The 71,944-nt window shown below is 46.7% G+C and overlaps 2 protein-coding genes across 2 annotated transcripts; both read right to left on the reverse strand.

Annotated features, from left to right (window-relative positions):
• Positions 1-34,674: 34,674 nt before the first annotated feature.
• Positions 34,675-35,610, reverse strand: LOC146758245 (olfactory receptor 14J1-like). The gene has a single exon (XM_085517286.1). The coding sequence runs from the start codon at positions 35,608-35,610 to the stop codon at positions 34,675-34,677; it is 936 nt and encodes a 311-aa protein (XP_085373412.1).
• Positions 35,611-59,274: 23,664 nt separating this feature from the next.
• On the reverse strand, positions 59,275-60,240 carry LOC146758246 (olfactory receptor 14C36-like). The gene has a single exon (XM_085517261.1). The coding sequence runs from the start codon at positions 60,238-60,240 to the stop codon at positions 59,275-59,277; it is 966 nt and encodes a 321-aa protein (XP_085373387.1).
• Between the last annotated feature and the right edge of the window lie 11,704 nt (positions 60,241-71,944).

Raw genomic sequence — 71,944 nt, forward strand, 5'->3', positions numbered from 1 at the left:
TTATCAGATTCAATTCTTTCTGGGGTGCCATGTCGCCACAGGACTTGTTTCTCAAGACCTAATATGGTGTTTCGAGCAGTAGCATGGGGTACTGCGTATGTTTCAAGCCACCCAGTGGTTGCCTCTACCATGGTGAGTACATAACACTTATCACTGCGAGATCGTGGCAAGGTGATATAATCAACCTGCCACGCCTCCCCATATTTATACTTTTGCCACCGCCCTTCCTCCCAGAGAGGTTTCATCCTTTTGGCTTGTTTAATTATGGCACATGTTTCACAATCATGAATAATCTGCGCAATAGCGTCCATGGTTAAGTCCACCCCTCGGTCTCTGGCCCACTTATATGTCGCGTCTCTTCCTTGATGACCTGAGGTCTCATGAGCCCATCGAGCTAGAAATAATTCACCCTTATTCTGCCAGTCCAAGTCAATTTGAGCCACCTCAATTTTGGCAGCTTTATCTACCTGATGGTTGTTTTGTTGTTCTTCAGTAGCCCGACTTTTGGGCACATGTGCATCCACATGACGCACCTTTACAACCATATTCTTTGTTCGGGCAGCAATGTCCTTCCATAATTCAGCGGCCCAAACAGATTTACCCTTCCGTTGCCAGTTGTTTTGTTCCCACCTCTGTAACCACCCCCATAAGGCATTTGCCACCATCCATGAGTCAGTATAAAGATACAGCATTGGCCACCTCTCCCGTTCAGCAACATCTAAGGCCAGCTGGACAGCTTTTACCTCTGCAAACTGACTTGATTCTCCCTTACCTTCGGTGGCCTCTGCAACCTGTCGTGTGGGGCTCCACACAGCAGCTTTCCATTTGCGATGCTTCCCTACAATGCGACATGATCCGTCTGTGAATAGGGCATATTTCTTTTCATTTTCTGGTAATTCGTTGTATGGTGGGGCCTCTTTAGCACGTGATACCTCTTCTGCTGGTGATGTTCCAAACCTTTTATCTTCAGGCCAGTCCATGATTACCTCTAGGATTCCTGGACGATTGAGGTTTCCCATTCGCGCTCGCTGTGTAATCAGCGTAATCCACTTGCTCCAGGTGACGTCGGTAGCATGATGAGTGGAGGGAACCTGTCCTTTGAACATCCAGTTCAGCACTGGCAGTCGAGGTGCCAAAAGGAGCTGTGTTTCAGTCCCGACTACTTCAGAAGCAGCCCGAACCCCCTCATACGCGGCTAAGATCTCCTTCTCAGTTGGAGTGTAGCACTCTTCAGACCCCTTATATGATCGACTCCAGAATCCCAGGGGTCGGCCTCGGGTCTCTCCTGAGGCTCTTTGCCACAAACTCCAAGTGGGGCCTTTCTCTCCAGCAGCAGTATAGAGGATGTTCTTTACATCCTGTCCAGTCCGTACTGGCCCCAGAGCTACAGCTCGGGCTATCTCTTGTTTAATCTGTTCGAAAGCCTGCTGCTGCTCAGGGCCCCATGCAAAATCGTTCTTCTTCCGCGTCACCTGATAAAGGGGGCTTACAATGAGGGTGTAGTTTGGAATGTGCATCCTCCAAAAGCCTACTGCACCCAGGAAAGATTGTGTCTCTTTCTTGCTAGTTGGTGGAGACATGGCAGTGATTTTGTCGATCACATCTGTTGGGATGTGACGACGTCCATCCTGCCACTTTATACCTAAGAACTGAATTTCCTGGGCAGGTCCTTTTACTTTGCTTCGCTTAATAGCAAAGCCGGCTTGTAGAAGAATTTGGATGATCTGCTCTCCTTTTGTGAAAACCTCTTCTGCTGTATCACCCCACACAACAATGTCATCAATGTACTGCAGGTGTTCAGGAGCACCACCTTGTTCCAGTACAGTTTGGACCAACCCATGACAAATGGTTGGGCTGTGTTTCCACCCCTGGGGCAAACGGTTCCAAGTATACTGAATGCCCCTCCAGGTGAAGGCAAACTGTGGCTTACATTCTGCAGCCAAAGGAATAGAGAAGAAGGCATTGGCAATGTCAATGGTGGCATACCATTTGGCTGCTTTTGACTCCAGCTCGTACTGGAGTTCCAACATGTCCGGCACAGCAGCGCTCAATGGGGGTGTGACCTCATTCAGGCCACGGTAGTCTACTGTCAGCCTCCATTCTCCACTGGCTTTACGCACTGGCCATATGGGACTGTTAAAAGGTGAGTGAGTTTTACTGATCACTCCCTGATTCTCCAACTGGCGAATCAAATCATGAATGGGGAGCAAGGAATCCCTGTTGGTGCGATACTGCCGTCTGTGCACTGTCTTTGTAGCAATCGGTACCTGCTGCTCTTTCACTCGTAGCAGCCCCACAACAGACGGGTCCTCTGACAGGCCAGGCAAAACAGACAGCTGCTTAATGTTGTCCATATCTACAGCAGCTATCCCAAAGGCCCATCGATACCCCTTAGGATCCTTGAAATGCCCCCTTCTGAGGTAATCAATACCCAGTATACATGGAGCCCCTGGGCCAGTCACAATAGGATGTTTTTGCCAGTCTTTGCCAGTGAGGCTTATTTCAGCCTCCAGCACAGTCAATTCTTGAGAGCCCCCAGTCACTCCAGAAATATGGATTGATTCTGTCCCTTCATGACTGGAGGGCATTAGGGTGCACTGTGCACCGGTATCCACCAGCGCCTTATATTCCTGTGGTTCTGATGTGCCAGGCCATCGAATCCACACAGTCCAATAAACTCTATTATCCCTTTCCCTCCCCTGACTGAGGGCAGGGCCCCTCTATTGGTTACCTGTGATGACTGGAGCAACTCCACTGGTGGTTGGTATGTCTAGTAGTTCTTTCACCCGTGCTCGTAGCGCAGACGTGGGCTGATCATGCCACTTCCTCATGTCTTCTCCACGGTCACGTAGGTAGCGCCACATGGAAACACGCGGTGCAATCGTACTGTTGTTCTTTGCTCGAGCTGGGAAGCGTGTGCGTTTAACAGCTGAGACTTTTGATGATGCAGGTGAGGAGTAGGACTGGAATACTTTGATCAGATCCTTCATTAGACCTGGTGGCCCGTACGAGGATTGACCTTCATCAGTTGTTTCTGATACTATTACGGGATCATCATTACGATTAGTTGATGGAAACAATTTCTTGCACATTTCATCTACTCGGTTTTCTAGCCGCGAGATGGCAGAAACTGCGGAATGCAGTTGAGGGAGCTGCTGATCGGTGGTTTGAAGCATTATAATCAGCTCAACAACTCGGGGCCATCTGTCCACGAACCCTTTAGAACCTGTTACCAATGACTGTGCCATTCTCTCTGGTGCTGTACTTGTGATTTTCTGCCACATGTCAGGATCGGCCCTCACTCTCTCAGGGTCAAGTTCGCTTGGATCAGGGCTGTACAACATTTTCGCCATGGCCAATTCCCTCAGGCGCTGAATACCTTTTTGGACGGTATTCCAACTATCAAATTTAGGCTTCAAAGCATCCTTATAGGGGTACCTTTCTCTCACGGCTTCTAACAGCCGCAACCAGAGAGTGGCAGCTCCATCCGAACATCTGCTAATCCCTCTGTCGATACCTGCATCTTGGGCAATGCTTCCTAGTTGGCGAGCTTCATTACCATCTAGAGACAAGCTGTTGGCCCCGTTGTCCCAGCAGCGAAGCAACCAAGCAAGGATACCTTCATCTTGACGCCGTGTGAACTCCTTTCTTGAGCCTTGGATTTCAGTCAGCTTCAGAGGTCGACAATAGGTGATTTCCTCCTCATCATCAGTCTCTTCTTCATGCCTCTTGGTTTTTGCCTTTGCTTTTTTCGGTACTGCTCCATGCCCAGCACCTGGGTCTTCTGCAGCCCCCCCCGCTGCTTCTCCTTCTTTTCGTTCTAGACGCGTGGACACCCGTTTCCATTTCTTGCCTTCCACAGGGGCAACTGATATTGCTACTGATGCCTCCTGTGACTGATCAGAATTAACTTGGGCTTGAATCTCAGATCGGAAACTCTCTCTCTCCAGAATAGTATGATACAAAGCACGGTATGCATAAGCCAAACCCCACATAAGGTTTACCTCCTTAGATCTCTGACCCAAATACTCACTTAATTTCTTAGGGTCCCTTAGGTGTTCAAGAGTGAAATCCCATGACACTGCGGGTCCCCATGCTTCTAAGACTTTTCCTAAACCTTTCCATATTCCCTGCCAGTCATCATTCTCTGGTTCTGGAGGAGACTTCCGCATAGAACGAATGCATAGGAACATATATGCATTCATTAATAGTGATAACATGGATGCAAGTATCAACCCTATCTCAGTTATTGAAAGGCGTGTGGAAATCTGAGAGTACAACCTAAATAAAAAGGGTTTTTTTAGCCTGTACAATGAATTAAACATGGTGGTGTTTGTAAAATTGCCTGTTCCATCTGGGATGCAAGTACTTGTAAGATTCGCAATTCCATCTGGGATGCAAGTGTTTGTAAGATTCACAATTCCATCTGGGATGTAGGTGCCAAAATTCTGACCATACCACATCTCATAAAAGTACCAGGCAGGTGTCTCCATCAGTATCCACCTTATTAGGCTATATACCTGCACAATTCCACAACACCAAATTATGGTGTTAATAGTTGACCAATACTTTAAGAAGATCATAATTGCTTTCAATCCCTTAAACAGAGCAACTGGGATGAAGAGTGGATTCATAGCTGGCAGGCTCTGTAAAAGTCAGAGCTAGCTAGCTTTGCTCTAAGGGAGAAAGAAATCCCTTTGTTTTCTACACAAAAGTTAGATAGCAGTGCTGAGAATGTACAGCAGCCCTTAATGTTGACAATTTGTCTGGTATTTCAAGGTCACGTTCTCAGTGAGCAGCTACGAAAAGATAACACTCCCCTAACGAAGCTCTTTAAGAGTAAAGAGAGAGTTGTTCTAAAAGCTAAAAAGCTCTATGCCCGCATTCTCCACCAAAAATCTGTCACGGGTTACTTAGATTTACCTATGCCAGTGACAGGGGAAGCCACCCCGTGGGCCCCCTCCCGGGGCCCGGAAAGGAGGGGGAAAAAGGGAGTGGGATAAAACAGCGACAATCTAAGGAGGAAAAACTTATTTTACTAAATACGATACCGAAATACAAGATAACACAATATAATATAATTGAGGCTAACAAATTGAACGAAACAGAGAGAGAGAGTCCCCGAAAACCGAGAGGCCTACTGTGAACTCTAGGCGACACGGCTGGAACGCTTCCCACTCTCCGAGCAGTTCGAGAGAAGAAGGAGGGCACTCCAGCCTGGGAACGAGATTATACAGCGTCCTGGTCCTGTGACTTATCATTAACCCTGTTGTTCTCTGGGATATGTAGTCTTCTTCTGTGGACTGCACATTCAATAGAAGTATCCATACTTTACATGATGTTATGATGTGGAATACTGATACTGATAGCAAAATTACAAAACCATGACACTGTGTAAGTAGTTTTTCCACCAAGAAAGTTGCTGAACAGAGTTAAGTTCAGACTGGGGGCATTCTGACATGGGGAGAAATGAGACAAGCACAAGATAAATACACAGGGTGGGTAGAGCCCAGCACAGCACAGAATGAATGTACTGACTTTTGGAAACGTCGCCCTTCTCTCTCCACAGAAAAGTACAAGGCATACCTAAAAACAAGAGGTTGGTAATTGACCTTATATGGAAATGAATCCTAGCAACAGTCTCGAGGAGTCTGTGAGCCTGAGATGCTCAACCAATGAGAGCCACGAGAGCATCACCTGCATCGGGTTTAGGGCATAGAGCAGAATTGATTTCACTGACTGGTGTGCAGTTTCTCCCTTGCCAATAGGGGATGTGCGCGCAGTATTGCAGTAATGAATAAGCACTGCTGCTATCGCTGCCATCTTTGCCTAACTAGAAATCTTTGACTTTGAGAGTTTCTCACACAAGGGGAGAGGGTAAGAAAGTAAAGAGGCACAGAAAACTAAGGAAAACTGCTCTTCATATCTATAAAAATTGATACAATTGATGCTGTCGTGCATTTATTTATTTATTTTCAATTTTTTGCTAATGTCAGTTAGATTGTTTTAAAATATCCACACACCAAAATCTGACTACCAAGCAAATTTAATGAAAATGAAATGAAGGTGAGTTAGCGGGAAGCACAAGGCCATATTATATTAGGCTCTAGCAAATTTACAGGCAGTCACTGCACGAAGAGGTAGATCTGAGTTGCACATTATATGATTTCCACAAAGATTAAGGAAATCTGAAGCTTTCAATATATTTTTTTTATTCTTTTTTCATTTCATTTTTTAAACACCTGACCCAGACCCCAACCCTCACAGGAGCTGTAGAGATAACATCATTCACCCGCAATGTAACTCTAATCCTAACCCTTACCCTGATTCTAAAATTGTCTCTAACTCCAAATGTAACAACAAAAATGATGCTAGAAGTTTGTAGCAAAAGGAACCTAAACCCTGATCATAATCCAAAAAACAATCATTAAGGTAACAATAATCTTTACCTTAAAAGTAATATTAATCAGAGCCCAGATGATGCCTGCATCCAATCAGAAGCATGCTTTGTATTATTTAAGAGTTGTATTTTTTCCAATGAACTCTCTCTATTATCACGTTTATAAAGTAACAGAGTCTGTTCTTTTTCTCCTGACACTGTGCCTTACTCCTGACGTCCCCTGGAAATGACCCAGATAGGGCACCATCAAAGTAATGCTAATAGTAATGTGAATCCTAAGGGTATCTCTAGCCTCAGTGTTAATGGGACGCTAACAACAGTCCCAACAGCCTTAAACATTCTGGTGGTGTGAAAGAGGTGCTGCCTTGCACATGCTGGGCAGTCCCATTGCCTGTTAAATGCAGGCGGCAGCGTAGAAACATGATGCCCGTGGTCAGAATGCCCTGTGGCAGATCCTGGCACCGGAGAACTGACCGGAGAACCATGAGAGAACTGACAACAAATCACTCGACATCAGAACCGACCCAGTGGTTATTTACAAGCCTTGGGTGACCCAGACAGGATCTCAGAGTGGTGAATGTAGGTACAGAAGTTGTTACTACTCTGTTTTCTTCTAAAAGCTGCTCAGCTGCTTTGCATTTCAGACCATCCCTGGCTTCACTGTGTGCATCTGTCCAATTGATACCAGGTGTTTTTTCATCTCGGAAGTTGAAGGGGGGCGGGGGGGAGGGGAAATGGACATCAATTCAATTACTCATTTATTTATTGACAGACATTCACGTTTGCTACGTTTGGAGAAGATTTATTTGTTTGCTGTGGTTTGATTTTTTCTTTTTTTCTTTTATTTTTTTTCCCCCTTCCCTCCTCTTCCATCTTTGTGTTCTTCCCCTATAATCAAAAGAGAACGGATCCCCAGGGTCTGTCCCGCAGACGTTCTTTCCGTGGTCTCTGCTGCCACCTGCTGGCCAATACACGGAACTTCCACTGTTGGGCGTTTGGTGCTGCAGGAAGCACAACGCAGATCTGAGTTCTGACCGGTCTACGCAGCAAATCCGCCAATCTTTATTGTGATAAGCCCTCCACATGGCATTGCGCATGCACTCGAAACACGCAACAGGCATAGATTTCTCCTAACTCCTTGAGGAGCAGGCAAGCAGAACTACTGAGCGCACCACTGCTTGTGATTGGGCCACCCCCATCATAGAGATGTGTGTTAGATCTTTTACCCACCCCTGGACTGGCCTTGTTGTTTAACGATAACCTCTGAAATCTGAGTTACTGATTCTACCACCTGTAGTGTAGAATAGGTAGCCAATAAATGCTTTTCAACTGTGATGTATCTTTATTCTGCTCCATGCCAAACCTGTGACCAAAACCTCATAGGGGTTCACAAAGAACTCTGGCTCTGCCAGAGCCCCCATCCAGACCCTTCTTGAGTTACATTCACATCTAGTTTGGCTGAAAAGGTTGGACTATAAATACTCAGTGCTTGGGCCCGTTTAACAGATATTTTTTCCTGATTATGCTGTCCGTTGATCTTTTTAAACTGAACTCCTGCTCTAATCTGGTCTTTAAACATTTGTTGTCTCAAGACCCTAATGGGTCCAGACTGGATTACCTTAGGGGCTGGACGCCTAAGTCATGGCAGCAGATGGTTCTCTGACCTTTCCACCACCATTCAGAGCCTGCATCTGGCCATAGGCACTCTTGTCTCCCCATCAATTGGGCAGCCTGTTGTATTACAGCATCTGAGGGCCACTGGGGGGGTTCAGTATGGATAACATGGACCCATCCTGATGTAAAGGTGATGGCTGTAGGATGAGATCCCTCATTCCTGATGAAAAATTTATTGACTGGGCTCTCAAAATCATCTTCATAGATTGCCTCTTTCATGCCTAATTCTCTAATATAATTTTGTTAGTCCTCCATAGAGGACCACAGGCTGATATTTAACGGTATGTCATTCTTATTTGGCCATGTTATATGACACACAGCCATAAATCATTCTCTGATCAAATGGCTATCCTCATTATGTTGGACTGAGCATACAGTCTTTGCCTGAGGGCAGGGTGAGTAGTAATGGATGTCAGTTTTGAAATTTCCAGTCCATTCACCACAGCGCTTTCTGCCTCCATGTCCCATAACCAGAGCAGCTATGCTGGCATGCTCTCTTGGTTTCTGTCTAAACCACTGTACTATATCCATCAGTTCAGCTGCTGTATTATGGGCAGCAGGGTTTGGGGGGTTGGACACTGGTCAGGGCACTCCCACCAGCCTATCCTGCATTTATTTATTATTTTTTTCATTTTTGGGTTACAATCAGTCAGATCTCAAATAGATGTAGTCCAAATGGAACCTCAAAATCTGACCTTTTAGTGCCTTCATTTACAGAGTCCATTTTATACAGATTCCCTTGTACAGGGTCCCCATGGTCTTCCAGAGAGATGCTCCTGATCTTCCATTGGAGAATGATTGAATTAGGTTTTTTCCCCATCAAAACTGCCACCTGTCTTTCCAGTTTTTCAACACTGTCATTCAATAGCTGATTTGCATCAGCCTGAGCCTCTTCAGTTCTGTTCAGACAGTTCAAGGCCATCAGCAGTGGCCATGCCACCATGGATGCAGCTAACTGTCATTCTCAAGTTGTAAGTATGTCTTTGCTAAGACCATGGAAATACTCAGTCAGGTGGGCCAGGGACTCATGGACCCTCCCTCCGTCCCACACAGGGCCCCATTTTTCAGTGACAGAAGCAGTGCTGCATTTTGAGGATCCTAGGAATCTCAGGACATGCCCTGACAAAAGGTCATTCAAAGGGGTAGTCTTTCCCCATCCAAACCACCCCATGATATTCACAGAATCACAGAATTGTAGGGAATGGAAGGGACCTCCAGAGACCATTGAGTCCAGTCCCCCTGCCAAAGCAGGTTCCCTACACCACGTTGCACAGCTCGGCATCCAGGCAGGTCTTGAATATCTCCAGAGAAGGAGATTCCACAACCACCCTGGGCAGCCTGTTCCAGTGCTCTGTCACTCTCACCGTAAAGAAGTTATTGCACACATTAGTGCAGAACTACCTATGGTCCAGTTTCTGTCTGTTTCCCCTTGTCCCTCCTCCACACACTGCTGAAAAGAGTCTGGCCTCACCACTTTGCCCCTCACACCTCAAATATTTATAGACCTGGATCAGGTCCCCTCTCTGCCTTCTTTTCTCAAGGCTAAACAGACCCAGTTCCCTAAGTCTCTCCTCATAGGGGAGATGCTCCAGGCCCTTCACCATCTTTGTGGTCCTCCACTGGACTCTTTCTAAGAGATCCCTGTCTTTTTTGTACTGGGGAGCCCAGAACTGGACACAATATTCCAGATGAGGCCTCACCAGGGCAGAGTAGAGGGGGAGGATCACCTCCTTCGGCCTGCTGGACACGCTCTTTTTAATGCACCCCAGTATGCCATTGGCTTTTTTGGCTACAAGGGCACACTGCTGGCTCATGGCCAATGTGTCATCCACCAGGACACCCAGGTCCCTCTCAGCAGAGCTCCTCTCCAGCAGCTCATCCCCCAGCCTGTACCGGTGCATGCAATTATTTCTCCCTAGGTGCAAGACTCTACACTTGCTTTTGTTAAACCTCATCCGGTTTCTTACTGCCCAGCTCTCCAGCCTGTCCAGGTCTCGCTGAATGGCAGCACAGCCTTCAGGTGTGTCAGCCAATCCTCCCAACTTCGTGTCTTCAGCAAACTTGCTGAGGGTGGTCACTATCCCCTCATCAAGGTCATTGATGAAGATGTTGAACAAGACCGGACCCAGCACAGACCCCTGGGGGACGCCGCTAGTTACAGCCCTGCAGCCAGACACTGCACCGCCAACGACAACCCTCTGCACTCTGCCAGCCAGCCAATTCTCGACCCACTTCACTGTCCACTCACCTATCCCATACTTCCTCAGCTTTGTTATAAGTATGTCATGGGAGACTGCATCAGTTATAGAGGTTATAGAGTTCAATTCCTGTAGTCAATTTGGCGGCCCAGGTGGGACCAGCTCTGTTCGCTGCAGGACCAGCTGAGAGGGAGACACTTTTGGCGCACCCTGAGATTTCTCTGAAGGACTCCCTTCCTCACCTGATCACTGCAGGGACAGACAAGGACCACCCATAGGTGGACCAGGTATGTGTATGGTAAGTGGAGCCCATATGTCTTGAGGAGACATCCTACACAGTTTACAGCCATACGTGCTGCTCCCAGGGAGGTGAGCTCATGGCTTTGGTTGCCAGCTGGGGTAGGAAGACTCCTTGGGTGAGTTCCTATGAAAGGGAACTGTATGTCATATGAATGGAAACAAGAACAAATACTCTCTCCCAGGTGGTTGGCAATAGGAGGGACCTAGGTTGGTCTCTCCTACGGGTATGGGATATAGTGGATAGCCTGTCAAATGGTAGCTAATGGAGTATGAGCGTTATTAAGATTCCAGCTAGAAAACGTTGTCAGCATTGTGTAGTATGAATAAACCATGGTTTTTGATCTAAATGTCAGAGTGAGTGTGGTGTGAGTGAGACACAGAACAGCTGCAGGGTGAGTGCCGAGTCCCGACTCGTGTTTCCTTCCTCCTGTGAGGGAAATGGCCAGACACGGACAAAGTGAAAGACTGTGTTGTCTGTCCACTCATATGCAGTTTCTGCTTGTATGTAAGAAAATGGAAGTTTGTACTCTGTAGATTAGTAAGATTGTCCTGAGGAGAGGTGTACATTCCACCCGACCAATGAGTGTCAACCCATTTATGTAATACTATGTACTGCTTGCGAGGAAGTGTTTGAGGGAGGTGGTTCAATCAGTGCTGGTTCTGTGGCACAGTGTTTATAACTGAAGAATACAGACTGTATTAAGGGAGTTTATGTGAACTGAAGAACTGTACTGTTTGACAAACTGTTTTGATGGTATAAGAAAGTGTAATTGTTAATGATATATGGAAGTGTACTTGAGGGAATGTGGAAGTGTATCTGAGCATAGAAATAGAGGGAGCATTTACGGAGGAAAAAGGGTTAAAGCGAGTTTACCTGCACTGACATGAGAGCAACACCCTGCACCGCTGCCCTGTGAGCTGAGCAGAGAATAGTGGAGACACAGTCTCCGTGTATCAGGTAGTGTTATTCTGCTTACCAAATGAATGAGTTCACTACAGAAGAGGCAAATCTTCCCCTCTGCTCCATTTGTGGCATACTCTGGAGTTCAAGACATTGCAAAGCTATGGCACATCTGCTTTCTTTCAATGATGACACCTTAGTATGCTCTGGACTCTCATTTCAATTGCATCTAAAGAAGTCTAGGGTCATGCCAGCTGACAGCAAGCTGGCAAACGTTGTCTCCTTGTAAGGAAGAGCAAGAAAGATGACATGGGCAATTATGGACCTGTCAGTCCAGAGCCTGGTAAAATTATGGAGAAAATGATGGTGGGAGTTATGGAAAAACAGCTGAAGGACAATTCTGTCATTTGTTGCAGCCAACACAAGTTTGTGAGGCGAAGGTCCTATTTAATTTAAGCTCATTCTGTGACAGTTATCCGTTTAGTTGACCAAGGGAAGCCAGTTGATGTAATCCTCGAGGATTTCAGTGGAGATTTTGACACTGTTTCTCACAACAACCTTCTGGACAGAATGTTCTGCATATGGCTAGAGAGTAACACAATGTGGTGGGTGAGCAGTTGGCCAGTAGGTCAGTCCCAAAGGATTATAGTCAGTGGGTTCCATCAGGCTGGTAGATGGTCACTGTCGGGGTCCCCAGGGTTCCATTTTGGGGCCACTTTCCTTTCATGTTTATGCAGATGACTTGCATGCAGGACTAGAAGATGTTCTGAGCAAGTTTGCTGATAAGACCAGATGAGGAGGTGCTGTTGCCTCCACTGAGGGTGGAGAGGACTTGCAGAGAGATGTGGACAAGTCAGAGAAGTGGGTACCAGTTGGTTCTAAGCACCAAGTGCATAAAGTATAACAAGAACAAGTGCCTGATTGTGCACCTGGGTAGGGGCAATGCTGGACATACACACTGACTGGATATGGGACACTGGAGAGGAGTCTGACTGGAAAGGGTTGGGGTGCTGGTCAGCATCACACTGAATGTGAGTCAGCAGTGTGCCAAGGCAGCCAGGAAAGCCAACAGTCCCCTGGAGTGCATGAAGCAACTTATTGCCAGCTGGGTGAGGGAAAGGATCATCCCTCTCTGCTCTGCATTGCTACTGCCTCACTAGCAGCACTAGGTGCACTTCTGGGCACTGCAGAACATAAAGGACATCAAACTCTGGGAGAATGTGCAAAGGAGGGCACTGGAACTGAGAGATGTGAAGTTCAGAGTTTCACAGGGATTGACTGCTTGTTCAGACTGGGCCCTTCTCACATCCCACATCCTGCAATGAAACATAGGTCTCATATGGGACATGAACCTCACAGCGTCCTTGCACCACATGTAGAGCCTGGGATCTTCTGTCCCCACGTCTTTCATTTAACATCATACACACTTCCAACTCACTGCCCCAGGAAGGATCCTTAGTCAGCATGAGGTCCTCCCTGCCAAGGGTCTGGGGATCAGGGCTTGTCCTGTTTGCTTCATAAAACAAAGGAGAGGTTTCTTAGCATCAGAGCCACCATGCCAGTGCCTCTTCCTGCCTGTAGTCTTGGCTTCCAATTATCTGCTCTAACAAGTCCCTTGGGAAGCTTACTTGATAATGGTCCTCAGTGGGCCCATTAATGCTCCAAGAAACTTCACTGTTACTTCTGACTTTGTCTTGTTGAGCACTCTGTGCAAACTTCTCTCTGCACTGGAGGTTGATCGACTCAGCATCAAATGTGCCCTGTGGCCCATTATAACCTAAAGAATCTCCTGTGCCTTATGCCATCTTGTTATCTTCTTCAGGTTATCAGAACTTGTTCAGCAAAAAGGAGGGATATCTGGAGAGAGCTTAAAGAGAAAGAATCCATTATAAATTTATTGTCTCTTTATTTATAGCTGGGTTTAAAGAAGACATTAAAGCAGCACTGTGCAACACTCCCGTAACGAAGCTCTTTAAGAGCAAAGAGAGAGTTGTTCTAAAAGCTAAAAAGCTCTATGCCCGCATTCTCCACCAAAAAATCTGTCACGGGTTACTTAGATTTACCTATGCCCGTGACAGGGGAAGCCACCCCACGCCCCCCCCCCCGGGGCCTGGAAAGGAGGGGGAAAAGAGGAGTGGGATAAAACAGCGACAATCTAAGGAGGAAAAACTTATTTTACTAAATATGATATCGAAATACAAGATAACACAATATAATATAATTAAGGCTAACAAAATCGAACGAAACAGAGAGAGAGAGAGAGTCTCCGAAAACCGAGAGGCCTACTGTGAACTCTAGGCGACACGGCTGGAACGCTTCCCACTCTCCGAGAAGTTGGAGAGAAGAAGGAGGGCACTCCAGCCTGGGAACGAGATTATATAGAGTCCTGGTCCCGTGACTTATTGTTACTCCTGTTGTTCTCTGGGATATGTAGTCTTCTTCTGTGGACTGCACATTCAACAGAAGTATCCATACTTGACATGATGTTATGATGTGGAATACTGATAGCAAAATTACAAAATTACAAAACCATGACAGAGATACAGGACCTCTCTACCACTGGTCTTGCAATCAGGGCTTGACCTGTCTGCTTCGTAAGGCAAAGGAGAGGTTTCGTAGCATGCCAGTGCCTTTGCCTGCCTGTAGTCATGGCTTTCAGTTATCTTTCTAACAAGTCCCTTGGGAAGCTTGCTTGTTAATTTTCCTCAGTGGGCCCATTAATACTCCAAGAAACTTCACTGTTACTTCTGACTTTGTCTTGTTGAGCACTTTGTGCAAACTTCTCTCTGCACTGGAGGCTGATGAACTCAGCATCAAATGCACCCTGGGACCATTATAACCTAAAGAATCTCCTGTGTTTTATGCCATCTTGTTGTCTTCTTCAGGTTATCAGAACTTGTTCAGCAAAAAGGAGGGATATCTGGAGAGAGCTTAAAGAGAAAGAATCCATTATAAATTTATTGTCTCTTTATTTATAGCTGGGTTTAAAGCAGCACTGTGCAACTGATACCAATCCAGGATGTCCCAATGAGTTCTGTACTGTTACTGTGTTGACAAAGGTCCTTCTCAACCTCCCTACCCAATTTCTGCTCACAATGGACCTATGGGACTTGCATCACTTTTCTTCACATCACTCTTCTCCTCTGCATTCATCCGCTCAGTGTTAAAACTGCTTTGCACCAACTCCCACTGGCTTTCCTCAGAGAACCAGCTGCACGAGGAAAAGGAAAGATTTTTCTTTTTTATCTGGCCAGCAAATGGAAAGAAAGGTGATACAATTGAATGAACAGTAAAACACAGTGATCAACGGCATGCCATGTTCAAGCTGCATCTATTGAAGTTTGTCTTTTATATGGAATATTTTTAAAAGAAATGATTTATACTGAGGTAGGATAGGATAGATTGAATCACAGTGAAGGAGTTGACAACAGAGTCCATCAGACTCTGGGAGATGGAGCAAATTCCAGTAATCTCCCTGGGATAGATAAGCCAGGTAGTTGAGAGGTATCAACTTAAAACTGAACAGGACTTGTGAGTATTTCACACATTGAGAATGCTTAACACATTCTCATTGATTTCTATCTTTGTCTTCAAACTCTTTTTTTTCACTTTTACTGACATTAATGAACATCTTTTAGACATTGTGCTTTAAAAAAGAAAGAAAAAGAAAAAGAAAAAGAAAAAGAAAAAGAAAAAGAAAAAGAAAAAGAAAAAGAAAAAGAAAAAGAAAAAGAAAAAGAAAAAGAAAAAGAAAAAGAAAAAGAAAAAGAAAAAGAAAAAGAAAAAGAAAAAGAAAAAGAAAAAGAAAAAGAAAAAGAAAAAAAAGAGAAAAAGAAAGAGAAAAAGAAAAGGTAGGAAGGGATAGATAGAATTATGGTGAAGGATTTGACAACGCAGTCAATCAGACTTTGGAGAGATGGAGCAAATTCAAGTAATCTCCTTGAAAGTCAGAAATCAGACAGATAATTGGGAGGTATCTGACTGAACAAAGATGGGGAAATATGGCAGGCAGTGGGAGGCGTGTGTCCAAATGGTCTGCTGAAAACATGCCCTTAACCACGGCCATTTAATTAGGACAGCTGGAGACATCTAAAAAATGAGAGACATCAAATAGGCAGCAGGGAAGAGCAGCGGCAGACACCAGGCTTTAGTCGCAGGGCAACGGCAATGGCACCACTGTCTGTGTCTCTGTACCTGAAGGCATTTAAATGGAACAAGACTCATGAGAATTTCTCATGATGAGAAGGGTTAACACATTTTCACTGATTTCTATCTTTGTCTTCAATTCTTTGTTTCAGTTTTATTGACATATATGTTCTTCTTTTAAGCTTATATCCTCAAAACAAACAAACAAACAAACAAATAAATAAAATTAGATCCATTTGTCTTTTGTACGTGGCCTGATGCCCCTCTCACCTTCATAATTCCCACCAGACCTTCATTGATGGAGAGTATGAGATCCAGCAGAGCACCTCTCCTCTTTGGCTCCTCCATGGCTTGGTCAAGAAGCTGCCATCTGTGCTCTCCATGGATCTGCTGGATGCCACATGCCCTGCTGTGCTGTCCCTGCCGCAGATAATGGAGTGACAAAGGCTCCAAAAGGGGACAATGGCCAGACAACATGAGACTCCCATCTGTCTGCAGAGGGCACCTTCCACTTGCTCTCCATGATCAAGAAACCAGGAACAGACACTGATGGTCTCCTCTGTTTGCCATTTCCATTAGCTCTGACCTGGCTACTCTTCTATCCCCAGGCAGAGCTCAGTGCACTCTCACAGAGGGCAGTCGCCCTTCCTTGTCCCCTTGCCCATCCATCCTAAAGACTCAGTATCCCCGTTACGCTACAATGAAGTTGTGGAAGCCATTCAACTGTGCCACTGTGGTCCAAACAGGAGCTCAGGCATGTAACTCTACAAAGATTTCTATCTCCTCAAGTCTTCTTGTTCTCATTAGTGCAAAAATATAGAAGTAAACATCCTCATTGGAAAGCATCACTGGACAGAGCCTGACTGGATAGCTCATCTATGGTATTACTGTGAAGAAGGTGGCACACAGACATTAGATCCATTGTGGGTCTTGGAGTTGACACAGCAGCACAGACACACCATGGGCATGGCTTTCCTGAAGGCCCTATGCTGCATTTGCAGCTGCATGTGAGTGTGCAGGAGAGCCCAGAGACACTAGGCTGCTTCTGAAGCCATTCACTTGAGAAACCAAGTCTGTTGAAGAATAAAGACGTATGTTATCTTTGTATTGCCTTGAGCTCCAGAATATGCCACAGATAAAGAACAGAGAAAGATCTGGCTCTTCTTTTGTGAGCTCATCCATTTAGTCAGCTGTGTAACTCTGCATTCTCAGTGGAGGTGGAGACAAAGGCACCATGAAGTTCTATAAACGCTTGGGTCTGTTGTCATTTAGGATGGTCGATATTACCTCTGTTCCCTCTCTGCCCCGCAGCTGATGTTCAGGAAGGAGCTGTCTATCTCAGGGATTTCCCACACAGTTTATCAGCACTGGAACACATCCAGGAGCAGCCCAGGTACCTTGGGCATCACCCAGTGTCTGTGTGTGAGCAACTGCCTCCCTGCTGAAGGACCAAGGACTCAGAGCAGGAGCTCACATGCAGGCAACTCCTTGTGCACTTCTGAGCTGAACCAGAGGAATCCCAATGATACTGTGTGTCCATGGGGAGTTGAATCCCACTTCAGCCCCAGGGTTTCCCATTAGGGATGAGACTCCTGCACTGCCTCAGTTAAATCACTGCCTTGCACAGGGGAAGTCCACCTCTCTCTGTCCTTGCCTGGTTGCCCATTTTGTTTCATCACAGGATCTCAGGTATCAGGTCTGGAATCAGTCACTGACCACAGTACATTTGGAGATTAATTCATCAGATTTCAATGTACAATCATGATGTGGCTGTTTTCCTGGACCTGATGGCAAAGAGGACACAGGGACATCTCAGGGGAGACGAGTGGGAAGGATAAAGTATGACATCCTCTGCTGCTGAGCTGGGCCGGGCTCCTGGGACACAGGGAGCTCATACAAGTGGGCAGTGCTGCAGACAGACAGTTGTGCCCAGGAGCAGCTCTGGTGCACAGCACAGCCTGCAGCTGACAGAAGGAGAGGAGAGAAAGGGGAGAGAGCTTACAGGATGTGTACGGTGTGAGCAGGCTGTGGGCACACAGCAGGAACATTGCTCACAGACCATGAAAAGGTAAGTCTCACTGCTGACCATGCAGCTGCTTTTCATAGAGGGTTAACCAAACCAGGGACAGCCCGTAGAAGATCTTGCTGCAGGCACTGCATGTTTCTTTACTGTGGAAAAAGCCTTCTGCTCCACCCGAGGGCTTCCATACTGCAGTGTCAGAGCACAGCCCTGAGTGTCTGCACTCAGCCTGCCTGCAGAGCTGCCCAGGGCACTGAGGGGAGTTGTGTGGGGGGAAGGAGCCCCCCGGCAGGGCTTGTGCTGCCACAGCTGCTGCCTGGGGCAGGGGATCACAGCTCCACTGCACAACTGAATGTTTGTGAAGGCCCTTTGCAAGAGGAGAGCCAAAGAAGGGATTTTCCATATCTTGATCTGAGCTAAGGCAGAAAGGACTGGAGGTGGAAATCTTATAGAGGTTGTAAAATTTAAAACACAGCTATGTTACTCCCAAATATTTCTTTAATCAATTGCTTGTTTTGTGAACAGCCACACAGGTTGTGCTTTCAGCCTCTCGTTTCTAAAAGGAAAGAATCAGTTCATGTTTTTCTTGTTTTCTGCAGACTTGAATAGTGCACTTATCCTGCAAACAGGCATATTTGACTAAAACATATTGAAGTGCAAAGAGGCTGGGGTTGGGGGCAATAAGAACAGTTGGAGTGAAGATATGAGACATGTAAAGAGTTACCAAGAGGAAAATATTCAGGAGTCTGGGATATGATTATGAAATGAGAAAAAGTAAGAGCTCCTTAATCTTCTATTTCTTCAGGGATGGTGAAGCTCATGAATATAAATTCAAGTTATGGAGTTAAATGAAAATTACCCAAAGGTAAATGAAAACATTTCACAGTACAGCAGGAGGAGTGTGTCTGAGAATGGTATGGACTTGTCATTATCTTCTGCACTCTGAGCAGGACTCCAAGCCCAACAACAGCAGATGCCCAACAGCAGCTCCATCAGCGAGTTCCTCCTGCTGCCGTTGGCAGACACGCGGCAGCTGCAGCTCCTGCACTTCTGGCTCTTCCTGGGCATCTACCTGGCTGCCCTCCTGGGCAACGGCCTCATCAGCACAGCCGTAGCCTGCGACTGCCGCCTGCACACCCCCATGTACTTCTTCCTCCTCAACCTGGCCCTCCTCGACCTGGGCTGCATCTCCACCACTCTCCCCAAAGCCATGGCCAACATGCTCTGGGACACCAGGGCCATCTCCTACACAGGATGTGCTGCACAGCTATTTTTCTTCTCCTTCTTCCTCTCAGCAGAGTATTCCCTTCTCACCGTCATGTCCTATGACCGCTACGTTGCCATCTGCAAGCCCCTGCACTTTGGGACCTTGATGGACAGCAGAGCTTGTGCCACCATGGCAGCAGCTGCCTGGGGCACTGGGGTTCTCAATTCCCTGCTGCACACTGCCAGTACGTTTTCACTGCCTCTCTGCCAAGGGAATTTTGTCAACCAATTTTTCTGTGAAATCCCCCAGATCCTCAAGCTCTTCTGCTCAGAATCAAATCTCAGGGAAGTTGTGTTCCTCAATTTTAGTATCGGTTTAATTTTGGGTGCTTTGTTTTCATATTTGTGTCCTATGTGCAAATCTTCATGGCCGTGCTGCGGATGCCCTCTGAGCAGGGACGGCACAAAGCCTTCTCCACGTGCCTCCCTCACCTGGCTGTGGTCTCCCTACTTACCATCACTGGGTTTTATGCCTACCTGAAGCCACCCTCTGTCTCCTCTCCATCCATGGACCTGATGGTGGCAGTTCTGTACTCAGCTGTGCCACCAGCAGTAAACCCCCTCATCTACAGCATGAGGAACAGGGAGGTCAAGGATGCTGTGAGGAAAGTGATTACCAGATGTTTTTCAAATGCAGTGAATTGCCTGTCTTTTGGAATTTATGACTTGTAATGCAGCTTTTTACAGAATCGCTCTCTCTCTCATTGTTTGTTTGTTTCATGCCACTTAGTATGTGTAATTTATTCTGCTTATTATTATGTTTTTAAATACTGTAATGTTTTTCACTAAAACTTCATTATTAAAACCAATTCTTATTTAGCGTTTACCTTTGTATTGTAGCCCAGATACACTGTGCATAATGAACCAGGCTCTCTGTGAACCTTAAAAGAATAAAGGACGTGCAGTTACTCTGTCTGTCCTCCTTCTTGTGAGACATTTCTGGAGCTGTTGGGGTCGGATGTTCTCAGAAGCCCACAATCCAGCAGGAAGCGCACAGCTGTTCATCAAATTGTGTGGTGACTTCAGCCTGCAACAGTTTCCAGCTGGTCCCTTGCCCAGTGTTCCCCATAACGCTGACAATGGAGTTTCAAAATATTCTTTTCTTATCTGATCTGACATCCTGCTTACCCAAGCCCCTCTGCAATAGTTGAGCCTTAGATTGTCCCCTTGTTCAAACTCTATCCCCCTTTTCTTAGACTTTGCAAATACTTTTGCTAGATTGCTACATTCCGGGAAAGGGAAGATTTCAAATAACTTCCGCTCTCCACTTTCTGTCTTAGCTTGTGCTTTTTCTATTCTTCACAGCTATTCCCACTGGTTTTACACTGCCGTAATGCACACCTCATTTCAACGTACATTAAAACAAGCAAGATGACTGCAGTAATACAAAGCAACAAAGAGCTGCTTCAGCCATGCAAACTGTGGTAGCCAAGCAGTAAGTTTTTCACACAATTTGGTAAATCCAAATAAAGTATCATCTATCGATACTTGATGAAGTAGTTTAGTATGTTCCCATATTGCCTGGAGACCAGATTCTCTCTTTTGTTGTTTTAAGAGATGTAGTTAATGCAGTCCACATTGTTGTTAATTGTCACCCACCAGAACAGTGATTCAAACCCTGCAGCAATTGGATTTCTTGCCTTAAATTTATCACAGAAACCTCTGAGCATTCCCATCAAATCTATATCTATATACAGCATTATCAAATGAGAACCCTAAGCTCCTTTTGTTCCTTCTGGGGGTGTGTGACATCCCCTTCGTGAATGCCAGGGTGAATGGTAGAGCTCGTTGAGCAAGCACACAGGTACCTCCCCAGTAAGATGGGAGAGTGGACTGTAAGATCTTCCCATAGGCCGCAACAGCACCAGAGATCTGCTCTACAGATTCCCAATCTCAAATAGTTTCCTGCTGAATCTTCCATGACATTCAAGGTCTCACTGCATAGGGAGAAATTCCCTGTATGCCTGGTAGCTCTTACACCCTGTCTTGAGAGGCAGACTGTATGGTTACCCGAGGCCATGGGAATGCAGGAGGGGTTTTGGCATCCACCTCAGGCATTGGAGAGAGCAGTAAAGATAGCGATTTACAGGCTCTGTTTCCCTAAGTGGCTTTCTCCTGATACAGGAGACAAATGGTGGCAGATGAGCAGAAGGTGGATTGCCAAATGGTTTAAGACCCCATCACTTGTGCATGGAACCCACTCTATATTGTACTGGTCAGGACAACAGGGGGAGATGTCTGGGGGAGATGAGCTGTGCAAAAGGAGGTGAGCTTGAACATAGAGCTGAATCTCCCATGGGAATGGTTCCATGGCAGGCTGGGAGCAGGGTGCGGTGGGCGGCACATTGCTGAGTGGCTGCTGACAGAGTACTGCACTGAGATGGGGGCACCTGATGTCTCCTTTCTTGTCAGGAAGAACTAAAAACTCATTGGGGAATGCATTCTGTCCATCTGGCGTAATAGGAAAGTGCAGCATTGTCACATCCACAGGCAGCAGGACACCAGCATCCACAGTTTCTTTCTGACTGACAGCTGAGAATTTGACAGCCTCTACGACCTCATCACCCACCACCGGGAGACGCTGCTGTCATACAACAAACTTGAGATGAGGCTGACAGAGCCGGTGCCTCAGTCCAACCCTTGCAGCAACACAGTCTGGGTGCCATGGGATGGCACAAGAGGGACCATGCCAATTCCCCTGATGATTTTGTAAGCGGTGTATAGGGATATGCTACCAATGGATATAAATCCTCCACAATTCTGTTGATAACCCTTGAATCTTGTAGTATCTGGTAGTTCCTATACATTTTTCTAATCATGAGGATGGGTGAGTTGTATTTTTGACTCGCTCCACCAACATCCAGAGTTCCTGAAAATGATCAATTATTGGCTGGATTTCTTTCCTGTCTTTGAATATGAGGAAGAACTGTTTAATCCAAACTGGCTGAGCTCCCTGCTTTATTCTGAATGCCATTGGTGCTGCAGCCTTAGCCCTTCCTTGAGTTTGCACAACACCCCAGGGTGAACATGATCACTTACTTCATCTGAAATCCCAGTCCCTGCAGGGGTAGTGATCAGTGCAAAACTAAGCAGTTCTATTAACTGTTCTTCTTTTACTTCAGACTCCAGTTTTCCTTTAGACTTTATTTCAACTTCCATTTTTTCTAGTAATTCTTGCCCTAGAAAAGGCTTTGGTGAATGTGGCATCTACAAACCTTTGTGTATTCCTACCTGTTTACCTAGAATAAATTGTAAAGTCTTAAGAAAGCAAGACTTTTCACTTTGGGGCAATAGTTTCTGCTGCTGTTAAAAAGCCATTTATACATAGTAAGAAGCACCCATATCCACCAGGAAATAAACCACCTTATCCTGCTTCCCTAGCTACAATTTCACCAGTGAATCTGCTAGGGTAAACTTTGAAATCAGAGAAGGTTCCCTCTCACTTAGCTTGGTAGGATTTCTCCACCAGTGTCCCACTGCAGTTTGCACACTGCTTTCGTTCCAGTTGGGCAGAGAAATCTTGGGGTGAGCCGAAAGTGTTCCCCCTCTCAGCTGGTCCAGCAGCCGAACAGAGCAGGTCCCATCTGGGTCACCAAACTGACTTGTGGAATCAAACTCTGAAACCCAGAGTTAGGTTATAAAGCAGGGATGTGTTTATTCAGAGCAGGGTACAAAGGGGAATCACTCCTCCTGTCTTGCACACAAGCATGCAGAATCATTACATATTTCAAAACCAAGCTCATACATATTCAACAAATCTACAGGAACTCATCTACATATTCATAGGCAGTAGATGCATGTTTTTGCTACATGTTCTGCAGTTGCTCCATGCTCTGGACAGATCCCACTGTCACTCCACCCCTCATAATGAGCTCTGCAGTCACTCCTGCTACAGGTCCTGTAGCTGTTCCAGGTATTGTGATAAGGAAATGAAACAAATTCCTCCAAAGGGAGGTGAACTGTGCCAGGAGGTTCAGCCCTGTGGTCACTCCAACCCCTCCAAAGAGCCCAATGGCTGCTCCAATTCAGTCACAGGTCCTGTGGTGATTGCAGCTTTGGCAATGAGCTCTGCACTTGTTCCAGTTCCTGCAATACCCCGACAGCCGCTTCAGCTCCTACAGTGAACCCTGTGGCTGTTAAAACCCCTGCAACAAGTCCTGGACTTGCAAACAGCTTTGCATACGTATTATTATCTGTGCATATATGTTTGCTAATTCATATGTTGTATATATGAGAAAATATTCTAAATATATTATGTATATATAAATACATTTGTCATAATTATTATCATTTTCTTTTTCTCTTTATCTCAACCCATAAACTTTAAACCACAGCACTGCCCTGAGTCCCTTACAGATCTCCTTGGGACTCTTCAATCTGACCTAGTCACGCAGTAAAGAGCACCAAAACATCTCGAAGCATTCTCAGGGAGCAGCTCCTGAAATATATTCCTTACACCAGCATTGGAAGAGGCCTCCAGTTCTCTGGTCCTTCTCTGAAGGGGCCCTGTTGTTATGGCAGTACCAGGAAGGAGACCAGCTCTGACACAGCCGTTCGTATTGCTGGCTACTGACTGCTGTGCCGGAGTGCTGCTGTACAGACAACTGGACTGTTTTGAGATACATAGGACCTTCAGGCCTGCACAAATGAGAGGACTTCAGAGCATTGTGGTAGTGTAAATAGAGCAGGATTTAAAAGAGCACTATGTTCTGCTGTCTGCGGCTGTACCTCCCTAAGACCCAAACAAGGTAGCAAGAGAGAAGGGCTAAGGAATAGTCAATTTTGAAAGCTTTTTAGGTATCTTTTAACCTGTTCAGGAGATCTGTTTACATGAGCTCTTGGAGTGAGAAAAAAGAAAGTGGGTAGGAAAGAAGTGAAATAATTTGCAAATTTTTTTTCCTACAGATTGCTGTACCATTCACAATCAAACAATGATGTATCAATAAAACATAAAGAACCATCACTGGGAACTATGTGAGGAAGATGTGCACATTATTGAAGCTGGAATAGTGCATATTGCAACAACTTCCAGAGAGCCTGCTTGATCTCTCTGTTCCTCATGCTGTAGATAATAGGGTTCAGTGCTGAAGGCACTACTGAGTACAAAAGTGCCACCACCAGGTCCATGGATGGGGAGGAGATGGAGGGGGGCTTCAGGTAGGAAAAAATGCCACTGCTGACAAATAAGGAGACCACAGCCAGGTGAGGGAGGCACGTGGAGAAGGCTTTGTGCCGTCCCTTCAGAGGGCATCCTCAGCACAGTAATGAAGATCTGCACATAGGACACCACTATGAAAACAAAGCATCCAAAGACTAAACTGGCACTAAAAATGAGAAACACAACTTCCCTGAGATTTGATTCTGAGCAGGAGAGCTTGAGGATCTGGGGGATTTCACAGAAAAACTGATCCACAACATTGCCTTGGCAGAGAGGCAGTGAAAACGTACTGGCAGTGTGCAGCAGGGAATAGAGAACCCCAGTGCCCCAGGCAGCTGCTGCCATGGTGGCACAAGCTCTGCTGTCCATCAAGGTCCCGTAGTGCAGGGGCTTGCAGATGGCAACGTAGCGGTCATAGGACATGATGGTGAGAAGGGAATACTCTGCTGAGATGAAGAAGACAAAGAAAAAGAGCTGTGCAGCACATCCTGTATAGGAGATGGCCCTGGTGTCCCAGAGGACATTGGCCATGGCTTTGGGGAGAGTGGTGGAGATGCAGCCCAGGTCGAGGAGGGCCAGGTTGAGGAGGAAGAAGTACATGGGGGTGTGCAGGCGGCGGTCGCAGGCTACGGCTGTGCTGATGAGGCCGTTGCCCAGGAGGGCAGCCAGGTAGATGCCCAGGAAGAGCCAGAAGTGCAGGAGCTGCAGCTGCCGCGTGTCTGCCAACGGCAGCAGGAGGAACTCGCTGATGGAGCTGCTGTTGGGCATCTGCTTTTGTTCCTTGCCTCAGAGACCTGTTCAGAGTGCAGAAGATAATGACAAGTCCAGATGATTCTCAAAGACATTCCTCCTACTATACTATGAAATGTTTTCATTCTCCTATGACAATATTCATTTAGCAACTCTAATTGAATTTAACTTCATTAAGTTCACCATTCTATAAGCAGAAAAAGCACATGGAGCTTTAACCTTCCTTTCATCTTCTAATCTTATCCCATTTCCCTGGACTTTTTCATCTGTTTCGTGTCTCATATCTTTACCCTCACTGCTGTTAAAATCCTCAGTCCCAACCTTTGTGCCCTTCACTTTCTGTTCTGGAAACATGCCTATTTGCAATATAGGTGCATTATTCTTGTCAACAAAATTGATAATTTCAACTAGTTCCACCCTTGGAAAGGTTCATTTTTCTTGAAAGGAGAGGCTGAAAACACTTCACGTGTGACAGTTCACATAACAAGCAATTGACTGAAGAAGAATTGGGAGTCTCAGAGCTGTGTTTATGTTTGACAGACTCTTAGACTTCTGCTTCGAATCCTTCCCCCTTCTGTCCAAACAAGAAATAGAAAATTGCTACCTTGGCTCTCCTCTTGCAAAGTACCCACAGAAACTTTCAGCTGTGCAGTGGAGATCCCCCTGCCCCAGGCAGCGGCTGTGGCAGCACAAGCCCTGCTGGGGGGCTCCTTCCCCCCACACGTCTCCCCGCAGCACCCTGGGCTGCTCCCTGGGCAGGCTGAGTGCTGAGCCTGACAGGCGGCAGAGTCCCATACCCGGCACACAGCCCCTGGGGCACAGCAGGGACCCTGCTCTGCAGGACAGCCCTGGGCACCCGCCTGCAGCCCCGGCTGCACAGCCTGCAGCCGTGCTGGGACACGCAGCCCTCAGGGCTGTGCTTTCATACTGCAGTATGGAAGCCCTCAGGTGGAGCAGAAGGCTTTTTCCACTGTAAAGAAACATTCATTGCCTGAAGCTAGATCTGCTTCGGGATGTTCCAGATTAAGTTAACCCTCTATGAATAGCAGCTGCATTACCTACTGCAAGGGACTTACTGTGTCATGGTCTGTGAGCAATGTTCCTGAAGTGAGCTCACAGCCCGCTCACACCGCATACATCCTGTAAGCTCTCTCCTATTTTTCTTGTCTCTGTCTTTCACCTGCCAGCTGTGTGTGCACAAGAGCTGCTCCTGGGCACAGCTGTCTCTCTACAGCTCTGTCCACTTTTATGAGCTCCCTGTGTCCCAGGAGCGCGGCCAAGCTCAGCAGCAGAGGATGTCAGTTTTATCCTTCCCGCTCATTTCCCCTGTGTTGTCCCTGGGTCCTCGTGGCCATCAGCTCCTGAAAGACAACAGTATCATAACGGTTCTTTGAAATCTGCTGAGTTATCCACCAGTCATTTCCTGACATCTGGTGAGTCCTGCTTGAGAATGTTTGATGAAACAAAAAGGGCAACCAGACAAGGACAAGGAGGGTTGAGACAACTTCCCTGTGCAGGGCTGTGATCCAGCCGACGCAGTGCAGGCGCCTCATCCCTAGATGGAAACCCTGGGGCAGAAATGGGATTCAGCTCCCCATAGACCCTTGGGAGCTGGGATTCCTCTATTTCAGCTCAGATGTGCACAAGGAGTTGCACAGTGCTGTTTTAATACCTTCTTTAAACAGAACTATAAACAAATAAACAGTAAATGTTTGCTGGATTCTTCCTATTTAAACTCTCTCCAGGTATCTCTCCATTTTGCTGAACAAGTTCTGATAACCTGAAATAGATAACAGGAAGGCACAAGGCACAAGATGCTCTTTAGGTTAGAATGGGTCCCAGGGCTCATTTGCTGCTGAGTCCATCAACCACCAGTGCAGAGAGAAGTTTGCACAAACTGCTCAAGAAGACAAAGTCAGAAGCAACAGTGAAGTTTCTTGGAGTACTAATGGGCCCACTGAGGGCCATTACCAAGTAAGCTTCCCAAGGCACTAGTTAGAGAAGATAATTGGAAGCCATGACAACAGGCAGGGAAAGGCACTGGCATGCTAAGAAACCTCTCCTTTGCCTTACAAAGCAGACAGGTCAAGCCCTGATTGCAAAACCAGAAGTAGGGAGATCCTGTCTCTCATGTTGGCTCAGGGCACTTCCTGGGGCAGTGAGTTGGAAGTCTATATGATGTTAAGTGAAAGACATGGGAATGGAAGATCCCAGGCTCTGCATGTGGTGCAAGGATGCTGTTAAGTTCATATCCCACATGTGCCCTGTGTCTCATCGCAGGATGTGGGGCTGTAGCAATGCAGAGCAAAGAGGGACAAACCTTTCCTCACCCAGCTGGCAATAAATTGCTTGATGTGCTCCGGGGTACCTTTGGCCTTCCTGGCTGCCTGGGCACACTGCTAACTCACTTCCAATTTTATGTTGAGCAGGACCCCCAATCCTTTTCAGTCAGACCTCTCTCATGTGTCCCATATCCAGTCAGTGTGTATGTCCAGTGTTGCCCATACCCAGGTGCACAATCAGGCACTTGCTCTTGATATGCATTATGCACTTGGTGCTTAGTACCAACTGGTACCCACTTCTCTGACTTGTCCACATCTTTCTGCAAGTCCTCTCCAACCTCAGTGGAGGCAACAGCACCTCCTCATCTGGTCTCATCAGCAAACTTGCTCAGAACATCTTCTAGTCCTGCATGCAAGTCATCTGCATAAACATGAAAGGAAACTGGCCCTAAAATGGAACCCTGGGGAACTCTGACAGTGACCATCTACCAGCCCAATGGAACCCACTGACTATGATTCTTTGAGACAGAACTGCTGGCCAACTGCTCACCCACCACTGCTGGTGAACCTGAAAGGCAAAATGTCAGCGTGCTGGGACAAACAGACAAACACCAATATGGTTACGTATAGCTGCATCAATTTATTGCTCGAAAAGCCATGTTTTTATAGGAGACAGACAAGGGCGTCCAAAAATCACACACGCTAATTGGAGGAAAGCTACTGCAATAACAACCCTATAACCCCCCTTCAAAGCCACGAGCCATTCATTCTTTTCCTAGAGATGTCCTTGGTTCTCATGCTGTTTATCCTGCTCCGCAGCTGCTGCTCTATGAGCTCCTTATCTCAATCCATGGCTGCTGCTCTGTAAAATTCTTCTTGTATTACAACACACCACGTTCTGTTTCTGTCTAGCTGTATGCAGAAATTTCTGTCCAGAAGGGTGCTGGAGAAATAGTATCAAAAGCTCTACTGAAATCCTCAAGGATTGCATCAACTGCCTTCCCTTGTTCAGCACAATGGATAAAGGTGTCATAAAAAGACTTGAAATTAAATAGGACCATCCCCTCGGGATACTGTGTTGTCTATGACCAATCACAGAATTGGATGAAGGGAAGGCGACCGATGTCATTTACCTGGACCTGAGCAAGGCCTTTGACATGGTCCCCCATCACATCCTCATCTCCAAATTGGAGGGAGGTGGATTTGATGGGTGGACAACTAGATGGATAAGCAATTGGTTGAAAGGCCGCAGACAGAGGGTGGTGGTCAATGGCTCTATGTCCAGGTGGAGGCCGGTAACGAGCGGCGTCCCTCAAGGGTCTGTCTTGGGTCTGGTGCTCTTTAGCATCTTTATTAATTACATCGATGAGGGAATGGAGTGCACCCTCAGCAAGTTTGCTGATGACACCAAGCTGAGTGGTGCAGTCGATACGGTGGAGGGAACGGATGCCATTCAGAGGGACCTTGACAGGCTGGAAAGCTGGGCTCGGGTGAACCTAATGAGGTTCAACACGGCAAGGTGCAAGGTTTTGCACTTGGGCCGGAAGAACCCCAGGCACCTGTACAGGCTGGGAGGAGTTGTCCTTGAGAGCAGCTCGGCTGAAAAAGACCTAGGGGTCCTGATAGATGAGAAACTTAACATGAGCCAGCAGTGCGCTCTGGCAGCCCGGAAAGCAAATGGGATCCTGGGCTCCATCAGGAGAGGGGTGGTCAGCAGGGATAGGGAGGTGATCGTCCCTCTCTACTCTGCTCTTGTGAGGCCCCATCTGGAGTACTGTGTCCAGGTGTGGAGCCCTCAGTACAAAAAAGATATGGAGATTTTGGAAAGGGTCCAGAGGAGGGCCACAAAGATGATCAGGGGGCTGGAGCACCTCCCCTATGAGGACAGGCTGAGGGAGTTGGGTTTGTTCAGCCTGGAGAAGAGAAGGTTGCGGGGTGACCTCATTGCAGCCTTTCAGTACCTGAAGTGAACTTACTCCCAGGAGGGGAGTAAACTCTTCGAAAGGGCTGATAATAGCAGGACTAGGGGAAATGGTTTTAAGTTGAAGGAGGGAAGATTTAGGTTGGATGTTAGGGGAAAATTCTTTACTAGAAGGGTGGTTAGGTACTGGAACAGGCTGCCCAGTGAGGTTGTGGATGCCCCGTCCTTGGAGGTGCTCAAGACCAGGTTGGACGGGGCCCTGGGCAACCTGATCTAGTAAATGTGTATGTTTGGTGGCCCTGCTAGGCAGGGGGGTTGGAACTACATGATCCTTGAGGTCCCTTCCAACCCGGGTAATTCTGTGATTCTGTGATTCTGTGAATAGAGGGTCCCATTTGCAGACTGGACCCGAGTTGTCAGGAAGTCTGCTGCCTTCTTGGTTTCAGGTCAGGGGCATAACGAGGAAACTCCCCATGCTGGTTAGGTCCACTGATTATTTTCCACTACTCATAGTTTAGGTGGGCAGTAATGAAATTTCTTAGATAAGACTACAAACTATGAAAAGAGATTTCAGGACTTTAGGCCATTTAGTTCACAGAGTGGGATATCAAGTGATTTTTTGTTCTATACCTTCAGTGGCAGTGAGGGACACGGAGCAGGCTTGGAAAGCAAAGCAATGAACAGTTGTCTCAGAGACTGGTATTGAGGCAGAAACTTTGGTTTCTTTGATCACAGGGCAGTTTACTTGGCCCATGGTCTGTTATCCATGAATGGAAGTCAACTGTCTCAAAGGGGAAAATGAATCCTAGCACAGAAAGTAGTGGGGCTTATCGAAAGAGCTTTAAACTAGCTACGATGGGGGAGGGGACAAAACAAGGCTCACCAGAGATGAGCCTAGGGGAACGCTTCTTGAGCTGGGAGAGAGGCAGATGCCTCAGCTGAAGTGTCTACACCAACACACGCAGCTTGGTCAACAAGCAGGAGGAGCTGGAAGCAACTGTGCATCTGACAAACCATGACCTAGTTGCTATTACCGACCCATTGTGGGACCACTGCCATGACTGGAGTGCTGTGATGGATGGTTACAAGCTCTTCAGAAGGTATAGATGAGGAAGGAAGGGTGGTGGTGTGGCCCTTTATATTGAAGAGAGTTTTGATGTTGAAAAGCTTAGGCTTCAGAACAATCAAGATGCGTGCATGTTTGTAAGGATCAGGGGAAAGGCCTGCAGGTGTGACATCTTGTTAATGGTCTCTTATAGACCACCTAATCAAGATGAATTGATGGGTGAGGCATCCTATGAGCAGCTTACTGAAGTCGCACGATCGCCAGCACTCATTCTCTTGGGAGACTTCAACCTCCCTGATATATGCTGGGAATATAATAAAGAGCAGAGGAATCAGTCCAAGAGGTTTCTAGATTGTATGGAAGACAGCTTCCTTACGCAGCTGGTATGAAGGCCCACCAGATGTGGTTCCTTGCTAGACCAGCTCTTCACTAACAGTGAAGGACTGGTTGGAGTTTAGAAGGTTGGGGACTGTCTTGGGCAGAGTGGCCATGAAATGGTAGAATTCTCTATTCTTGGAGATGTCAGAAGGGTGACTAGCAAAACTACTATCCTGAACTTCTAGAGGGCGGACTTTGACCTGTTCAGGACAATTGTAGCACGGGTCCCTTGGGAGTCGCTCCTTATGGGTAAAGGAGTCCAGGAAGCCTGGACACTCCTCAAGATGGAAATCTTAAAGGCACAAGATCAGGCTGTCCCTGAATGCCATCAGGTGAGCGATAGGGGAAGAAGACCAGTGCAGTTGAACTGGGAAAAACTGTTGAGACTCAGGAAGAAAAAGAGAATCTCCGTCGTTGAGAAGAAAGGACAGGATACTTGGGGAGATTACAAGGAAGTTGCTAAGCTATGAAGGGAGGTATTTAAGAAGCTACCTTACTTCCTTGTCCATTAGTCCATGCCCAGAGCTTCTCAGCCATGTCCCTGTCAACTGTAAGCTCCATGCAGAGGTCAAGTGGGACACATAGGGCACAGCCTTCTGCTGGGTGGATACAAGTGTTGGTTGAACTGGACAGGACAAGCCCTCCCACCATGCCCTCCTGGGAAAATGGCCACCCCAAGAATGGCAGCCTGCCTCCTCCATGATCCCATCTGAAATGCTCCTGCACTGATTGATTAAAGGGCTTTAAACCAGGTCCAAAGGGCGAAGGGAGGGGAACTGGATCTGACAGAGAAGGGCTGAGGGATGATGTTGCTGTTGGAGATTGCAGGGAAAGCCTCTGAGTTGTTCCATAGGACTGTGGGAGGATTCCTCAGAGAAGGTCTTACTGCCAATACCCCATCCTAAATCTTACTGTGTACCCTCTGGGGGTAACCCCAACCTGCTGCTGCCCAAAATTGCCTGTAGACCAGTGCGGGTAGCATGAGAAATAAACGGGACAACTCAAGAGAAAACCACTGAGCACTTCCTTTCATGCAGGGTGCTGCTTCTGAGCAAGGCCCTGAACACCAGTACCACAGTGTAGATGCAAGGCCCAGCCAGGCTAAATCAAAACATGCTTCTGGAAGGGGATGCTTTCTGAAGAGTCTTTACGCTAATGAGAGGACTACAAACATTCACTCAGTGAACTCCAAATCTCTGTGCCTTTGCAGGCCTAGGGTCTTGTTTGTCTCACAGAGACATGGTGGAATGGTTCTCACCTCTGAACTGTAGCAGAGCAGATACCAATTCTTTATGACGGATGGCCAAGGACAATTAGGAAAGGCTGCTGCCATCTGTGAGAGTGCACTGAGCTCTGCCAGGAGCCAGTGAGGAGCCAGCTGAGAACTGATAGAAAAGGCTCAGAGAGGAGAGCAGCGGATTCTGTTCCTTGCTTCCTGATCAGGAAGGACAAGAGGAAGAGGGGAACAAGCAGGTATCTGAGTTACAGCTGGGATGGAATTGTTTTCTTCAGGCTGCCTACTATGGTGCAGTTTTTTGTTTCTATGAGAAGAACAACGGTTTTTTGTTTCTATGAGAAGAACACTCTGATGTTTACAGCTGCTGCTAAGCAGCATTGTACAGAGCCAAGGCCATGCTCAGTGGAGGGCTCAAGGAGCTGGGAGGGAACAGACTATGCACAGCTGACTGGAAGTGGTCAAAGGGACATTTTGTAGCACCTGACAGCAAGCAGAAATTGTATTGAAAGGGGTGGGAGTTCATCTCACTCTCTTCTCTTCCCAGTGCCCAACTGAGCATCAGTCTGGTGATGCTGAGCAAGCGCTTGTGCATCAGTTGTTACTACTGCATATAAATGGTTATATAGTGATAACTATTACACCTCTGCTTTTATCTCTTTTTTTAAATTGCTTTGTTACAACCCACAAGTTGTACTTTTTTTCCCCAATTCTCTTCCCCATCCCACTGGGAATGGGACAGTGCACAAAGCACTGTGTGCTGCTGAGCCACATGCAGGATTCAACAACCACCATCATTTTGTTGCCCGATGTGAGACTCCAACAATTGAGATAACAGCACATCTGTCCAGAGCGAGATAACACAGGGCTTTGTGGGAGCTGGAGAACTGCAGGCCATAATGCTGATAGTTTCCCTATTTGTGGAGACTGATGAGTCTTCTCATGAAGCTGCATTGCACAGCTCCTTGCTTGCTGCTTGTTTTCCCTGCTGCATCATTTGTCAACTCGGGATGCTGGATTAGGGTATTTATTTTGGTATGCTGTTTGACTCTGGTTTATATCATGATAAAATTGGCAGCTGACAAAATGAAGTTTTGTGCACATTCATCTCTGATGTCATCTTTGAGTTATGGAAGTTATACTGTTGATAAGATTAGTAATTACACCCTTGACTCGGACTCCTCAGGGAGTCTTGCTACGGAGGAGAGAAGGGATGACACTTTCCAGTAGTCCCTCAGACTCACTCTCACTTCTTTTTGTCCTGGAGATTGACAGCTAGTTCCAATAGCTCTTGAAAATTTTGACTATCCATGGGATGCTTACACCAGCACACTCCCACTGTTACGTGTCATTAATGTGTTTCAGCTTATGTTTCAGATTAAACAGTTATTCAGAAATATCAGTGAGAGATCTGCCCCAAGGTGAGAAGGCTCTGCATGGCAGGGGGTTTGGGATGCTCTGGGCAGCTGCCTGGAGTGGTGGGCACCCCCAGGGCTTTGGAACTTCATCTCTGAGCAACTGCAGGATCCTGAGAAACTGGTAGAATATTGGGGGCAGGTCTGCTGTGGCTCTGGTAGCCCCCAAGAAACACACATGACTGCAGTGTGCCAGATCCAGAAAGCTGGAAATGCTGACAGTGCTGCAGCCTCTGCAACTCTTGGCACAGACCCTGCAGCAGCTCCAAGGTTTTGCCACATGTCCTGCGTTTGCTCCATGCTCTGGACAGATCCCGCTGTCACTCATCCCCTCATAATGAGCTCTGCAGTCACTCCTGCTACAGGTCCTGTAGCTGTTCCAAGTATTGCTATAAGAAAATGAAACAAATTCCTCCCAAGGGAGGTGCACTGTGCCAGGAGGTACAGCCCTGTGGTCACTCCAACCCCTCCAATGAGCCCAGTGGCTGCTAAAACTTCAATCTCAGGTCCTGTGGTGATTCCAGCTCTGGCAATGAGCTCTGCAGTTGCTCCAACTCCTGCGACAGCCCAACAGTCACTTCAGTTCCTATAGTGAATACTATGGCTGTTAAAACCCCTGCAACTAGTTCTGAACTTGCAAACAGAAAAACATAAGAATTAGTTCATATATGTTTGCAAATGCATATATTGTATATGTGTGAAAATATACTAAATATATATGTATAAATACATTTGTCAAAACTATTATCCTTTTCTTTTTCTCTTTTTTCTTCTTCTTTTTCTTCTTTTTCTTCTCTCTCTCTCTTTTTTTTTTTTTTTTTTTTTTCCTCTTTTCTCTTTATCTCAACCCATAAACCATTTAACCACAGCACTGCCCCGAGTCTCTTACTGATCTCCTTGGGACTATTCAATCTGATCCGGTCACACACGGAAGAGCACCAGAATATCTTGAAGTCTTCTCAGGGAGCAGCTCCTGAGGTATATTCCTTACACCAGCTTTGAAAGAGGCCTCCAGTTCTCTGGGCCTGCTCTGAAGCAGCCCTCTTGTTATGGCAGTGCCAGCAAGGAGACCAGCCCTGACACAGCCGTTCGTATTGCCGGCTACTGACTGCAGCCCTGGATTGCTGCTGTAGAGGCAACAGGACTGTTGTGAGACACACAAGACTTTCAGGACTGCACAAATTAGAGAACTTGAGAGCACTGTGGCAGTGTAAGGAGATCAGAAATGAAAAGAACACGTTGAGCTGCTGTCTGTGGCTGTACCTCCCCAAATCCAGACAAAGTAGGAAGGAAGAAAAGCTAAGCAAATGTCTATTTTAAAACCTTTTTAGGTACCTTAAAATGTATTCAGGGAATCTGGTTACATGTTTCCATGAGCTCTTGGATAGAGAAAATGGAAATTAGGTAGGAAAGAAGTGAAATATATTTTTATTTATAAGTTCAATAATATTTTTTTCTTTTTTTTTTTTTTTTTGCACGTTGCTATATCTCACACAATCAAACAACAAAAGAGGCATAAACCATAAAGAACCATCACTGGGAATCCAATGAGGAGGTTGTGCATTTTATGGAAGCTGGAATAGTGTGTACTGCAGCAACTTCCTGTGAGCGTGCTTGATCTCCCTGTTCCTCGTGCTGTAGATAACAGGGTTCAGGGTTGGAGGAACCACTGCATACAGAAGTGCCATTGTCAGATCCAGGAGTGGGGAGGAAGTGGACGGGGGCTTCAGGTAGGCAAAAGCGGCAGTGCTGACAAACAGGGAGACCACGGCCAGGTGAGGGAGGCACGTGGAGAAGGCTTTGTGCCGTCCCTGCTCAGAGGGCATCCTCAGCACAGCCACAAAGATCTGCACATAGGACACCACTATGAAAACAAAGCAACCAAAGAATAAATTGGCACTAAAAATGAGAAACACAACTTCCCTGAGGTTGGAGTCTGAGCAGGAGAGCTTGAGGATCTGGGGGATTTCACAGAAAAACTGGTTGACCACATTGCCTTGGCAGAGAGGCAGTGAAAACGTAATGGCAGTGTGCAGCAGGGAATAGAGAAGCACAGTGCCCCAGGCAGCTGCTGCCATGGTGGCACAAGCTCTGCTGTCCATCAAGGTCCCATAGTGCAGGGGCTTGCAGATGGCAACGTAGCGGTCATAGGACATGATGGTGAGAAGGGAATACTCTGCTGAGAGGAAGAAGGTAAAGAAAAAGAGCTGTGCAACACATCCTGTGTAGGAGATGGCCCTGGTGTCCCAGAGGGCGTTGGCCATGGCTTTGGGGAGAGTGGTGGAGATGCAGCCCAGGTCGAGGAGGGCCAGGTTGAGGAGGAAGAAGTACATGGGGGTGTGCAGGCGGCGGTCGCAGGCTACGGCTGTGCTGATGAGGCCGTTGCCCAGGAGGGCAGCCAGGTAGATGCCCAGGAAGAGCCAGAAGTGCAGGAGCTGCAGCTGCCGCGTGTCTGCCAACGGCAGCAGGAGGAACTCGCTGATGGAGCTGCTGTTGGGCATCTGCTGTTGTTGTGCTTGGAGTCCTGCTCAGAGTGCAGAAGATAATGACAAGTCCAAACCATTCTCAGAGACACTCCTCCTGCTATAATATGAAATGTTTTAATTCTCCTACAGCAGTGTACGTTTAGCACCATTACTTGCATTTATTTTAATGTAGTTCAGCATTCCTTAAGCAGAAGAAGCAGATGGAGCTCTAACCTTCCTCTTATTATCTTATCCCTTCTCCATGGATATTTCCTACTGTTTCTTGTCTTATCTTTACCCCAAGTGCTCTTAGGGCCCCTTACCCCAGCTTCAGTGACATTCAGTTTCAGTTAGGTAATGCTGCCTGATTTTAAGATAATAGTATTATTCATGCCTGCAGAAAATGAAGGTAATTACAATTGGTTCAATTATTAGAGTAAGGGGAGACTGAGAGCACATAATGTGTGACTGTTCACAAAACAAGCAATTGATTCATGAAAAATTCTCGGATCTCTTATTGCCCCTTTTAGATTTCTGACTCCAATGCTTTTTGCCCCAGAACAGGAAATGGAAACCCCCTGCCTTGGCTCTCTTCTTGCAAAGTACCCTCAGAAACCTTCAGTTGTGCAGTGGAGCTGTGATCCCCTGACCCAGGCAGCAGCTGTGGCAGCACAAGCCCTGCCGGGGGCTCCTTGCCCCCACCCGTCTCCCCGCAGCGCCCTGGGCAGCTCCCTGGGCAGGCTGAGTGCTGAGCCTGGCAGGCGGCAGAGTCCCATACCCGGCACACAGCCCCTGGGGCACAGCAGGGACCCTGCTCTGCAGGACAGCCCTGGGCACCCGCCTGCAGCCCCGGCTGCACAGCCTGCAGCCGTGCTGGGACACACAGCCCTCATGGCTGTGCTCTGATGCTGCAGCACCGAAGCCCTCAGCTGTAGCAGAAGGCTATTAACACAGTAAAGGAATATGCAGTGCCTGCAGACAGATCTGCTACTGGATGTCACAGATTAAGTTAATCTATGAAAAGCATCTGCATGGTCTGCAGTGAGACTTACCCTGTCATGGTCTGTGAGCAAACCTCTTGCAGTGTGCACGAAGCCCTCTCACACCACAGACATCCTGTAAGCTCTCTCCAGTTTCTCTCCTCTCCTTCTGTCACCTGCAGGCTGTGCTGTGCACAAGAGCTGCTCCTGGGCACAGCTGTCTCTCTGCAGCCCTGCACACTTTTATGAGCTCCCTGTGTCCCAGGAGCCTGGACAAGCAAGCAGCAGATGATGTCATTTTTATCCTTCCCACTCATCTCTCCTGAAATGTCCCTGTGTCCTCATGGCCAACAGCTCCTGAAAGAAAACAGCATCATGACTGTGCTTTGAAATCTGCTCAATTAACCACCACATGTCCAGTGGTCAGTGAGTGACTGGAGACATATGGGGAGTTCTCCCAGAGATCGTTTGATGAAACAATAAGGGCAACCAGACAAGGAAGGTGAGGTTTGGACTTTTCCTGTGCAGGGCAGTGATCCAGCTGAGGCAGTGCAGGAGTCTCATCTGTTGACAGAAATCCTGGAGCTGAAATGGGATTCAGCTCCCTACACACCCACAGGAGCTGGGATTCCTCTGGTTCAGTTCAGAAGTGCACAAGGAGTTGCCTGCATGTGAGCTCCTGCTCTGAGTCCTCGGCCCTTCAGCAGGGACGTAGCTGCTTACACACAGACACTGGGTGATGCCCACCATGCCTGGGCTGCTCCTGATGTGTGCCAGTGCTTGTAAACCGTGTGGTAAGTCCCTGAGATAGACACCTCCTTCCTGAGCATCAGCTGAAGGCCAGAGAGGGGATAGCACCGGCTGTCTGGTGAATTCACATGCAGCTGCAAGAGCAGCACAGGGCCTTCTGGAAAGCAATGCCATAAGTGCGTCCGTGTTGCTACGTCACCTCCAAGACCCACGATCGGTCTAATGTTTGTGTGCCACCTTCTGCACACTGATACCATAGATGAGCTATCCAGTCAGGCTATGTCCAGTGACGCTTTTCAATTAGGATGTTTACTTCTGTGGGTTTGCACTAATGCAAACACCAACACACAAGAAGCTAGAAATCTTGGTAGAGCTGCAGGCCTGAGCTCCTGTTTGGACCATGGGGACACAGTTTAATGGCTTCCACAACTGCACTGTAGCACAAGGGGGATACCGAGTCTTTAGGATGGATGGGCGAGGAGACAAAGAAGGGTGACTACCCTCTGTGAGAGTGCACTGAGCTCTGCCTGGGAATGGCAGAGCAGACAGGTCAGAGCTTATGGAAATGGCCAACAGAGGAGACCATCAGTGTCTGTACCTGTCTTCCTGATCAGGGACAGTCAATGGAAGGTGCCCTCTGCAGACAGATTGGAATCTGATGTTGTCTGTCCTTTGTCCCATTTGGGGGCCTTTGTCACTCCATTATCTGCGGCAGGGACAGCACAGCAGGGCATGTGGCATCCAGCAGATCCCTGGAGAGCACAGGTGGCAGCTTCTTGACCAAGCCATGGAGGAACCAAAGAGGAGAGGTGCTCTGCTGGATCTCATACTCTCTGGCATGGAAGGACTTGTGGGAACTGTGAAGGTCCAAGGGGCATCAGGCCATGTGCAAGATGCAAATGTATCTCTTTTAATTTATTTATTTATTTTGAGGCTGTAAGCTTAATAGTTGATCATAAATGTCAATAAAACTGAAACAAATAATTGAAGACAAAGATGGAAATCAATGAAAATGTGTTAACCCTCCTCAACATGAGAAATTCTCATGAGTCTTGTTCCATTTTAAGTTGTAAATATGAATCTTTGAGTTGATTTGATGTCTTTTTCTTTCTTTTACTGAAACTACAATGTTTTCCAGAACTGTGTTCACTGGACACAAATGCCTTCAGATTCAGAGACACAGACAGTGGTGCCAGTGCCAATGCCCTGTGACTATTGCCCGGTGCCCAGCAGTACTCTTCCCTGCTGCCTATTTGATGTGCCTCATCCTCCAAGTTTTTTCAGCTCTCCTAAATAAATGGCCATAGTTAAGGGCATGTTTTCAGCAGGCCATTTGGGCACAAACTACTCCCACTGCCCTCCAGATTTCTCCATCCCTTGCTCTTTGTTCAGTCAGATACCTCCCAATTATCTGTCTGATTTCTGACTTTCAAGGAGATTACTTGAATTTGCTCCATCTCTCCAAAGTCTGATTGACTGCGTTGTCAAATCCTTCACCATAATTCTATCTATCCCTTCCTACCTTTTCTTTTTCTCTTTCTTTTTCTCTTTTTTTTCTTTTTCTTTTTCTTTTTCTTTTTCTTTTTCTTTTTCTTTTTCTTTTTCTTTTTCTTTTTCTTTTTCTTTTTCTTTTTCTTTTTCTTTTTCTTTTTCTTTTTCTTTTTCTTTTTCTTTTTCTTTTTCTTTTTCTTTTTCTTTTTCTTTTTCTTTTTCTTTTTCTTTTTCTTTTTCTTTTTCTTTCTTTTTTAAAGCACAATGTCTAAAAGATGTTCATTAATGTCAGTAAAAGTGAAAAAAAAGAGTTTGAAGACAAAGATAGAAATCAATGAGAATGTGTTAAGCATTCTCAATGTGTGAAATACTCACAAGTCCTGTTCAGTTTTAAGTTGATACCTCTCAACTACCTGGCTTATCTATCCCAGGGAGATTACTGGAATTTGCTCCATCTCCCAGAGTCTGATGGACTCTGTTGTCAACTCCTTCACTGTGATTCAATCTATCCTATCCTACCTCAGTATAAATCATTTCTTTTAAAAATATTCCATATAAAAGACAAACTTCAATAGATGCAGCTTGAACATGGCATGCCGTTGATCACTGTGTTTTACTGTTCATTCAATTGTATCACCTTTCTTTCCATTTGCTGGCCAGATAAAAAAGAAAAATCTTTCCTTTTCCTCGTGCAGCTGGTTCTCTGAGGAAAGCCAGTGGGAGTTGGTGCAAAGCAGTTTTAACACTGAGCGGATGAATGCAGAGGAGAAGAGTGATGTGAAGAAAAGTGATGCAAGTCCCATAGGTCCATTGTGAGCAGAAATTGGGTAGGGAGGTTGAGAAGGACCTTTGTCAACACAGTAACAGTACAGAACTCATTGGGACATCCTGGATTGGTATCAGTTGCACAGTGCTGCTTTAAACCCAGCTATAAATAAAGAGACAATAAATTTATAATGGATTCTTTCTCTTTAAGCTCTCTCCAGATATCCCTCCTTTTTGCTGAACAAGTTCTGATAACCTGAAGAAGACAACAAGATGGCATAAAACACAGGAGATTCTTTAGGTTATAATGGTCCCAGGGTGCATTTGATGCTGAGTTCATCAGCCTCCAGTGCAGAGAGAAGTTTGCACAAAGTGCTCAACAAGACAAAGTCAGAAGTAACAGTGAAGTTTCTTGGAGTATTAATGGGCCCACTGAGGAAAATTAACAAGCAAGCTTCCCAAGGGACTTGTTAGAGAAGATAACTGAAAGCCATGACTACAGGCAGGCAAAGGCACTGGCATGCTATGAAACCTCTCCTTTGCCTTACGAAGCAGACAGGTCAAGCCCTGATTGCAAGACCAGTGGTAGAGAGGTCCTGTATCTCTCTCATGGTTTTGTAATTTTGTAATTTTGCTATCAGTATTCCACATCATAACATCATGTCAAGTATGGATACTTCTGTTGAATGTGCAGTCCACAGAAGAAGACTACATATCCCAGAGAACAACAGGAGTAACAATAAGTCACGGGACCAGGACTCTATATAATCTCGTTCCCAGGCTGGAGTGCCCTCCTTCTTCTCTCCAACTTCTCGGAGAGTGGGAAGCGTTCCAGCCGTGTCGCCTAGAGTTCACAGTAGGCCTCTCGGTTTTCGGAGACTCTCTCTCTCTCTCTGTTTCGTTCGATTTTGTTAGCCTTAATTATATTATATTGTGTTATCTTGTATTTCGATATCATATTTAGTAAAATAAGTTTTTCCTCCTTAGGTTGTCGCTGTTTTATCCCACTCCCCTTTTCCCCCTCCTTTCCAGGCCCCGGGGGGGGGGGCGTGGGGTGGCTTCCCCTGTCACGGGCATAGGTAAATCTAAGTAACCCGTGACAGATTTTTTGGTGGAGAATGCGGGCATAGAGCTTTTTAGCTTTTAGAACAACTCTCTCTTTGCTCTTAAAGAGCTTCGTTACGGGAGTGTTGGGAGTGTTATTTTTCCGTAGCTGCTCACGGAGAACGTGACCTTGAAATACCAGACAAATTGTCAACATTAAGGGCTGCTGCACATTCTCAGCATTGCTATCTAACTTCTGTGTAGAAAACAAAGGGATTTCTTTCTCCCTTAGAGCAAAGCTAGCTAGCTCTGACTTTTACAGAGCCTGCCAGCTATGAATCCACTCTTCATCCCAGTTGCTCTGTTTAAGGGATTGAAAGCAATTATGATCTTCTTAAAGTATTGGTCAACTATTAACACCATAATTTGGTGTTGTGGAATTGTGCAGATATATAGCCTAATAAGGTGGATACTGATGGAGACACCTGCCTGGTACTTTTACGAGATGTGGTATGGTCAGAATTTTGGCATCTACACCTCAGATGGAATTGTGAATCTTACAAACACTTGCATCCCAGATGGAACAGGCAATTTTACAAATACTTGCATCCCAGATGGAACAGGCAATTTTACAAACACCACCATGTTTAATTCATTGTACAGGCTAAAAAAAACCCTTTTTTTTAGGTTGTACTCTCAGATTTCCACACGCTTTTCAATAACTGAGATAGGGTTCATACTTGCATTCATGTTATCACTATCAATGCATGCATATATGTTCCTATGCATTCGTTCTATGCGGAAGTCTCCTCCAGAACCAGAGAATGATGACTGGCAGGGAATATGGAAAGGTTTAGGAAAAGTCTTAGAAGCATGGGGACCCGCAGTGTCATGGGATTTCACTCTTGAACACCTAAGGGACCCTAAGAAATTGAGAATTTGGGTCAGAGATCTAAGGAGGTAAACCTTATGTGGGGTTTGGCTTATGCATACCGTGCTTTGTATCATACTATTCTGGAGAGAGAGAGTTTCCGATCTGAGATTCAAGCCCAAGTTAATTCTGATCAGTCACAGGAGGCATCAGTAGCAATATCACTTGCCCCTGTGGAAGGCAAGAAATGGAAACGGGTGTCCATGCGTCTAGAACGAAAAGAAGGAGAAGCACAGGGGGGGGCAGCAGAAGACCCAGGTGCCGGGCATGGAGCAGTACCGAAAAAAGCAAAGGCAAAAACCAAGAGGCATGAAGAAGAGACTGATGATGAGGAGGAAATCACCTAATGTCGACCTCTGAAGCTGACTGAAATCCAAGGCTCAAGAAAGGAGTTCACACGGCGTCAAGATGAAGGTATCCTTGCTTGGTTGCTTCGCTGCTGGGACAACGGGGCCAACAGCTTGTCTATAGATGGTAATGAAGCTCGCCAACTAGGAAGCATTGCCCAAGATGCAGGTATCGACAGAGGGATTAGCAGATGTTCGGATGGAGCTGCCACTCTCTGGTTGCGGCTGTTAGAAGCCGTGAGAGAAAGGTACCCCTATAAGGATGCTTTGAAGCCTAAATTTGATAGTTGGAATACCGTCCAAAAAGGTATTCAGCGCCTGAGGGAATTGGCCATGGCGAAAATGTTGTACAGCCCTGATCCAAGCGAACTTGACCCTGAGAGAGTGAGGGCCGATCCTGACATGTGGCAGAAAATCACAAGTACAGCACCAGAGAGAATTGCACAGTCATTGGTATCAGGATCTAAAGGATTCGTGGACAGATGGTCCCGAGTTGTTGAGCTGATTATAATGCTTCAAACCATCGATCAGCAGCTCCCCCAACTGCATGCCGCAGTTTCTGCCATCTCACGGCTTGAAAACCGAGTAGATGAAATGTGCAAGAAATTGTTTCCATCAACTAATTGTAATGATCCTGTAATAGTATCAGAAACAACTGATGAAGGTCAATCCTCATACGGGCCACCAGGTCTAATGAAGGATCTGATCAAACTAGTCCAGTCCTACTCCCCACCTGCATCATCAAAAGTCTCAGCTGTTAAACGCACACGCTTCCCAGCTCGAGCAAAGAACAACAGTACGATTGCACCGCGTGTTTCCATGTGGCGCTACCTACGTGACCGTGGAGAAGACATGAGGAAGTGGCATGATCAGCCTACGTCTGCACTACGAGCACGGGTGAAAGAACTGCTAGACATACCAACCACCAGTGGAGTTGCTCCAGTCATCACAGGTAACCAATAGAGGGGCCCTGCCCTCAGTCAGGGGAGGGAAAGGGATAATAGAGTTTATTGGACTGTGTGGATTCGATGGCCTGGCACATCAGAACCACAGGAATATAAGGCGCTGGTGGATACCGGTGCACAGTGCACCCTAATGCCCTCCAGTCATGAAGGGACAGAATCAATCCATATTTCTGGAGTGACTGGGGGCTCTCAAGAATTGACTGTGCTGGAGGCTGAAATAAGCCTCACTGGCAAAGACTGGCAAAAACATCCTATTGTGACTGGCCCAGGGGCTCCATGTATACTGGGTATTGATTACCTCAGAAGGGGGCATTTCAAGGATCCTAAGGGGTATCGATGGGCCTTTGGGATAGCTGCTGTAGACATGGACAACATTAAGCAGCTGTCTGTTTTGCCTGGCCTGTCAGAGGACCCGTCTGTTGTGGGGCTGCTACGAGTAAAAGAGCAGCAGGTACCGGTTGCTACAAAGACAGTGCACAGACGGCAGTATCGCACCAACAGGGATTCCTTGCTCCCCATTCATGATTTGATTCGCCAGTTGGAGAATCAGGGAGTGATCAGTAAAACTCACTCACCTTTTAACAGTCCCATATGGCCAGTGCGTAAAGCCAGTGGAGAATGGAGGCTGACAGTAGACTACCGTGGCCTGAATGAGGTCACACCCCCATTGAGCGCTGCTGTGCCGGACATGTTGGAACTCCAGTACGAGCTGGAGTCAAAAGCAGCCAAATGGTATGCCACCATTGACATTGCCAATGCCTTCTTCTCTATTCCTTTGGCCGCAGAATGCAAGCCACAGTTTGCCTTCACCTGGAGGGGCATTCAGTATACTTGGAACCGTTTGCCCCAGGGGTGGAAACACAGCCCAACCATTTGCCATGGGTTGGTCCAAACTGTACTGGAACAGGGTGGTGCTCCTGAACACCTGCAGTACATTGATGACATTGTTGTGTGGGGCGATACAGCAGAAGAAGTTTTCACAAAAGGAGAGCAGATAATCCGGATTCTTCTACAAGCTGGCTTTGCTATTAAGCGAAGCAAAGTAAAAGGACCTGCCCAGGAAATTCAGTTCTTAGGTATAAAGTGGCAGGATGGACGTCGTCACATCCCAGCAGATGTGATCGACAAAATCACTGCCATGTCTCCACCAACTAGCAAGAAAGAGACACAATCTTTCCTGGGTGCAGTAGGCTTTTGGAGGATGCACATTCCAAACTACAGCCTCATTGTAAGCCCCCTTTATCAGGTAACGCGGAAGAAGAATGATTTTGCATGGGGCCCTGAGCAGCAGCAGGCTTTTGAACAGATTAAACAAGAGATAGCCCGTGCTGTAGCCCTGGGGCCAGTACGGACTGGACAGGATGTAAAGAACATCCTCTACACTGCTGCTGGAGAGAAAGGCCCCACTTGGAGTTTGTGGCAAAGAGCCCCAGGAGAGACCCGAGGTCGACCCCTGGGATTCTGGAGTTGATCATATAAGGGGTCTGAAGAGTGCTACACTCCAACTGAGAAGGAGATCTTAGCCGCGTATGAGGGGGTTCGGGCTGCTTCCGAAGTAGTCGGGACTGAAACACAGCTCCTTTTGGCACCTCGACTGCCAGTGCTGAACTGGATGTTCAAAGGACAGGTTCCCTCCACCCATCATGCTACCGATGTCACCTGGAGCAAGTGGATTACGCTGATTACACAGCGAGCGCGAATGGGAAACCTCAATCGTCCAGGAATCCTAGAGGTAATCATGGACTGGCCTGAAGATAAAAAGTTTGGAACATCACCAGCAGAAGAGGTATCACGTGCTAAAGAGGCCCCACCATACAACGAATTACCAGAAAATGAAAAGAAATATGCCCTATTCACTGACGGATCATGTCGCATTGTAGGGAAGCATCGCAAATGGAAAGCTGCTGTGTGGAGCCCCACACGACAGGTTGCAGAGGCCACTGAAGGTAAGGGAGAATCAAGTCAGTTTGCAGAGGTAAAAGCTGTCCAGCTGGCCTTAGATGTTGCTGAACGGGAGAGGTGGCCGATGCTGTATCTTTATACTGACTCATGGATGGTGGCAAATGCCTTATGGGGGTGGTTACAGCGGTGGGAGCAAAATAACTGGCAACGGAGGGGAAAACCTGTTTGGTCCGCTGAACTATGGAAGGACATTGCTTCCCGAACAAAGAATATGGTTGTAAAGGTGCGTCATGTGGATGCACATGTGCCCAAAAGTCGGGCTACTGAAGAACAACAAAACAACCATCAGGTAGATAAAGCTGCTAGAATTGAGGTGGCTCAAATCGACTTGGATTGGCAGAATAAGGGCGAATTATTTCTAGCTCGATGGGCTCATGAGACCTCAGGCCATCAAGGAAGAGACGCAACATATAAGTGGGCCAGAGACCGAGGGGTGGACTTAACCATGGACGCTATTGCGCAGGTTATTCATGATTGTGAAACATGTGCCATAATTAAACAAGCCAGAAGGATGAAACCTCTCTGGGAGGAAGGGCGATGGCAAAAGTATAAATATGGGGAGGCGTGGCAGGTTGATTATATCACCTTGCCACGATCTCGCAGTGGTAAGTGTTATGTACTCACTATGGTAGAGGCAACCACTGGGTGGCTTGAAACATACGCAGTACCCCATGCAACTGCTCGAAACACCATATTAGGTCTTGAGAAACAAGTCCTGTGGTGACATGGCACCCCAGAAAGAATTGAATCTGATAATGGGACACATTTCAAAAATTCTCTTATAAATACTTGGGCCAAAGATCATGGCATTGAGTGGATTTATCATATTCCCTACCATGCACCAGCTTCTGGTAAAATTGAACGATATAATGGGTTGTTGAAAACTATGTTGAAAGCAATGGGCGGTGGAACATTTAAGCACTGGGAGAAGAGTCTGGCAGAAGCCACTTGGCTGGTCAATACTAGAGGATCTGTCAATCGTGATGGTCCTAGTCAATCTAGCCCCCTACACACTGTAGAAGGAGATAAGGTCCCTGTTATACATGTAAAGAACATGTTGGGAAAAGCTGTTTGGGTCCTTCCAGCTTCTGGAAAGGGCAAACCTATCCGTGGAACTGTCTTTGCCCAGGGACCTGGGTGCACTTGGTGGGTAATGCAGAAGGATGGGGATGTTCAATGTGTGCCACAAGGGAATTTGATGCTGGGGGAGTGCAGTCAATAATTTTATGTATCTATATATATATATATATGTTTGCATGTGTAGTGTATTTTAGTTATTATAGTTGTACATTTAGTTATGTTACATGCAATTCTACTATTTAGCTATCACAATTTTACATACGTGTATATATATGTATATATATGTATATATTAACCATGATGTAATAATGTAGAATAAGGGGTGGAATGTCATGGTTTTGTAATTTTGTAATTTTGCTATCAGTATTCCACATCATAACATCATGTCAAGTATGGATACTTCTGTTGAATGTGCAGTCCACAGAAGAAGACTACATATCCCAGAGAACAACAGGAGTAACAATAAGTCACGGGACCAGGACTCTATATAATCTCGTTCCCAGGCTGGAGTGCCCTCCTTCTTCTCTCGAACTTCTCAGAGAGTGGGAAGCGTTCCAGCCGTGTCGCCTAGAGTTCACAGTAGGCCTCTCGGTTTTCGGAGACTCTCTCTCTCTCTGTTTCGTTCGATTTTGTTAGCCTTAATTATATTATATTGTGTTATCTTGTATTTCGATATCATATTTAGTAAAATAAGTTTTTCCTCCTTAGATTGTCGCTGTTTTATCCCACTCCCCTTCTCCCCCTCCTTTCCAGGCCCCGGGGGGGGGGGCGTGGGGTGGCTTCCCCTGTCACGGGCATAGGTAAATCTAAGTAACCCGTGACAATCTAATGTTGGCTCAGGGCATTTCCTGGGACAATGGGTTGGAGGTCTGTATGATGTTAAATGATAGACATGGGGACAGAAGATCCCAGGCTCTACATGTGGTGCAAGGACGCTGTGAGGTTCATGTCCCATATGAGACCTATGTTTCATTGCAGGATGTGAGAAGGGATGTGAGAAGGGCGCAGTGTGAACAAGCAGTCAATCCCTGTGAAACTCTGAACTTCAGATCTCTCAGTTCCAGTGCCCTCCTTTGCACATTCTCCCAGAGTTTGAAGTCCTTTATGTTCTGCGGTGCCCAGAAGTGCACCTAGTGCTGCTAGTGAGGCAGTAGCAATGCAGAGCAGAGAGGGATGATCCTTTCCCTCACCCAGCTGGCAATAAGTTGCTTCATGCACTCCAGGGGACTGTTGGCTTTCCTGGCTGCCTGGGCACACTGCTGACTCACATTCAGTGTGATGCTGACCAGCACCCCAATCCTTTCCAGTCCGAATCCTCTCCAGTGTCCCATATCCAGTCAGTGTGTATGTCCAGCGTTGCCCCTACCCAGGTGCACAATCAGGCACTTGTTCTTGTTATACTTTATGCACTTGGTGCTTAGTACCAACTGTACCCAGTTCTCTGACTTGTCCACATCTCTCTGCAAGTCCTCTTCACCCTCAGTGGAGGCAACAGCACCTCCTCATCTGGTCTTATCAGCAAACTTGCTCAGAACGTCTTCTAGTCCTGCATTCAAGTTATCTGCATAAACATGAAAGGAAAGTGGCCCCAAAATGGAACCCTGGGGACCCCGACAGTGACCATCTACCAGCCTGATGGAACCCACTGACTATAATCCTTTGGGACTGACCTACTGGCCAACTGCTCACCCACCACAATGTGTTTCCGTCTAGCCATATGCAGAACATTCTGTCCAGAAGGTTGTTGTGAGAAACAGTGTCAAAATCTCCACTGAAATCCTCAAGGATTACATCAACTGGCTTCCCTTGGTCAACTAAACGGATAACTGTCACAAAATGAGCTTAAATTAAACAGGACCTTCGCCTCACAAACTTGGGTTGGCTGCGACCAATGACAGAATTGTCCTTCAGCTGTTTTTCCATAACTCCCACCATCATTTTCTCCATAATTTTACCAGGCTCTGGACTGACAGGTCCATAATTGCCCATGTCATCTTTCTTGCTCTTCCTTACAATGAGACAACATTTGCCAGCTTCCTGTCAGCTGGCATGACCCTAGACTTCTTTAGATGCAATTGAAATGAGAGCCCAGAGCATACTAAGGTGTCATCATTGAAAGAAAGTAGATGTGCCATAGCTTTGCAATGCCTTGAACTCCAGAGTATGCCACAAATGGAGTAGAGGGGAAGTGAACTCATTCATTTGGTAAGCAGAATAACACTACCTGATACACGGGGACTGTGTCTCCACTCTTCTCTGCGCAGCTCACAGGGCAGCGGTCTGGCAGGGTGTTGCTCTCATGTCAGTGCAGGTAAACTTGCTTTAACCCTTTTTCCTCTGTAAATGCTTCCTCTGTTTCTATGCTCAGATAGACTTCCACATTCCCTCAAGTACACTTTCATATATCATTAACAATTACACTTTCTTATACCATCAAAACAGTTTGTCAAAACGTACAGTTCTTCAGTTCACATAATCTCCCTTAATACAGTCTGTATTCTTCAGTTATAAACACTGTGCCACAGAACCAACACTGATTGAACCACCTCCCTCACACACTTCCTCACAAGCAGTACATAGTATTACATAAATGGGTTGACACTCATTGGTGGTGGAATGTACACCTCTCCTCAGGACAATCTTACTAATCTACAGAGTACAAACTCCTGTCTTCTTACATACAAGCAGAAAGTATTTATGAGTGGACAGACAACACAGTCTTTCACTTTGTCCGTGTCTGGCCATTTCCCTCACAGGAGGAAGGAAACACGGGTCGGGACTCAGCACTCACCCTGCAGCTGTTCTGTGTCTCACTCACACCACACTCACTCTGACATTTAGATCAAAAACCATGGTTTATTCATACTACACAATGCTGACAACGTTTTCTAGCTGGAATCTTAATAACACTCATACTCCATTAGCTACCATTTGACAGGCTATCCACTATATCCCATACCCGTAGGAGAGACCAACCTAGGTCCCTCCTATTGTCAACCACCTGGGAGAGAGTATTTGTTCTTGTTTCCATTCATATGACATACAGTTCCCTTTCATAGGAACTCACCCAAGGAGTCTTCCTACCCCAGCTGGCAACCAAAGCCATGAGCTCACCTCCCTGGGAGCAGCACGTATGGCTGTAAACTGTGTAGGATGTCTCCTCAAGACATATGGGCTCCACTTACCATACACATACCTGGTCCACCTATGGGTGGTCCTTGTCTGTCCCTGCAGTGATCAGGTGAGGAAGGGAGTCCTTCAGAGAAATCTCATGGTGCGCCAAAAGTGTCTCCCTCTCAGCTGGTCCTGCAGCGAACAGAGCTGGTCCCACCTGGGCCGCCAAATTGACTACAGGAATTGAACTCTATAACCTCTATAATTGATACAGTCTCCCATGACATACTTATACCAAAGTTGAGGAAGTATGGGATAGGAGAGTGGACAGTGAAGTGGGTCGAGAATTGGCTGACTGGCAGAGTGCAGAGGGTTGTCGTTGGCGGTGCAGTGTCTGGCTGCAGGGCTGTAACTAGCGGCGTCCCCCAGGGGTCTGTGCTGGGTCCGGTCTTGTTCAACATCTTCATCAATGACCTTGATGAGGGGATAGTGACCACCCTCAGCAAGTTTGCTGAAGACACGAAGTTGGGAGGATTGGCTGACACACCTGAAGGCTGTGCTGCCATTCAGCGAGACCTGGACAGGCTGGAGAGCTGGGCAGTAAGAAACCGGATAAGGTTTAACAAAAGCAAGTGTAGAGTCTTGCACCTGGGTAGAAATAATTGCATGCACCAGTACAGGCTGGGGGAAGAGCTGCTGGAGAGGAGCTCTGCTGAGAGGGACCTGGGCGTCCTGGTGGATGACACATTGGCCATGAGCCAGCAGTGTGCCCTTGTAGCCAAAAAAGCCAATGGCATACTGGGGTGCATTAAAAAGAGCGTGTCCAGCAGGCCGAAGGAGGTGATCCTCCCCCTCTACTCTGCCCTGGTGAGACCTCATCTGGAATATTGTGTACAGTTCATGGCTCCCCAGTACAAAAAAGACAGGGATCTCTTGGAAAGAGTCCAGTGGAGGACCACAAAGATGGCGAAGGGCCTGGAGCATCTCCCCTATGAGGAGAGACTTAGGGAACTGGGTCTGTTTAGCCTTGAGAAAAGAAGGCAGAGAGGGGACCTGATCCAGGTCTATAAATATTTGAGGTGTGAGGGGCAAAGTGGTGAGGCCAGACTCTTTTCAGCAGTGTGTGGAGGAGGGACAAGGGGAAACAGACAGAAACTGGACCATTTGAAGTTCTGCACTAATGTGTGCAATAACTTCTTTATGGTGAGAGTGACAGAGCACTGGAACAGGTTGCCCAGGGTGGTTGTGGAATCTCCTTCTCTGGAGATATTCAAGACCTGCCTGGATGCCGAGCTGTGCAACGTGGTGTAGGGAACCTGCTTTGGCTGGGGGGTTGGACTCAATGGTCTCTGGAGGTCCCTTCCAACCCCTACAATTCTGTGATTCTGTGAATATCATGGGGTGGTTTGGATGGGGAAAGACTACCCCTTTGAATGACCTTTTGTCAGGGCATGTCCTGAGATTCCTAGGATACTCAAAATGCAGCACTGCTTCTGTCACTGAAAAATGGGGCCCTGTGTGGGACGGAGGGAGGGTCCATGAGTCCCTGGCCCACCTGACTGAGTATTTCCATGGCCTTAGCAAAGACATACTTACAACTTGAGAATGAGAGTTAGCTGCGTTCATGGTGGCATGGCCACTGCTGATGGCCTTGAACTGTCTGAACATAACTGAAGAGGCTCAGGCTGATGCAAATCAGCTATTGAATGACAGTGTTGAAAACCTGGAAAGACAGGTGGCAGTTTTGATGGGGAAAAAACCTAATTCAATCATTCTCCTATGGAAGATCAGGAGCATCTCTCTGGAAGACCATGGGGACCCTGTACAAGGGAATCTGTATAAAATGGACTCTGTAAATGAAGGCACTAAAAGGTCAGATTTTGAGGTTCCATTTGGACTACATCTATTTGAGATCTGACTGATTGTAACCCAAAAATGAAAAAAAAATGCAGGATAGGCTGGTGGGAGTGCCCTGACCAGTGTCCAACCCCCCAAACCCTGCTGCCCATAATACAGCAGCTGAACTGATGGATATAGTACAATGGTTTAGACAGAAACCAAGAGAGCATGCCAGCATAGCTGCTCTGGTTATGGGACATGGAGGCAGAAAGCGCTGTGGTGAATGGACTGGAAATTTCAAAACTGACATCCATTACTACTCACCCTGCCCTCAGGCAAAGACTGTATGCTCTGTCCAACATAATGAGGATAGCCATTTGATCAGTGAATGATTTATGGCTGTGTGTCATATAACATGGCCAAATAAGAATGATATACCATTAAATATCAGCCTGTGGTCCTCTATGGAGGACTAACAAAATTATATTAGAGAATTAGGCATGAAAGAGGCAATCTATGAAGATGATTTTGAGAGCCCAGTCAATAAATTTTTCATCAGGAATGAGGGATCTCATCCTACAGCCATCACCTTTACATCAGGATGGGTCTATGTTATCCATACTGAACCCCCCAGTGGCCCTCAGATGCTGTAATACAACAGGCTGCCCAATTGGTGGGGAGACAAGAGTGCCTACGGCCAGATGCAGGCTCTGAATGGTGGTGAAAAGGTCAGAGAACCATCTGCTGCCATGACTTAGGTGTCCAGCCCCTAAGGTAATCCAGTCTGGACCCATTAGGGTCTTGAGACAACAAATGTTTAAAGACCAGATTAGAGCAGGAGTTCAGTTTAAAAAGATCAACGGACAGCATAATCAGGAAAAAATATCTGTTAAACGGGCCCAAGCACTGAGTATTTATAGTCCAACCTTTTCAGCCAAACTAGATGTGAATGTAACTCAAGAAGGGTCTGGATGGGGGCTCTGGCAGAGCCAGAGTTCTTTGTGAACCCCTATGAGGTTTTGGTCACAGGTTTGGCATGGAGCAGAATAAAGATACATCACAGTTGAAAAGCATTTATTGGCTACCTATTCTACACTACAGGTGGTAGAATCAGTAACTCAGATTTCAGAGGTTATCGTTAAACAACAAGGCCAGTCCAGGGGTGGGTAAAAGATCTAACACACATCTCTATGATGGGGGTGGCCCAATCACAAGCAGTGGTGCGCTCAGTTGTTCTGCTTGCCTGCTTCTCAAGGAGTTAGGAGAAATCTGTGCCTGCTGCGTGTTTCGAGTGCATGCGCAATGCCATGTGGAGGGCTTATCACAATAAAGATTGGCGGATTTGCTGCGTAGACCGGTCAGAACTCAGATCTGCGTTGTGCTTCCTGCAGCACCAAACGCCCAACAGTGGCAGTTCCGTGTATTGGCCAGCAGGTGGCAGCAGAGACCACGGAAAGAACGTCTGCGGGACAGACCCTGGGGATCTGTTCTCTTTTGATTATAGGGGAAGAACACAAAGATGGAAGAGGAGGGAAGGGGGGAAAAAAAAGAAAAAAAGAAAAAATCAAACCACAGCAAATAAATAAAAACTTCTCCAAATGTAGCAAACGTGAATCTCTGTCAATAAATAAATGAGTAATTGAATTGATTTTCCTTCCCCCCCCCCAAAAAAACTTCTGAGATGAAAAAAAAACACCTGGTATCAATTGGACAGATGCACACAGTGAAGCCAGGGATGGTCTGAAACGCAAAGCAGCTGAGCAGCTTTTAGAAGAAAACAGAGTAGTAACAACTTCTGTACCTACATTCACCACTCTGAGATCCTGTCTGGGTCACCCAAGGCTTGTAAATAACCACTGGGTCGGTTCTGATGTCGAGTGATTTGTTGTCAGTTCTCTCATGGTTCTCCGGTCAGTTCTCCGGTGCCAGGATCTGCCACAGGGCATTCTGACCACGGGCATCATGTTTCTACGCTGCCGCCTGCATTTAACAGGCAATGGGACTGCCCAGCATGTGCAAGGCAGCACCTCTTTCACACCACCAGAATGTTTAAGGCTGTTGGGATTTTTGTTAGCGTTCCAGTAACACTGAGGCTAGAGATACCCTTAGGATTGACATTACTATTAGCATTACTTTGATGGTGCCCTATCTGGGTCATTTCCAGGGGATGTCAGGAGTAAGGCATAGTGTCAGGAGAAAAAGAACAGACTTTGTTACTTTATAAACGTGATAATAGAGAGAGTTCACTGGAAAAAATACAACTCTTAAATAATACAAAGCATGCTTCTGAATGGATGCAGGCATCATCTGGGCTCTGATTAATATTACTTTTAAGGTAAAGATTATTGTTACCTTAATGATTGTTTTTTGGATTATGATCAGGGTTAAGGTTCCTTTTGCTACAAACTTGTAGCATCATTTTTGTTGTTACATTTGGAGTTAGAGACGATTTTAGAATCAGGGTAAGGGTTAGGATTAGAGTTACATTGCGGGTGAATGATGTTATCTCTACAGCTCCTGTGAGGGTTGGGGTCTGGGTCAAGTGTTTAAAAAATGAAATGAAAAAAGAATAAAAAAATGAAATGAAAAAAGAATAAAAAAATATATTGAAAGCTTCAGATTTCATTAATCTTTGTGGAAATCATATAATGTGCAACTCAGATCTACCTCTTCGTGCAGTGACTGCCTGTAAATTTGCTAGAGCCCAATATAATATGGCCTTGTGCTTTCTGCTAACTCACCTTCATTTCATTTTCATTAAATTTGCTTGGTAGTCAGATTTTGGTGTGTGGATATTTTAAAACAATCTAACTGATATTGGCAAAAAATTAAAAATAAATTAAAAAATGCACGATAGCATCAATTGTATCAATTTTTATAGATAAGAAGAGCAGTTTCCCTTAGTTTTCTGTGCCTCTTTACTTTCTTACCCTCTCCCCTTGTGTGAGAAACTCTCAAAGTCAAAGATTTCTAGTTAGGCAAAGATGGCAGCGATAGCAGCAGTGCTTATTCATTATTGCAATACTGCACGCACATCCCCTATTGGCAAGGGAGAAATTGCACACCAGTCAGTGAAATCAATTCTGTTCTATGCCCTAAATCTAATGCAGGTAATGCTCTCATGGCTTTCATTGGTTGAGCATCACAGGCTCACAGACTCCTCAGGACTGTTGCTAGGATTCATTTCCATATAAGGTCAGTTACCAACCTCTTGTTTTTAGGTCTGCCTTGTACTTTTCTGCGGACAGAGAAGGGCAATGTTTCCAAAAGTCAGTACATTCATTCTGTCCTGTACTGGGCTCTACCCACCCTGTGTATTTACCTTGTGCTTGTCTCAATTCTCCCCATGTCAGAATGCCCCCAGTCTGAACTTAACTCTGTTCAGCAACTTTCTTGGTGGAAAAACTACTTATACAGCTGTTTTACAAGAGGGTTATACATTCAGTTAGGGCCTACGCTATGTACTGAAAATACTGGAAAATTCCACTGCAAAAACGCAATCTACCTCTCCCATCTGTGCAGCCTTGCAGACCCAGAGCACGCCAGGTTATTTCTGCTTTCATAGCATTTGCATGCTGTAGGGTGAGCAAAAGGTTCTGCTGCTTGATTCTTCTGCAAGAGCTGCCTACCGGCAAATGGTTGCAGGGATGGAGGATGTGACAGAAAGCATTTGTCTCCACAAGAGCATAGTTACATTCAGTGCAGAGAGTGTGAGAGTCAGGTTGGTGTGGAAAAGCACTGACACGCTGGGGATGATGCAGTGCTCACATGTCTAACACTCACAGACATTACTGTCAGAAGGATGGTGCTGTGTTGTGCTTCTACCTTTGGCAGCCCCTGGAGAAATGCTGTGGCACACAGAACACCTTTGTATTACACTGACTGCTGCCATGCAGCATGGATTTAACACACCAAATCCAGAGGAGCATGACTGCATCTAACTGCCCTGAGAAAAACTACTGTAGCTGAAGAGATGAGGAGGCAGCTGCTCATCTGCAGAACAAGCAGTACTGCCAGACATTGGGCCAGGTGAGCACCTCCTGCTGCAGCGTGATGATGACAGGGCTGGAGATGATCTGCAAAGCCAGCTTAAAAGTGGGAGACGTGAGTCAACATGGCAGGAGGACAGAGGTGTTAGGGAGCAGACAAGGCATCAAAGAGTATCAAAAGGCTTTGAAAGGTATCACAAAGTGACAGCCAGGAAGACTGGGATTATCATGAGCAGCAACCTGGATGCTAGAGATTATTTGCTCCCATACAAAATGGTAGAGATCTTGCTGCAGACATCCCAAAGTCAGGCAAAATGGGAACCCAGAGCTCTGCCTGCATGAACCCCACAGCCAGAGTGTTGCAAGCTGAGCTGCCTTGCTGTTTGTTGCATTCATCCCAATCCCTGTGAATGAAGACTCGGAATGCAGTCGAGGCGATGATTGAGCATGAGAGTGACTTTATTCAATAAAAGACAGGAGGGCTTGAGAGGTCAAGGGTGAAGATGGGACTCCTCTTGTCAAGATGAGAGTGGCTCAGAGCTTGTGCTGCTGCCTGGTGCCTGGGACTGGCAGCCTGACTCTAAGTCCCCATCTAAGATGCTCAGCTTCACCTCACTGGTGCTGACCTGCTCCTTCATGGTGGTGCTGCTGTTGGGGCACTCGAGCTGTGCTTGGGATGGGCAGCACTGCAAAGGCGCTGGGTCACAATCCAGGCAGGTGACTGCTGTGTCTGGCAGGCTCAGGTCAGCATCTTCAGCAGAGCCAGGAGATATGAGAGCATGAACGTGGATGAGCCCCTTGTGTCCATCACTGTTACCATGTGGAAGGCTGTCATCCGAATTGCAGCGATTCGTGCTTAATAAGAACTCTCCATTGATGGAAACACACTGCACATCACTACTTGGTTTGGATCTTTGGGGTTGACAAGGGCTCGAATCACCTAGGAAGGCATAGAAACACAAGGGTTAGTGTCAAACATTTGCAAGTTGAATCATGAAAGGTTGTTGATACTTGGTAATAGAGTGGCGTCAGAAAGAAGCAAATAGGCTTCAAGCAACAGAGCCACTGTCTTGAAAGTGATCCTCGTGTAGGTCCAGCTCGTGTGTTGTTTCACTGTAATCCGCTTCTTTGGGTCTACCTAGTGGGCAGCAGCACTCGAGCTGTTACTGATATCACTGAAAAGAACTGGAGACAATTCTATTCCTAAGAGCTTCAAGGTGCCTAGAAGCACAAATAGAAACCAGCAGTATTTCATCACTTCACCAAAAGGAAGGTCAAACACCTGAGCTGTGAAGAGCAGTTATAGAACCTATGCATAAGATCACACCAGACATACTTTGTTCTAACAACAGTTATGGCACATAGTCCATTTCCTTCAATATTCCCAAAATGAAATGATGTGGAGCATTACAGGGAAAGAAACACTGCACACAGACACTATGACCCTGATTATACTCAAGCAGCAGACTTAAAACAAGTCAGAGTTTTAGATTCCAGGATATTTCAGGACCTATCATGTGTGAAATTCAGTTACACAACAGTGCCTAGGTGCCTGCGTTTCAAGCAACTTTCAGATCACAGCCATGTAAAATAAAAACAAATTCAGTGCAGAAATAGCAATCCTGTACCTTAATACTCATGAGATTATCCATTTTTTACTGCATTCTGACTAAGTTCTAAAACTTGCTCATCCCAGTTCACTTCAACAATTTCCACCAATTCAAGCAACGCAGTTCTGAGATCCTGTGTATGTTAGGCAGATAGAATTGAACAGTGCAGAAATAATCTCTGACAGCTTTAAGAGCTCCGTTCTGCTTACAAACTCTCAGTCCAAAATTATTCGCAGTTTTAAGGAAATGAACACCTGAAGCAGTTGGATCATCTGCCATTTGCCGCATTCTGCTTCTTGGCATCATGATTAGCACAAAGGGTTTTCTGCTGTCCTGCAGAGATGGACAAAGTCCTGCTTACAAATGGACCAAGTTTCAGTGTACAGCAGAGTTTGTACCAGACTAACAAGCCACGTCATTCAATTCATGTGCTCAGGTTGTTATGCACTCAGAAAGGAAACAGAACTGACTGTTGGATTCTGAAGGCAATCTGTGGGGTCCTACATTACCTCCTGATTCTGGAAGAGGAAATTCTAATAGCAAATGCAGAACTTTGATCTTTGTAGACATGAGAAGAGCTGGCATTTAGGAACATTCATTTCAGGGAAATCAAATGATGTGTCTATATTTTTACAACAGATAGTATAGGGAGCAGCCAGTTGAAGAACCAGATACAAAAAAATCCAGCCCATTGGCAGGAAAATACTTCTCCTTAAATTCCGTATGCTATCATGGTATAGAATCAGGCTACAGCGCCACATAGGCCAACCAAGCGTAGAACCAAATCCACTAAATACTGGTAGACAAAGCAGCAAAAACAGGGACAATATTCAGCAGACAGGCCTTTCTACCCACAGCTCAGCATGTTCTGCCATCCAAAAAGCAAGGCCTCTTGTCAAGCTCAGCTATTTCCCTTCTCAGTGTATTCTAGCACAACTGATACCCACTAGTATCCTCCTGTAGAGTGCCATCATATTGTCATCATCCAAAGGGAAAACCCACACAGCAGAGCATACAGCACTACACCCATGCTCCAAATATCCGCCTGAAAAACTAAAAGACAAGCTTACAAACCTGAAGCACCTCAAATGGCTTCCTGACAGACTGTATTGTCTGCCCTTGCCAAAGCCCACATATAGCCCATGAAAAGCTGGCTCTTTCCCTCAGGAAATAAAAACTTATCGTCCCAGAGAAAGCATATAACCCTAATTCAATTGTTCTTCCACTCAGCTTAGAGCACTACTAAAACCAGCACCTTCACCTTAGCTCATCACACTGCTGCAGTTCCTTTTACAAGGATTTCACTGGCAAAAATGAAATCAAAGCCATCACAAGGGATTTAGCACAGTTACATATTACTGGATATGAGAGCTGTCAGCACAGTCACCTGTCAGGCTTTGCTGCTGTTCTATTTATGTATAGGCACAACAATGTTCAGACACCTCACAGTGCAATTCTCACTTTGACTGTAAAGAAAAAGGAGGCTTGAAAAGCAGTGTGTGGAAAACAAAGAAACAAGAATTAGAACAACAGTGGGGACATGGCACTTGTAGGAATTGCTCCGCCTTTAACAGCAATTCAAGAAGTACGAGGGCATCCCAAACCAGACCAGTTTGGACAGATTAACAACTGCAAGTAGTGGGTTCCAAAATTCCAGACATGAAATCAAAGCTGGAAAAACTCTTCACATTTTCATCTCTCAATTTTTAGTACATTGTGCATTACAGTGCAAACAAGTCTTCACATACAACTTGGAATCTAAAGACAAGTCTGACAAAACAGACTGCACAGAAATGATGGATAATTAACAGAGCAAATTGCTCTTTCAAAAACTTAGTAATAGAAAGAGATCTCTGAAGTTGCTCTTTTGTAGAGCCCCAAAGCAGTCGCTTGAGACAGTTCAGGATTAGCCTGAGACAAACCAGCCAGCTGTGTGAACTGAGACCAATTGCAATTTTCCAGTCTGTGGCCACTGACAGCTTCTGAGAGCTACCAAGCGATGCAACCTAGCAGAATTCAGAAGGGAAACCAAGAGAGCCTACCTGAGCTCCGCTGCCTTTAAATGCTCTGTGGAGACATTTGGGTGATTTTGCATGGCTGAAGCAACTTTTTATTGCTTTGTATTACTGCAATCATCTTGCTTGTTTTAATGTACGTTGAAATGAGGTGTGTATTACGGCAGTGTAAAACCAGTGGGAATAGCTATGAAGAATACAAAATGAACAAGCTAAGGCAGAAAGTGGAGAGCGGAAGTTATTTGAAATCTTCCCTTTCCCAGAATGTAGTAATCAAGCAAAAGTATTTGTAAAGTCCAAGAAAAGAGGGATTGAGTTTGAACAAGGGGGCAATCTAAGGCTTAACTATTGCAGAGGGGCTTGGGTAAGCAGGATGTCAGGTCAGATAAGAAAAGAATATTTTGAAACTCCACTGTCAGCGTTATGGGGAACACTGGGCAAGGGACCAGCTGGAAACGGTTGCAGGCTGAAGTCAACGCACAGTTTGATGAACAGCCGTGTGCTTCCTGCTGGATTGTGGGCTTCTGAGAACATCCGACCCCAACAGCTCCAGAAATGTCTCAAGAAGGAGGACAGACAGAGTCACTGCACATCCTTAATTTTTTTAAGGTTCATGGAGAGCCTGGTTCATTATGTACAGTGCATCTTGGCTACACTAAAAAGTTACAAGCTGAAGAGGAATTGATTTGAATAATGACATTTTAGTAAAAAGCATTACAGTATTTTTTTAAAAAAAAGAATAAGATTTAATACATTACACTTATAAAAATCGATTGAAACAAAACAAAACAATAAGTTTGCAACAGTAAAAAGCTGCATTACATGTCATGAATTCCAATAGACGAGCAATTCACTGCCTTTAAAACACATCTGGTTATCACTTCCCTCACAGCATTCTTGACTTCATGGTTCCTCATGCTGTAGATGAGGGGGTTTACTGCTGGAGGCACGACTGAGTACAGAAGTGCCACCATCAGGTCCATGAATGGGGAGGAGATGGAGGGGGGCTTCAGGTAGGCAAAAAAGCCAGTGCTGAGAAACAGGGAGACCACGGCCAGGTGAGGGAGGCACGTGGAGAAGGCTTTGTGCCGTCCCTGATCAGAGGGCATCCTCAGCACAGCCACAAAGATCTGCACATAGGACACCACTATGAAAACAAAGCACCCAGAGGCTAAAATGACACTAAAAATGAGAAACACAACTTCCATGAGATTTGATTCTGAGCAGGAGAGCTTGAGGATCTGGGGGATTTCACAGAAAAACTGGTTCACAACATTTCCATGGCAGAGAGGCAGTGAAAACGTACTGGCAGTGTGCAGCAGGGAGTAGAGAACCCCAGTGCCCCAGGCAGCTGCTGCCATGGTGGCACAAGCTCTGCTGTCCATCAAGGTCCCGTAGTGCAGGGGCTTGCAGATGGCAACGTAGCAGTCATAGGACATGATGGTGAGAAGGGAATACTCTGCTGACATGAAGAAGGAAAAGAAAAAGAGCTGTGCAGCACATCCTGTGTAGGAGATGGCCCTGGTGTCCCAGAGGGCGTTGGCCACGGCTTTGGGGAGAGTGGTGGAGATGCAGCCCAGGTCGAGGAGGGCCAGGTTGAGGAGGAAGAAGTACATGGGGGTGTGCAGGCGGCGGTCGCAGGCTACGGCTGTGCTGATGAGGCCGTTGCCCAGGAGGGCAGCCAGGTAGATGCCCAGGAAGAGCCAGAAGTGCAGGAGCTGCAGCTGCCGCGTGTCTGCCAACGGCAGCAGGAGGAACTCGCTGATGGAGCTGCTGTTGGGCATCTGCTGCTTCTGGGCTTGAAGTCCTGCTCAGAGTGCAGAAGATAATGACAAGTCCAGACCATTCTCAGAGACACTCCTCCTGCTATAATATGAAATGTTTTCATTCTCCTACAACAGTGTACATTTAGCACCATTACTTGCATTTAATTTCATGTTGTTCAGCATTTCTTAAGCAGAAGCAGTATATGGAGCTCTAACCTTCCTCTTATTTTCTTATTCCTCCTCCCTGGATTTTTTCATGTGCTTCATGTCTCATATCTTTAACCCAACTGCTCTTAGAGCCCCAAAACAGCCTCTGTGCCATTCAGTGTAAATTCTAAAAAGCTGCCTGCTTGCAGGTTAATTATTCATGTCTACTGAAAATAGGGATATTTTCAATTGGTTCCATCCTTCAGGAAATGGGATACTGAGAGCACATCATGTGTGACTGTTCTCAAAACAAGCAATTGATTGAAGAAAAATTCTCAGAGCTGTGACAGCCCCTTTTACATTTCTGCCTCCAATCCTTTCTGCGTTCCCCCAGAACAGGAAATTGAAACCCGCTGCATTGGCTCTCCTCTTGCAAAGTACCCTCATAAACATACTGTTGTGCAGTGAAGCTGTGATCCTTTGACCTAGGCAGCAGCTGTGGCAGCACAAGCCCTGCCAGGGGCTCCTTCCCCCAAACGTCTCCCTGCAGCGCCCTGGGCAGCTCCCTGGGCAGGCTGAGTGCTGAGCCTGGCAGGCAGCAGAGTCCCATACCCGGCACACAGCCCCTGGGGCACAGCAGGGACCCTGCTCTGCAGGACAGCCCTGGGCACCCGCCTGCAGCCCCGGCTGCACAGCCTGCAGCTGTGCTGGGACATGCAGCCCTCAGGGCTGTGATTTCATACTGCAGCACAGAAGCCCTCAGCTGGAACCAAAGTCTTTTTCCACAGTAAAGGAACATGCAGTGCCTGTGGCCATGTCTTCTATGGGATGTCCCACATTTATATAATCCTCTATTAAAAGCAGCTGCATTACCTACTGCAAGAGACTTACCATGTCATGGTCTGTGAGCATTGTTCTTGCTGTGTGCTCACAGCTTTCTCACACAGTACCCATCCTCCAAGTTCTCTCCAATTTTTCTCCTCTCCTCTGTCACCTGCAGGCTGTGCTGTGCACAAGAGCTGCTCCTGGGCACAGCTGCCTCTCTAAAGAGCTGCACACTTTTATGAGCTCCCTGTGTCCCAGGAGCCTGGTTCAGCTCAGCATAAGATGATGTCAGTTTTTATGTTTCCCACTCACCTCCCCTGAGATGTCCCTGGGTCCTCATGGCCATCAGCTCCTGAAAGACAACAGTGTGCTTTGAAATCTGCTCAATTATCCACCAGACAATTCCTGACATGAGGTGAATCGTACCAGGGAGTGTTTGATGAAACAAAAATTGCACCCAGACAACAAGAAGGAGGGTTGGACTTCCCCTGTGCAGGGCAGTGATCCAGCAGAGGCTGTACAGGCACCTCATACCCAGATGGAAACCTTGGGACTGAAATGGGATTCAGCGCCCCACGGACCCACAGGAGCTGGGATTCCTCTGGTTCAGCTAAGATGTGTACAAGGAGTTGTACAGAGCGGCTTTAATATCTTCTTTATAACTGTAAATTAATAAACTATAAATGTCTGCTGGATTCTGGCTCTTTAAGCTCTCTCTAGATAACTCTCCATTTTGCTGAACAAGTTTGAAAACCTGAAGAAGATTACATAAAGGTACAAGACACAAGACGCTCTTTAGGTTATAATGGGCCCCAGGGCGCATTTGATGTTTAGTCCATCAATCTCCAGTGCAGAGAGAAGTTTACACATAGTGCTCAGCAAGACAAAGTCATAAGTAACAGTGAAGTTTCTTGGAGTATTAATGGGCCCACTGAGGGACATTACAGGCAAGATTCCCAAGGGACTTGTTAGAGAAGATAATTGGAAGACAAGATTACAGGCAATGAAAGGCACTGGCATGGTGGCTCTAATGCTAAGAAACCCCTCCTTTGCCTTACGAAATAGACAGGCCAAGCCCTGATCCCCATACCCTTGTCATGGAGATCTGGTCTCATGTTGGCTCAGGACCCTTCCTGGGGCAGTGGGATGGAGGTCTGTATGATGTTAAATGAAAGACATGGGGACAGAAGATCCCAGGCTCTGCATGGCGTGCAAGGATACTGTCAAGTTCATGTCCCATGTGTGCCCTGTGTTTCATTGCAGGTTGCGGGTTGTGAGAAGGGCCCAGTCTGAGCAAGCAGTCAATCCCAATGAAACTCTGAACTTCAGATCTCTCAGTTCCAGTGCCCTCCTATGCACACTCTCTCATAGTTTGATGTTTTTGATGTTCTGCATTGCCCAGAAGTGCACCCAGTGCTCCAGGTGAGGCTGCAGCAGTGCAGAGAATACAGTGACAATCCTTTCCCTCACCCAGCTGGCAATAAGTTGCTTGATGCACTCCAGAGGACCGTTGGCTTTCCTGGCTGCCTGGGCACACTGCTGACTCACATTCAATTTGATGCTGACCAGGACCCCCAATCCTTTTCAGTCAGACCACTCTCCAGTGTCCCATATCCAGTCAGTGTTAATGTCCAGGGTTGCCCCTACCCAGGTGCACAATCAGGCACTTGTTCTTGTTATGCTTTATGCACTTGGTGCTTAGTACCAACTGGTACCCACTTCTCTGCCTTGTCCACATCTCTCTGCAAGTTTTGTCCACCCTCAGTGGAGGAAACATCAAATCCTCATCTGGTCAAATCAGCAAACTTGCTCAGAACATCTTCTAGTCCTGCATTCAAGTCATACATAAAATATGAAAGAGAAGTGGCCCTAAAGTGGAGCTCTGGGGAACCCTGATAGTGAATATCTAACAGCCTTAATGAACCCACTGACTATAGTCCTTTGCGCCTGACCTATTGGCCAACTGTTCACCTACCACGTTATGTTTCTGTCTAGCTATATGCAGTACATTCTGTCCAGAAGGGTGCTGTGAGAAATAGCCTGAAAAGATCTACCGAAATCCTCAAGGATAACATCAACTGGATTCTCTTGTTCAGCTAAATGGATAACCATGTCATAAAAGGATCTATAGTTAAACAGGACCATCTCCGTTGGAACTTGTGTTGGCTGCAACCAATGACAGACATTCAGCAGGGCTGAAGCGGCTGCTTCCAAAGGCAGGGCTCCCGTGTGCGCTGTGGGATCTCAAAATGGACTCCAAGGGGCCCGACTGGTCTGGCCCAGCCAGCAGGCTGCAGCACGGCCTGGTGAGGCTCAGTCCTGACAGGCCTGTCTCCGCAGCCCTGAGGGTTCGTACAGCAGAGCTTCTGCCCAGTGGGACCACATCCATACAGCAAGGCAGGCTTCGGCTGGTTAGTGAGCGAGGCTGGGAAAGCTCACTGTTGTAGTTTTGTAATGTGGTTGGTGTTGCTATTCCACATCAGAACATCATGTGGGATAACGGGAGTTAAGAAGACAATTTTTTCTTTCTTTTCTTTTTCTGTGGACTGCCTTAAATGGGCATGGGGGGAAGGAAGTAGCACTGGAGGGAAGGTCAGGAAGGTGTCAAGGTTTAACCCGGTTCCCTGCAGGAGACAGCATGGTTGGAACTTCCCACTTCCCGCAGCCCATCGGTGAGATTTGGACTTGTTTTTCTCCTTGTTGAAAATCTCTCTTTGCTGTTTAGTGTCACAGGGTTCATTAAAATGCCGCTTGTTCTCAGATCGTTGCTTTTTTTTTTTAATTTTTTCCCTCCCTAGGGGGAAATTCCCATTCGCAATCTCCCTCACCGTCCCCTCTCTTGGGGCGCATGTGGCCAGGCTGTGCCTCCATGCAGTACCGCGCTGTTAGAGCAGGGAGGTACTTTGTTCCTTCTCTCCCTGTGTATATTCCCGCTGTCACGGAGTGAGCTCTGGAGAGAATTCCATGATAAAACACGTCAATCACATCACAGCTTCAACTATGGCACTTATGACTATTGGATTGCAAGCAACACGTATTGCGTAGCCACCACCTGCATCCTGATGAGTCCTTGGATGAACTAGAAAATAGTTGGTGTAAAGCATAAGGTCATAGAGCCAATTTCCAGCCACATGAGCACCAGTCGTGACTGATGTACCCTTTCTTTTCTAAGAGCCTCTGCACAGCATCCTTCACTCTCTGCATGGCGGTAATGGTGTTTTTTTCCCTGTCGGAGGTTCTATTCCTTTTGAGCATGTTTAGAACCTCAGTCATTACCGTGATCCCGGTGGCCTTGGTTAGTGGCCAATGGAGGGTGGAGCAGCACCCTCTGAAGTTCCTCCTCTTCCTCATCCTCCTTATCCGCCAGCACTCGAAATGCCCCTGGCATGTTGCAAGACACAGCCAATGAGTAGGTGTAAATGAGGGATCGCCAAGGGTCATGGCATGTCAGGTTGTCAGTGGTGTTTACCGACACATTGAAGGTCATAACTGAGATATTAGGTCTCATGCTGTAGTTCCCTGGCTTCAAGAAATATCCAGGGAGGGGAACCCCAAACCAGCAGAGTGAGAAAGGGTCCCCTACAGATGCGAAGGCCAGGCATATCATGCCATTCTCCTGGTGGGAAGTCAGAGTGGCCAACTCTTTCCAGAAATGAGATGCCACATGGTTGAGCAGAAGTGAAAGTTCCAAGGACAGGCATTGTAGAGGTCTTACCCTAGAGTTCATGGAAGATTCTATTTCATGATTTATGAAATCTAGTCGTGAACTGAACCATCTTTGTCTGGAGTATATGACTCCCTGATTGTCCAATCTGGTCTGATTCTGCAAACACAATGACAATGCAAAGCACCAGCAAGTCACTGCTATCTTTGCTAATTCTATAACTGACAATAAATGAAAAGCAGATGTATCCTTCTATTCAGGCTTAAATATGGGGAAGTCTTGAACAGAGCACAGATCTCCTTGATGTAATGCTGGACAGTTTCATCAAAACTGGTGCCACAGGGGATTTAGGATCCATTAAGGCTGAGGTTACAGCAACAACCGTGGACCTTCTTGAACCGTTCTCCTCCAACTTCTTTGTCTCCTCTCCTCCCACCCCAAGTGCATTTAGCAGAGATGAGCCTGCTGTCTATCAAGAGCTTTCAGCCATGGAGCCCCGGAAAAATCTCCTGGGGAAGCAGTGAGGAAGAGAAACTCCAATCCTCTAGTGTGCTGATCTGGGCCGGGCTCCTGGGACACAGGGAGCTCATACAAGTGGGCAGTGCTGCAGAGAGACAGCTGTGCCCAGGAGCAGCTCTTGTGCACAGCACAGCCTACATCTCCCAGAAGGAGAGAAGAGAAAAAGGAGAGAGCTTCCAGGATGTGTGAGGTGTGAGGAGGCTCTGAGTTTCCTGCAGGAGCATTGCTCACAGAGCATGACACGGTAAGTCTCACTTCAGACCATGCAGCTGCTATTGATAGAGAGTTATCTCTATGTGGGACATCCCATAGAAGACATGGCCGCAGGCACTGCATGTTTCTTTACACTGGAAAAAGCCTTCTGCTCCAGATGAGAGCTTCTGTGCTGCAGTGCCAGAGCACAGCCCTGAGGGCTGCGTGTCCAGCAAGGCTGCAGGCTTTGCAGACAGGGCTGTGGGTGTGTGCCCACAGCTGTCCTGCAGAGCAGGGTCCCTGCTGTGCCCCAGGGGCTGTGTGCCGGGTATGGGACTCTGCCGCCTGCCAGGCTCAGCACTCAGCCTGCCCGCGGAGCTGCCGAGGGCGCTGCGGGGAGACGTGTGTGGGGAAGGAGCCCCCTGGCAGGGCTTGTGCTGCTACAGCTGCTGCCTGGGGCAGAAGGATCACACCTCCACTGCACAACTGAATGTTTCTGAGGGCACTTTGCAAGAGGAGAGCCAAGGTAGCAATTTTCTATTTCTTGTTTGGATGGAAGGGGAAAGGATTGGAAGCAGAAATCAAAGAGTCTGTCAAATATAAACACAGCTCTGAGACTCCTAATTCTTCTTCAGTCAATTGCTTTTTATGTGAACTGTCACATGTGAAGTGTTTTCAGCCTCTCCATTCACAAAAAGGAACCTTTCCAAGGGTGGAACTATTTGAGATTATCAATTTTGTTGACAAGAATAATGCACTTAAATTGCAAATAGGCATGTTTTCCTGAACAGAAAGTGAAGGGCACAAAGGCTGGGACTGAGGATTTTAACAGCAGAGAGGGTAAAGATATGAGACACAAAACAGATGAAAAAGTCCAGGGAGATGGGATAAGAAGATGAAAGGAAGGTTAAAACTCCATGTGCTTCTTCTGCTTATAGAATGGTGAACTTAATGAAGTTAAATTCAATTAGTGTTGCCAAATGAATATTATCATAGGAGAATGAAAACATTTCAAAGCATATTAGGAGGAGTGTCTCTGAGAATGGTCAGGACTTGTCATTACCTTCTGCACTCTGAGCAGGACTCGGAGGCAAGGAACAAAAGCAGATGCCCAACAGCAGCTCCATCAGCGAGTTCATCAGCCTGATCAGCGCAGCCGTAGCCTATGTTTGCTGCCTGCACACCCCCATGTACTTCTTCCTCCTCAACCTGGCCCTCCTCGACCTGGGCTGCATCTCCACCACTCTCCCCAAAGCCTTGGCCAACGCCCTCTGGGACAACAGGGCCATCTCCTATACAGGATGCGCTGCACAGCTCTTTTTCCTTCTCTTCTTCATGTCAGTAGAGTATTCCCTTCTCACCATCATGTCACAATTCACAATTTTTAGTGCCAGTTGGCACACACAACACATCACAATTTTTAGTGCCAGTTTATTCTTTGGCTGCTTTGTTTTCATAGTTGTGTCATATGTGCAGATCTTCCTTGCTGTGCTGAGAATGCCCTCTGAGCAGGGACGGCACAAAGCCTTCTCCATGCGCCTCCCTTACCTGGCTGTGGTCTCCCTCTTTCTCAGCACTGCCTTTTTTGCCTACCTGAAACCTCGCTCCGTTTCTTCCCAACCCCTGGATTTGACAGTGGCACTTCTGCTCTTTGTTTCCTCCAACACTCCATCCTATTATCCACAGCATGAGGAACAGGGAGATCAAGCAGGCTCTCAGTAAACTGGTGCAATACGCACTATTCCAGCTTCCATAAAATGCCCATCTTCCTCACACAACTCTCAGTGATGGTTCTTTATGTTCCATTATTTTTGTATTTTTGATTTTTTGTAATACTGTAATCTGCATATAAGTTGCAGTTTATTTCACTTCCTCTTTCCTACCAAATTTCCATTTTCTTACTGCAGGAGCTCAAAGAAACATGGCACCATATTCCATGAATAGGTTAAGAGATTAATAATAAGCTTTAAAAATCGACTTTTCCTTCGCTGTTCTCTCTTCCTACCTTGTCTGGGTCTGGGGGTTACAGCAATGGACAGCATCAGAACGTGCCCTTTTCAATTCTGCTCCCTTTATACAGCCACAGTGCTCTCAAGACCTCTTATTTCTGCAGGCCTTGTGTGTCTCACAACAGTTCTGTTGTCTCTACAGCAGCACTTCAGGACAGAAGTAAGTAGCCAGCAATATGAACGGCTGTGTCAGGGCTGGTCTCCTTGCTGGCACTGTCATAGAGTTATCTAGATCAGTCAGTGTCCACGACAGGGGGAGCAGTAGGCCCGTGGGCCCCATGGCCCCAAACAAATGGGAAGGGAAAAAGGAATGGGGGAGATGGGAGCTGGGCTCAAGGAAACAAACAGAGCAGCAGCAACGACCTAAGGAGGAAAACTTGTCTTACTAACTACTATATATGGAATACCAATAGGAAAAATGACAAAACCAAGATATTCCACCCTCAATTCTACATCACTATATCATGCTTAGAAAACACATCTGAATGCAAATAAACAGTAATTAAAATGCATTACGCACACAGTTCTTTATACTACCCCGGTGGCGCAGTGGTAGGAATGCTGCCTTGCAACACTGTGGCCCGGGTTCGAATCCCCCCTGTGGCGCAAGTGGTAGAAGTGCCACTGTGCTACACAGAAACTCAAATCTCGGGGGTTGGACTCGATGATCTCTAAGGTCCCTTCCTACCTGCACGAGACTATGAGACTATGAGACATATATATACACGGAATTACTGACTGCACTCCCCCAACATCAAATTCCCTTGTGGTACACACTGAACATCCCCATCTCTCTGCATCGCCCACCAAGCGCACCCAGGTCACTGGGCAAAGACAGTTCCATGGACAGGTTTGCCCTTTCCAGAGGCTGGAAGGACCCAAACAGCTTTTCCCAACATGTTCTTTATGAACAACAGTGACCTTATCTCCCTCTGCAGTATACAGGGGCTGGATTGGCTAGGACCATCACAACTGACTGATCCTCTAGTACTGACCAACCAAGTGGCTTCTGCCAAATGCTTTACCCAGTGCTTCAGTGTTCCACCACCCATTGCTTACAACATAGATTTCAACAACCCATTGTATTGATCTTCTTTATCAGAAGCTGGTGCATGGTGGGGGATATGATAAATCCAAACAATGCCATGATCTTTCGCCCAAGTATTTATAAGGGAATTTTTGAAAGTCATCCCGTTATCAGACTCTTCTTTCTGGGGTGCCATGCTACCACAGGACTTGTTTCTCAAGACCCAATATGGTGTTAAATTCAACAGATTTAGTGGTCAGTGACTAATTCCAGACATGTGCTGAGTCCTCCCAGAGAGTGTTTGCTCAAGGAGGGCACTCATACAAGGATGGGATATAATAGAATCATAGAATCACCAAGGTAGGAAAAGACCTAAAAGATCATCCAGTCCAGCTGGTCACCTATCACCAATAGCTCCCACAAATCCATGGCCCTCAACACAACATCCAATCATTCCTTGAACACCTCCAGGGTCACTGAATCCACCACCTCCAACCTAGGAAGTCCATTCCAGGTCCCAAAGTTCAGGACGTGGCATTTGGTCTTGGCGAACCTCATCCCATTGGCTTCAGCCCAGCTCTCCAGCCTGACCAGATCCCTCAGTAGGGCCTTGCTAACTTCAGGCACATCCACACTCCCAGCCAATTTGGTGTAGTCTGCAAACCTACATAGGATGCACTCAGTGCCCTCATCCAGGTCATCAATAAAGATACTGAAGAGGACAGGCCCCAGCACAGACCCCTGGGGAACACCAGGTAGACACACAGGTGGGCGTCCAGGCGGGTCTTGAATATCTCCAGAGAAGGAGACTCCCCAACCTCTTGGGCAGTGTGTTCCTGGGCTCCATCACCCTCACTGTAAAGATGTTCTTGCACACATTTGTGCAGAACTTCCTATGCTCCACTTTCTGACCATTTCCCCTGGTCTTGTCTCCACACACTGCTGAAAAAAGCCTGGTCTCTCCACTTTGATTCCACACCTCAGATATGAGCACTGATATGAGAGCAACCCTCTCCACCTTTCCCCTGCGAGCAGAGCATAGCAGAAGAGACACAGTCCCCATGTATCACGCAGTGTTATTCTGCTTACCAACAGAAGAGGCCAGTCTTTCTCTATGCTCCATCTGTGGCATACTCCAGAGTTCAAGGCACTGCAAAGCTATGGCACATCTATGTTCTTGCAATGATGACACCTTAGTATTCTCTGGGCTCTCATTTCAATGGCATCTAATTAAGTCTAGGGTCATACCAGTTGACGGGAATCTGGCAAATGTTGTCTCATTGTAAGGAAGAGCAAGAAAGATGACAGGGGCAATTATGGACCTGTCAGTCTCACTCCAGCACCTGATAAAATTATGGAGAAAGTGATGGTGGGAGTTATGGAAAAACAGCTGAAGGACAATTCTGTCATTGGTTGCAGCCAACGCAAGTTCCCGAGGGGAAGGTCCTGTTTAACTTCAGGTCCCTTTATGACACAGTTGTTCATTTAGTTGTACCAGGGAAGCCAGATGATGTTATTCTTGAGGATTACAGTAGAGCTTTTGATACTGTTTCTCACAACAACCTTCTGGGCAGAATGTCCTGCATACGGCTAGACAGAAACAGAATGTGGTGGGTGAGCAGTTGGCCAATAGGTCAGGCTCAAAGGATTATAGTCAATGGGTTCCATCAGCCTGGTAGACGGTCACTATCAGGGTTCCCCAGGGCTCGATTGTAGGGCCACTTCTCTTCCATGTTTATGCAGATGACTTGCATGCAGGACTAGAAGATGTTCTCAGCAAGTTTGCTGATGAGACCAGATGAGGAGATGCTGTTGCCTCCACTGAGGGTGGACAAAACTTGCAAAGAGATGTTGACAAGTCAGAGAAGTGGGTACCAGTTGGTACTAAGCAGCAAGTGCATAAAGCATAACAAGAACAAGTGCCTGATTGTACACCTGGGTATGAGCAACACTGGACATAAACACTGACTGGATATGGGACACTGGAGAGCAGTCTGAGTGAGAAGGACTGGGGGTCCTGCTCAACATCAAATTGGAAGTGAGTCAGCAGTGTGCCCAGGCAGCCAGGAAAGCCAATGGTACCCTGGAGTGCATAAAGCAATTTCTTGCCAGCTGGGTAAGGGAAAGGATTGTCCCTCTCTTGGTTTCTTGTTTGTTTTTACCTCAGCGGCCAGCTTAGATTCAAGCTGGGCTTTTGCCTCTCTGACTTTCCCTCTACACAACTTACCAGCCTCTTTGTAGTCATTCTGAGTTGCTCTTCCCTCCTTCCACAGGCGGTAGATTCTCTTCTTCTTCTGCAACTTTAAGAACAGTTCCCTATTCATCCACGCCGGTCTTCTTCCCCGCCGGCTCATTTTGAGGCTCAGGGGGACTGCCTGCTCCTGCGCCCTTAAGACTTCCTTCTTGAATAGCAACCAGCTCTCTTGGACCCCTTTGTTTGCTAAGACTGAATGCCCGGGGACTGCTCCTACTAGTCTCTTGAACAATTCAAAGTCCGCCCTCCGGAAGTCCAAGGTAGCAGTTTTACTATTCCCCCTCCAAGTTTCACCATGAATTGAGAAATTTATCATTTCATGGTCACTCTGTCCAAGGCAGCCCCCAGCCTCCACATCTCCCACCAGACATTCCCTGTTTGCAAACAGCAGGTCTAGCGGGGCATTTCCTCTTGTGGGTTCTCTGACCAGCTGCATCAGGAAGGCATCCTCTATGCACTCCAGAAACCTCCTAGAGTGCTTCTTCTGTGCCGTGCTATACTCCCAGCATATGACAGGGAAGATGAAGTCCCCAATAAGGACAAGGGCTGACAACCGTGCAGCTCGTGCCAGCTGCTTGTAGAATACCTCATCTGTCTCTTCATCCTGGTTTGGCGGTCTATAACAGACGCCCACCAGGATGTCTGCCTTGTCAGCCCTTCCTCTGATCTTTACCCATAGGGATTCAATGTTATCATCCCCAGTAACAATCTCGGTAGCATAAAAGAATTCCCTAACGTAGAGAGCCACACCACCACCCCTCCTTCCTTGTCTATCCTTCCTGAAGAGTTTGTAGCCATCCATTGCAGTGCTCCAGTCATGGGAGCAATCCCACCATGTTTCTGTTATGAAGTTCAGAGTTTCATTGGAACTGATTGCTTGTTCAGACTGGGCCCTACTCACAACCCACATCCTGCGATGAGACACAGGGCCCATATGGGACATGAACTTCACACCGTCCTTGCACCCCATGCAGAGCCTGGGATCTTCTGTCCCCATGTCTTTCATTAAACATCCTACAGACCTCCATCCCACTGCCCCAGGAAGGGCCCTGAGCCAACATGAGAGACAGGATCTCCCTGCCAAG

The sequence above is a fragment of the Coturnix japonica genome, chromosome 16 (genome assembly GCF_054131305.1).
Source record: "Coturnix japonica strain WE chromosome 16, WE-NBRP24, whole genome shotgun sequence".
Lineage (NCBI taxonomy): Eukaryota > Metazoa > Chordata > Aves > Galliformes > Phasianidae > Coturnix > Coturnix japonica.

Bases quoted from the DNA above. Each gene is read 5' to 3' on its own strand.
- LOC146758245 (XM_085517286.1), bottom strand. From the start codon at position 35,610: ATGCCCAACAGCAGCTCCATCAGCGAGTTCCTCCTGCTGCCGTTGGCA.
- LOC146758246 (XM_085517261.1), bottom strand. From the start codon at position 60,240: ATGCCCAACAGCAGCTCCATCAGCGAGTTCCTCCTGCTGCCGTTGGCA.